The following is a 72,089-nucleotide window of genomic DNA, read 5'->3' as shown; positions in this document are numbered from 1 at the left end:
CTTCCTTGCCTCCCTCGGTCTGAATCCATAATTCTTCAGGGGGCGTGATGCTCCTCTTTAGCCAGGGGACGTTCGGTAACAGTTGGAGGCATGTTTGCTTGTCACAGCTTGGAGGAGGGTTTCTCCGGGCACGGGCTGGGTGTGCCAGGGACGCTGCCACAGGGCCTGCAGAGCAGAGGATGGCCCCCACAGAAAGGGCCACCCCGCCCCAAGTGGTAGCAGTTCAGAGGTTGAAAATTCCTGCTCTGATTTTAAACACAAAAAGTTGAACATCAAGACAGAGCAGCAGACCAAAAAGAGTCAATTTTACTGCACATAAAGAAAAAAATGATCACGCAAGCCTCCAGATTTAATTACCGATTTACAGGAAGGAAATTCAGGGGCAGCAGGACATGTCATATGACACCATGAGAATGCCCTGCAAAATTCACACTGTGGGACAATCTACAGAGCGTGTGGCCTTCCCAAACATGAGAAAACAGAACACTTAAGATAGCCACCCATTTAATTGCAAAGTACAGACCTTGGTTCTAAAAAAATAAAGTAGGATATATAAGATGATTGAGAAATAAACTCTAACTGAATGTTTCATGGTGTTAATAAATTATTATTTTTCAGTGTAATCCAGGATTGTGGTTAGATTTAAAGGAGTTCATCTTTTAGAGCTACATATTGACATATCTGTAAATGAAACAATATTTGAGTTCTGCTTCAAAATTTGAGGGAGGAGTGTTTGTGGGCATAGAGGGAATTCACTTGGTGTGAGTTAGTAGTTGTCGATCGCTGTTGATGGATGCATGGGGCCCGTTGTTCTCTCCACTTTTGTCTACATTTTCCATATAAAATATTTTTAAAAACAAACTGCCAAAAACCATAGAATTCCGTCTGCCAAATTCTAGTAGCTCAAGTACCGGTATGTCGTATTACAGGCACTTGACATGTACTATCCTCGCAGCATCACATAAGTCCGGTCACAGTCTCCCGTTGGCTTGCACCGGGGAGGCCGAGACTCCGAGTTTAAGCAACTGCCTGTGGGCATGAGTAAGTGAGTGGCAGAGCGGGTGTCCAAGCTCAGCTCCTTCGAAGCCCAATCCGTGGGCTCTGTGTGCTCTGCCTACCTGCGGCCACCTCCTGCAGAGTGTGAGTGGCCCGTGAGCACGTGAGCGCTCCCTCCGACCTGCTTGTGGGCGCTCCTGGTCAGCTGGTGTTCTGACAGCTGAACCTCCAAGGACCCGCAGCACAGTGCCTGCCTCCTGCCCTGGGAGTTGTGAACTAATCCCTGGCTGGAAATGTAAACAGTTTCCTCGTGGGAAAGTGCTGATTTTAGCTGATGACAAATGGGAGAGGCTGGCAGCTGTTAATATTGATGGCTATTCCTTGCAAAATGACTTCAGGGTAGTCTAATCAATTGCCTGTGAGAATGAAGGGGACATGATGCTTTCTGGGAATCTCGTGTATTTTAAGTAAAATTGTCAAGTATGTGCTTTACAGGACAGATAGGAAAAATGAGCCAGACCTTTGGCCTGGCGATGAGTTGCTGAGAGCAGATAAAGCTATTATTAGCATCTATGCTGGACTTCAAATTCACAGGATTCCTTTTTTTTTTTGGCTGTTGTCGCTGTTCTGCATTTTTCTGTTATTTAATGTTCCAGTCAGTACACTGAAGTGCGCCACTTGGCCCTGATCGAAAGCTAACAAGGGCTGTGACTGTTTTTTCTCACTTGATAAATAAGTAGCTTTCACTTCGCTGAAAACACCTGATGACTTAGGCGCTGGCTGTGGTGATGTGTGCTTTGCTGTGTCTTCCCGGAACCGGCGTCTGTGTGAAAGGTGGGTGGGGCTGAGCTGCTTTACTGTGCGAGGGCGAGGGGCTTTGGGGTCTTCCTCAGAACCCTCATTGGGGACTGGAGTCTGGGGGTGCAGGGATAGATTCCCACGTGACCTCCTGGAGTTCATGCCTGTGGCATCCCCTCTCCTTGAGTGTAGCTGCGATCACGGCTTGCTTTAAACCAACTGCCTTTCAAAAGACTGTACCGTCTGTCCTGCTAGGAGATGCTTCTTCTGGGCTTTGTTAGGCAAGTGGCTGCCCCGGGAAGCTCTCGTGGCCAGTGATGGGGCCTCCGGCTGACCATCAGCAGGAAATTGAGACCTCAGTGTGACAACTGAGAGGCACTGAATTCTGCCAACAGCCCTGACCCCCAGTTTAAACACACCCATCACTTTTCAAGAGTCCTGATTGACTATTTGTCATAAGCACTGGAACAATGATGTCCAAGTTACAGCTTCCTGTTTACAGGGACCGGATGCCCAGCATCCAGTATTCTCCTGACCGGTAGATCGGTCAGTGCACGCCTGGTTCTTGCTGCGTCTTCCAGACAGCTCGCCCATCCATTCACCCCCTGGATTGGTGACAATCATGAGCCATGCAAAGCCAATGCTGGAAGAACCACAAGATCCCTCAAACGTGCCTGTTACCAATTCCAGCTCTTCTTTGCTTTCAGTTCTATAACCCACACATTTTTTTTTTTTGAGAAGGATCAATCAGTATTCTTTCAGTGTGGTATGAAAAGACCTAGAAGTAAACGTAAGCATCATGATAAGGAAAGCATCTTGCCTCCCTGCCTCAGGGTCAGGGCTTGTAAAGAAGCTGCCAAATCGTCATGAGTTTACAAGGACCCAGGAGGTCTGGTCCTCCCCATAAAGTGGTGGCAAGACCTCGAAACAGGAGGTTAACAAGAGGGAAGAAGCCAGTTCACAGAGAGTTAGAAACACTCAAATGCTCCCTGAATTAATCGACAAAACGTGTGCGAAGGGCTGGGCAGTTTGGCATGCCCTCCGCCTGGGTTGGGCCTGCCTGCGGCGAGGCTGCCTGAGTCCCCTGCCAGCCAGCAACACACTGCCCCGAGTTCACACTGTGAACTGGCTCCGTTCACACTGTGATCCCATCATTCAGTGCATGTTTATGGAGCAACCCCTGTACACCACGCATGGTGGAGGGGCCAAGGGCCACCCAGGGGACAGAGCGCCTCCCGCCCTCCTGGGGCACACCTGCTGCTGGTGGGGTAACCATCCGGATCTGCTCTGCCCCAGGACCCCAGGGCCTCCTCTGTGCAGTTTCATTCAGTTCATTTTAGCGCCCATCCTGCCTGACGGATGCCTTCACATGCTGGCCATGCTGGCCACCCCTCCTTTTCTGGATGGACTTCTCTTTTGGGGTAGGAAGGATGGTATGGTGCCAGTTAACTCTGGAGAGTCGGGCAGGATCCAGAGCGTGCGGAACTCTGTTGACCACAAAGGAGACGTTTTAAAAGATCAGTGGGAATCCAGATCAGAAGCCTGCTACGGTCTCGTTTGTCTTTATTTGGAGACACTCTGACTTTACTGTGGGGAGTGACAAGAGAGGGAGAGGGTCTCCCAAGTGACCCCCTGGGGGTCTCAGCCAGGGCAGAGACTGTGGTGTGGCAGGGCCACAGAGGGCGGGTGCTGAGGGCCCGAGAGACAGTTAGGAGCGACCGCATGCCGGGAAACACCCGCAGCACTGCTGTGGGGCAAAGAGCAGTGCCAGTGTTTGCTGGTTTCAGGTTCCCAGGTTGGCATCACTGATGTCGTCTTGAGCAGAGATGTGCAGTCAGCTCTCAGCGACTGGCGGGGCCAGCAGCCACCCCATCAGGAGGCATGGGCAGTGGCACGTGGCGATGGAGTGGACGTGGGGACAGCAGAGGGTGGGAGGCCGGGAGCCACTGCTGGTGTCAGATTTTCTGAAGATGGACAATGGGACCACTCACAGACACAGGCCGTAGCCGAGGAGCAGGTGTGGGGAGGGGTCTGCGAGGCCAGCAGTGATGGGGGATCACAAGTCAGGGGCCAGAGGTCATCAGCACCCGGTTCAGCAGGTCTGCACTTACTGGGACCCCTGGTTCACTTTAAGGCCTCAAGCCTGTCATGACTATTGTACAAACCTATTGAGCCTGCAGTTCTTGGGTGGTGTCCAGAGGATGGGTCAAGGGGGCAGCAGGACATGCCAGTCAGAGATCAGAGGAGGGGGCTGGGCTGAAGATAGACCCCTGAGAATCACTCATCCCTGTGCAACCGAGGCTGGTCCTAGGTGAGACTGAGAACAAAAATGAGAAACAACTTCACCTGGAAGAGAGGAGGCCTCTCCCCTCTCTCTCTCTCTCTCTCTCTCTCTCTCTCTCTCTCTCTCTCTCTCTCTCTCTCTCTCTCTCTCTCCCTCTCTCCCTCTCTCTCTCCCTCTCTCTCTCTCTCTCTTTCTCTCTCCCCGATCTTCCTCCCCTTTCTCTTTCTGTCTCTGTTTCTGATGATTGCAACACTTCACGGGCTGGGTAGAAGAGGATACCCCTTAAAAGGAGGCTGGAAAGGAGCTGCCGGGAGGCGAGGAGAGAGGCACTGTGGGCCGTGGGGGACGTTGATGCGGCCGCCAGGGCAGAGCATTTCTGGAAGGAGGTTTGCACTGGGAGGCCATGTCTGGGCCTGGAGGTCGACCCTGGGTTTGGGCAGGTGGAGGCCTCTAGAGACCTTGGGACTCATATTTCAAGAGACAGAAGCTCGCCTGGGCCCTCAGGGGACACTCAAGGAGGTTTTATAGGGAGATCATTGAACTGGACTTAAAAGTTGAGGAAGATCCAGGCAATAGGGGGAGGTTTGAAGAAGAAATGAAATGGCAGTGGAGGAACCCTGAAATACATTCTTCAGCTAAAAAAATGTACAAAAAACACAGCCTAAAGGGTCAGAATAAGCTTCTCAGTAAGGCTTCCAGCAGTACAAACAGGTTTCTGTTTTTGTTTTTAAGAAAAGCAGCTGAAGCCTGGTAAGAACAATGAGCCCTGTGGCACCAAACCTCCCCTTATCTCACCCGTGACTCTCTAACCCTTGGTGACCTTGAAAAACAGCAGCGCCCGTCCCCCACACAGCCTGAGAGCCTCCAGGGGAAGGGCCATGGTCTGGCGTCCACCAAGACCGCTTCCCCAGAGGGCTCATGGTCTGACCTGCCCAGTGGTGGCTTGGAAGGCGCCCCTTACAGACTGTCTGTGTCTGACTTGATCGATACTTCGCAGCTGTGAATAGAGCTGGGTACAGTGACGGAGAGCAGGCCACCCCACAGTGGTGAAGGAAAGGGGCATTTCCGGTGCTGGGAAGAGCTGTGCAAAGACCCTGAGGTTGGAAAAAACCTGGTGTTTGGAGCCAGGCGGAAGGCCAGAGTGGTGGAGGCAAGGGCAGGCAGGAGGGCTGAGAAGGAGGCTAGGAAACCGCATTTTATTGCAGGTGCATTGTGGAGCAATTGGTGAATTTGAAGATGGGGATGGAGTGAAGTACTCAAAACCTCACTCTCAGGTTGTGCTCTTTGTTTTGACCTGTGACACCCACTGGACTGGGAGTGACATGGGAACAGGGGTTGCATCCATTCACTTAGCACGGAATCCTGCGTGTCACGGATCCTGGCACATGAGCATTTGGGGGAAAGAATGGATGGATGAGTGAATGGACAAACAGCCCGTCTGCTGTTAGCATGTGGGAGGTTGTACTTTGACTTGGGACTTAGGCCTTTTCTGACTGTTCAGTTAAGCATCTGCTGTGTTTTTCATGCAATATTCTTTTTTCCTTGTATTTTTGCCAAATTTCCTTACCTTGGGAATTCTGGGTCCTTCCATATGGTAAAAAAAATTGAATGATGCTCTAAAATAAAATTTACTAAGAGGTAGAGACCTTTTTTGCCTGCTATTTACTTGTTCAATTTTGCAGTTCTTTCATCAATTTTATATTGGAATATTTCTCTTCAGCATTTTTAATTAGACTCAGTCTGCATTCCAGGCATGCCTGGGGTCAGAACACAGTAATAAATTGTTTGTTTAGATGAGCAGGGCTTGCCAGGTGTTCAGCTGTGCACATGCAAATTCTCAAAAAAGCCCAATATGTCCCCCTCTAGCCAGGGCAGCCTTCCATGGCAGTGTCATATCTTGGCCTCAAAGTGATTGCATTCACCTTGTGATGATACAGTTACTGGATCTGTTAAATAATGCAATCACTTTTATTAATTCTCAGTCCATCTATGCAAGAGAAAATAACATCTGAACAGCCATATGGTTGACTTTTTAATGAATGCAAAGTACCTGGATGTCATATGAAAGATTCTGGATGGACACACAAATGAAGCCTCATGATTTTCTGTTAAATACCAAAGCCAGATAAAATCCTTTCCTTGGAGGCCATTACTGGGTGGTTGTATATTTAAAAAGGGACGGGTTTGCAGAGAGGGCGCAAAGCAGCAGTGAGCATTTACTGGCTTGTTCCGAGGAGTCAATTAAGCCTGGAACTGTCAGGGTATTAAACTTAGCAGAGCGGGTCCTGAGTATTAGAGAGAGAGAGAGAGAGAGAGAGAGAGAGAGAGAGATTTCTGAGAAAGAGTTCATTCCTTCACATTGACTCATAGTAAAATAAAGTGAACTCTGACAATATGATTTAGCAAAGACTCTAAAACATAACATGTTGGAATGGCTGTGTATCAAAAGTTATTTTTCTGTTCTATTACCTTTAATGAATAGCTTAGCTCACTGAATATATTCACTGAGCTATGGCTCAGTGCATTTTTGATAAGAAGAATAAAAGTGCCACAGATTTTGGTGTAATCTTATTCATGATGGTGGTGTATGCTCGACATCACGTGTATGCAGAAATACTTATCTACTCATGGAATATACATACTTGTTTACACACACGCTCATGTGAATAGTTTACCTGTAGGACCTCTATTGAAATAGCAAAGATTCCATAATAAAGAGTTTTATTGTATATTTTTCATCTTAAATAAATAGAAGTACACAAAATCCTTTATTGGAAAGTCACTGAAGGGAGATGTGTCATCAAATTAGTCTCCAAAAGGCCAGCTGGTGATGCGCAGTGATGAATCTCTCCCCAGTTACTCACTGCTCTGTGAAAAGGCTCAAATAATTTAGCCAGTGGCCTAGAAAGGACTAAATGTCTCCTGTTCTACAGTTCTAAGCCGAGTTCAAAGCAACCCATCCCTTATTGTCCTTGTTAAAATGGGAGGTTTCAGCTCTCCTTCTGGGCTAAGTACCCCCCACGCCACCCCTGGTGGTGTCTTGCGGCTGGTCTGTCTTCTTCCCAGGCTGGCTCAGCCGTCGGCTCCCCACCAGCCCCGCGCGCACCTCCTGCTGCCCCGGGAGCCCTGCGCCTGTGCGTGCAATCACAGCAGGACGTGTCCTCGGAGTTGAAGCTCAGCGGCTCCTTCCTGGGCCTGGGTGCCCCGGCCCCCGTAGACCCCGGCCCCGCCCACCCTCTGGCCCTTTCTCCGACTGCTCACAGCTCGGTGCGCCGACTCCTGCTGCCTTCTATTGAGAACACCCAGACCGACTTGAGGAAACCCAAACTGTATCCCTCTCGGGCTCTTCTGTCGTCTGAGGCCACTCACAAATCAATCATTCCACATGTTCCTGCTACATCCTGCAGATTGGAGGTCCTGCCCCAGTGCCAGGTAGAGTGTGGCTCTGAATGGGAAGACAGGCCCCGGCTGCATCTGAGCTTCTGCTCTGAGATGTGGAGGCTGCCTGACTGCCCAGTGGAGGTGCTGCAGCCCCTTCCCGGGGTCGGGGCAGCTGAGGGCCATTCCTCGGGCTTCCGCAGTGCCTCTGTCTCAGCACGCACCACCTTAGATGAAGAAAGACCCATTCTGCTGCAGTGTGAACTCTCAAGGGTAGGGCTGTGCTGTCTTGATTTTTTTTTTTTTTTTTTTTGCCTGCTAGGCGGCTTTGGGAAAATAAATCCATAATCCATCCCACAAATATTTGCTGAACTCTTGCTCCTTGACTTGCCTTGTTCTAGGCACCAGAGATCAAGATGGATGAGACCCCTGCTGCCCTGGGAGCGTCAGGAGCCGGGGAGGCAGCAGGCAAGGAGCACAGCTGGGGAGGTGCGTGCACCTGCGGCCAGGCTGTGAGGAGAACGAGCAGAGCAGTGCTTCTGGGGTGTCAGCCAGCTTAGGGCCACCTGCGCGCACCCTGGAAGTGCCCGTTAGGCAGGTCTGGCATGGGGCCTGAGAATATGCATTTGCAGCAAGCTCCCAGGGCCTGCTGTGGCTGGTGTACAGAACACTGAGAAGAGGCCGCACACGCTGAGGCCTGGAGGAGGGGGCAGAGGGGCAGTAAGGCAAAGTCCCTGAGGCCAGGGCAGCCCGGTTCCCAGAGCAAGGGACCCCTGAGCTTGGGCACAGTGAGTGGGAGGAAGGACATGAAGTGCAGGGATGCGTAGAGTCAGTGGTCACCTCTGGCAGGGCTGCCAGGCACTTGAGGAGCTGAGATTTTGCTGAAAGCAGTGGGGAAGTGGCTCAGCATTGTAGGCCAGTGAGTGACACCCCCTGGTAGCTTGTTTCCTAATGCTGTTCCACCAAATCATCACAGATGCCTTCCCTGACCGTCCTGGAGGCCAGACACGGCCTCACTGGGCTGCTTCCTCCCAGAAGCTCCGGGGAGACTCCCGTCTCCGTGCCTTTCCCATTCTCTGGGGGTGCTGCCATCCCTGCTCGAGGCCCACCCCTGCACCATTAAAGCCGGTGAGGGTCGCCACCACCTCTCTGTCCTCTCCTCCACTTTCAGGGATGCTTGGTGACGATGGCCCACTTGGGTAACCCGGAGTAACCTCCCTGTCCTAAAGTCAGCTGACTAGCCATCTGTGTGGACCTGCCACATCTGGCATGTGTTCAACATGAACAGTGTGGACAACCTGAGAACTTGGTTAACTTCCTTGAGTCTCTCTCCTTCATGTGTAAGTACTTTGCAGGGGTGTTGAGAAGACTGGATGTGCTGTTTGTAAATGCTGGGCACCTCCTGAGAGTTCATGTGTGTGTTCTGCAGCCTCCTATGAGTTGTAATGAGTTAGGAATCATTTGTTCTTCCACTTGGAGACAACAACTTCCTCAGGCTGTGCCTGGATTAGTGGCCCAGTTAAGGTGGCCCATTATAAAGCCTCTTCAGAGCAGCCAAAAATTGTGAAAAGTTTAAGAAGTTTAGCATCCTTAAAAAATATTCTTAATATTCACCCTTCTGGAAAGGCAAGCAGACATGAAGAAAAGTTTTTCTGTTAAGTGTCAGAGAATCTCTGTAAAAGTGAAGAGGCGCTTTGAGAGGTGGAAAAGCTGATCTGTGAGAACAATGCTCTCTGGTGTTTTCTGAGCTGACTTACTCCCCAGCAATGTTCTCTCTGTCTCTGTACGTCCCCATCTCGGCATGCAAACAACTACCTGTAAAAACCCAGAGCCATATTAATGTGTTTGTTTTTGCAAACGGCTGGCAGTGCGTAAGCAGTTAGCACGTCCGATTCAGTTCTGAATTCAGTCCTACATTCCAGTTAGTCAAGCGCCGCAGCTTCACAGCCCACAAACAGGGGGAATTCATGTTTCCATTTGTATTCATGATGCTTATCATCTGAAATAGCCATTCTAATGTGCCCCCTCCCCTCCTTGGAGCAAATTAGTGGAGTCGATTTCTACTGGCCCAAGGTCTCGTCCATTGAGCTGAATGTGACCTGGACGCCAAGTCCCATTCCAGCCCTGTCTTCACGGCGTGCTGGACGCAGAGAAACTGACAGGCCTTGCCTGCAGCCCAGAAAGGGCCAGTCATGCAGCAACACAGAGCAGCTGCCCAGCAGTGCTTCCTGAATAGTAGTCCAGGGGATGGGGGCACTGTGGGCGGCTTCCCACCGAGGGGGAGGTAGAGGGGAGCAGTCCTTGGGCTCTGCTCCTACGTGGTGTCGAGGGTTGATGAGATTATTCTTGCCTCTTTTTTGCCAATGAATTTCAAAGTCTTTCACTTTCACTGTGATTGTTTATGCAGAATCTAAGGTTGTGTGTGACTTTTGCTTTTGAACCACTATTTAATGATACTATAAAGCTGATCTTCAAAAAGATGGTTTTTACAGAGAGAATAAAGAATACAGCAGTATACACACATGTATGGTGTTTACAAAGTTGGTTACAGAACATGCAAAGAGAGAAAAGAGAAAACTAGGATTTTCTTTGCATCCTCACTTTATTCTCAGTTTCTAGAACTATTATTTTTAGCTTTTAGCTGTTTCGTTTCTGATGTATCCTTATAGAAATATGCATTTGTCACCATATCATTTATATGTACTTGAATATATTTATAAGCTTTCTCCATGATACATGTGCCTTTGTGGAGTTTGCTTTAGATGGATTCTTCCTTATTCTCCTTATTCAATCATGAAATATTTCTCATGTACCAAAGACTGCATGTACTATGCATGCTGTACAGAGTGATGGTGGGTGGATTCTCCAGGGCCAGTACCTGTGAAGCCAGGGTGCCCAACCTCAGCTGCTTCCCTGAACCCAAAATTCTGTATTTACCATTTCTTTATAATTTATCATGTATATTGCATATAACCCAAAAGCGATCAGTGGAGGGATCTTCTGTAACTTCTTTCTTTCTTTCTTTCTTTCTGGCAGAACATTTTTGTGAAGTCAGTCAGGATGGGTGCATATTGGTTTAATTAATTCATTTCTGGGGCTGTGTGTCTGAGGGTAAAAGTATTGGATGTGAGCAGCTGAATAGGGATGCTACTTGCTGAAGAGAGAAAACAGGGAAGATCGGGAATTCTGACTGGGAGTTAGAAGAGAAAACCTGGTCAACTCCCACGGCAGCTTCTGCAGAAGGCTGTGGACCAGGACCCAGGCGCTCTCATCACCGTTCATGCTGCCCCTCCGGCCTGGGCCACTGTCATCCCCTCGCCGCAGGCTGTTGCATCCTAACCCAGCCACCTGCCTCCAAATAATTGGGTTGTTTAATATCTTATTGTTATTGATTTTTAATTTCATTACATTGTAGTCAGAGAACACACTGTATGATCTCAATACTTCTAAATTAATCAACTCTTAATTTACAGCCCAGTGTAAGGTCTGCCTTGTTGAACTCACCACATGCTTGCAAAGAACGCGCATTCTGCAGTTGTCAAGGGTAATGCTCTGTGCTGTTAATTACGTGCAGGTGGTTGGCAGTGCTGTTCATATTTTCTGTGTGTGTGTTTATTTGAATGGTTTTGTAATTCCCAGCATGTGTACTGAAGCCTTCTGGGTGCAACGCTGGATTCATAGGGGTGCCCTAGGATGTTTAAACATCTGTTGGACCCTGTGAGATTTACTGCTGTGGAGTCTTGGACAGATCTTCCAAATGTAGATATAGTCCATTATATAGTATGAAAAATTCACATCCATTAATACAGCCACTGATCTATTCAGAAAAATCCCTAAGTAGCAGGAAGCCGTAAAAGTCATGGTGGGGAGCACCAGTCTTCCAAATTCTAATTGTAACAGTAATTCCAAATACCTAAGTCTGAGCAACTGTAATTTGTCCATCATTTTTTTTTGAGTAAGAACAATGTTCCACCAAACCGCCAGTTTAATTAGCAACTCTTATCACCCACGTGTTTTCTGGAGGCAGAAATGCTTCACGGGCACTTTCCATCGCACAGTGTCAGAAAGGAGCACAGTTAAGTTTTGAGATATAATAAAGTCAGTATACTCAGTAATTAATCGCTTTTACTGCTTTCTGAAGAGCATTTTCCAGTGAAGCCAGCTTGTGTGGGGCTGTGCGGGCGGCTGTGTGGACTGTGTTGAGCACCTCACGGCGCCTGCGCCATGGTGCACGCCGAAGGCCCAGCACTTTACCGTCACTGCCGCCGCCCCTCTGTGCACACGTCAGCCCAGACAAGAAGCCCAGGTCACCTTGTAAATGCCCCCTGGGGGAGAAGTCTGTGGGCTCTAATTGGAGGGTTGTTGAATTAAGGGATTAATTCTACAATCCACTTTCCAGAAATCCAGCGTATCTATCATCTTGAACCCTGACTCTGTCCCAATTTACTCTCAGCAGATCCTTAATTAGAGTTTCAAAGATAATCTTTATAGTACCAGGAAAGAAATGGCAGGGAATCAGACTTGTTAGGAAGACCAATCTATATAAACACAGAAGAATCTACAAATCTACGTGTTCTGTTTTTTGGTATGCAAATATTCTGTAAATACTAGATGATTGACAGCAAGTGAGATGCCAGTTTGTAGTGTGCCTGCGCCTCGGTGAGTTTGGAGACAGCCTGCGACGGTGGCCCCTGGCACTCCCAGGCCTGCCGTCCACGGCACACAGCCGTTAGGAAGGAGCAGCTAGAAGGGCCTTCGTTAGGTTTGAGTCCCTTGGGGTTAAAGCACACCAGCTTGGACCCTGGATATCGGCTTCCGTGAGTGCAGAAAGGGCAGATGTGAAGAGAGTTGCTCTGGAGAGCTGCCCTGAGGCAGAACGGGAAGAGGGAAGAGCCCTTGGTTCAAGTCCCTGAGATGTGGATTCTAGTCCTGGTCTTGCTGGTTAGAAGCTGTGTGACGTGGCAGGATGCGTCTCCTCTCAAAGCCTCAGCTTCCCCCTTTGCGTTACAGGGATGTAAATGTTCCCCTGTGTAATGCTTGTGTAGGTTAAGCATGCTAAAGTATATCAAATACCCAGCATAACATAGGATTCATACGAAACATTCAAGGAATAGTTGTATTTCTTGCTGGTTTTAACATTACCAAAGCGGTCAGAAGTCCAGACTTTGGGCCCAGTCAGTCAAGATTCGAAGCAACGCCCATTTATTTATGAAGGGTGTGACTTCAGAGAAGTCACTTAACTTACCTGAACCTCGCTGTAGTCGCTGGTAAAAGGAGGGTGGTCACACCTGTCACACGAGATTGTTCTGAGGGTTGGAGAGGTATTTTTGAACATCTCCAAGTGCTCAGAACAGGGCTGGCCCATGGCAAGAGCCACCACACAGAGCCACTGTTCCTGTTGTCAGTAGCGGCACAACCATAGCCATGCTGCCATCGTCTAGGCTCAGCCTCTCCTGCTTTAAGCACTGAAAGTCTTGGGGCCTGGGAGACTCCTCAGTCCCAGTAAGGCAGCCCATTGCACCAGGGCCGGGCCCTCCCCTGTGCCGAGGTCAAGAGTCCACCGGCCTTGGTGCTCACATCCTGTTCTCACAGATCAGACCGTGTCATCACAGAGGCTATGCAACCAGACCAGCGCACCCCACACGCACCCCTGACACCCATGACAGGGTGTCCGTTCTCTCCCTCGCATTTTCCAAGACACTGGTCATTTCAGGCAACTGGAACTAAAACATCTCTTCACAGTAGAAACACAGTAGAAAACTTCTGGCGTGATGAACCCTTATGGGCAGTCCTAGTTTCTGCTCCACTCTGGAAGCACCATCGTTTGGAGGCCAAACAGCTGTTAGTTTTACACTTGCAAACCAGTCATTTCTAAATAGAGCGATACCACAGTCTTAATTTTCCACTCAATGGTGAAAGCAGTCACATTATTCAAAATTATTCATCAGCACTTAGTAATTCATGTTCTACAGCAATCTCAGAATGCTTTAATGTACATATTACAGGCAAGACTTATAGTGGGAATTACAGTATGGCAAATCATTCTTTAAAGTGGTGCTTAAATCACACACGTTTAAAATACTCATTATGAAAAATATATTCTGAATTCTTAATTTCTACCTTGTTTAACAATACTCTCATTACCAACTTCAAAAATGGGATAGCCCTATCTTCAGAAACACTCACTCTGAGCCCATCCATAATGGAAACAATTGAGTGTTTTTATAATGTTGCTTTCGCCTCAGTGCCCCCATTTTTTAAAAAAAGTGAATAATGATCATTTGAAAGTCACAGTCATTGCAAGACAACGAGGCATGAAATCCCATTCTTAGTCAAAATCCGTCTCCAAGAATACTTGAGAAAAGTCTTTGATGGCCATGAAATAACTAAGTTAAAAGATAAAATTTAAGGAATATTTCTGCTAATGACATAGTCTGAAAAAAAATTGCCATCGCTTGGCTTCTCATGTGAATCCCCCCAGTGGAGAAGCTCTGAGAGAATCTGCAGCCATTTCAATTTCTGCAGCCACATAAGAGAGCCTGGTAAACTTACCTGATCCCAGGAGGATACTCATGTTTCCTGGCGGGCGTCTGGCCAGGGACGTCATTTACACACCCCTGTGCCAGAGTGCCAATCTCAGGGTACGTGAAAGGCTAGGCTTTGGAGGTAGCTCGGCACCTCCGAACCCCCGTGGTTCCTCACCAGGCCCTGCTCTCCCAGCCCTCAGAAGAATGAGGATTGCACATGGCTGGGCAGGCCGTCTAAAATCACATTTACCCAAGCATCATTGTCCCTGTTCTGCTGGTGGGTAGATGTTGTAGCAGTTACTGGACATAGCACTTCAGTGTCCAGCTTGCTCAGCCAGAAATGGGCTCTTCATTCCAGTTAGTCCTCCCAAGATGACAGCCACAGATAGGGATGGAGCCCACAGGTAGAGTAAATATTTAAATCTTCAGTAATAAAGAATAGTTTAATGCAAAGAACTCACCCACCCCCTGAGGACCTCCTTGCTGAGCTAGACTGGGAGCATGTTGGGCACTGAACCGTGGTCGTCTTTGTGCCCTGGTTGCACAGAGCTGAGAACGTCTGCCACATGGAACGTTTCCCATGAGTACTTGCTGGCTGAATCTATAAGTCAGCTTGTATCCAGACAGAACCCAGGAGTGGTGCCAAGCTCTTCCATTTCTCATCTGTAATAGTCTCCTTGGCACAGGGACTTCCTCTGCACACCCGCTCTAGAACTTTGTGCTATTCTAGAACTTTCATTGTGGAATTGTTCTTTAATAGCATTTTTTGGTTCTCTGAAGTCATGGGCTTAAAAATGAGCCAAAGGCTCAAATGTACCCAAGATAATTGTTCCTTTTAGTTTGTCAGCCCATTTCCACCAGGGAAGATGGTAAAGACTGGCTGTCGCGTGGCTGGCCTGGCATTTTAAGTGCTAGATAAGTTCTTTATTTTCTTTGGCAAAATCTGTCTCCCCTCTGCCCCGGTCTGTCTCCATGTCCGTTTTGCCATCTCCCAGCCTGCCTTCCCCTTGGGTCATGATCCCATGGAGCCTTGAAAAGAGGTTCACGTGGACGATGTGCTGCACACAGGGGATGCACAGAGCAGCCCTGTTTCCGGCACCACGGGTGGGAATGCTGACCCAATTTCTTTTCTTTTTAGCTGATTCAGATTAATCAGTTAGCAGCTGGCATTTTGTGCTGACTCTGGGAAGAGTTTCAGAGATTCAGGTTTAAATTGGAGAAGGGAAGAAGAGAAGAGAGGCAGAGGAAAAAGGTATGGTGAGAAAGCTGCATCGTGTTGGAGTTCCTCCCGGGAGAGGTTGCTCACCGCTTAAGTTCTGTGCCTACTCGGTTCTGGGCACTGAAGATTATCCTGTGGAATACTTGCCACAATCAGGCTAATTAGTGCATCTATCACCTCACGCAGCCTACTGTTTTTTCTCTTGGTGATAAGGATGCTTAATGAAATCTACTCTTCTAGCAGATTGCAAGTATAGAATACCGTGTTGCTGACCGTAGTGGTCCCGCTGTACGCTAGATCTGCAGAACTGATTCATCTCACGACCAAAAATTTGCGCTCTTTGACCAACCTCTCCCCATCCCCCTCTACCCCCATATGGCAACTGCCAATCTCCTCTCTGTTTCTGACATTATCCACAATAATTGGAACAGGGAACAATTGAAGTGTCTGTTGATGAATGAATGGATAAAGAAGATGTGAGATACATGTAATTATTTTTATATAATATATGCAGTTGAATATTTCATATATATACATTTATGTGTGTACATCCAATGGAATATTGCTCAGCCATAAAAAGGAAGGAAATCCTGCCATTTGTGACATAGGTGGACCTGGAGGGCATTAGGCTGAGTGAAATAAGCCAGACAATGACAAATACTGCATGCTGTCACTTACATGTAGAATCTTAAGGAAAAAAAAGTCCATGAGCATCCATGACTCAAATCACCATAGTTTATGAGCAAACATCCTTCAGTCCCATGTCAGTGGAGGACTGGGTTGTTCGTTGTCGTGGATGGACTCCTGGGGTGAGCACAGCGGTCGTCTGAGCAGCCTGACTCCTTGAATAGCAGAAGCCCAGGAAGCTGGCAGGGCGCGAGGGCCCGTCTGGGGGCCCCTTTCCCGCGACATGCCCTCGACTCCGGAGAGAGCTGATCTCGGGGACACGGAAACCCCGAGGCAGTGCCAGAACGAGCCCGGGGGAAGAGCAGAGCACCAGGCCCCATGTGCCTTCACGGCAAGGTGGCCTAATTTCCCCCACCCATTTGAGGAATATTAACTGGCTTGACACAGACAATGTGAGCATTGTTTGTGCCTAAGAAGCCCGGGCTGCAGGGAGCCCACCCTGACATGGGGAGAAAATGTGAGTTGTGACATGGGGGTGGGTGTCACACCTTTTGCTCAAGCGGCGGTATAAAGTCATTCCAGGTGGACTGAACACACGCCCTCTCCCTGGGGTGGCTGGATGCTACTGTGGTGTTGCATCTGCCCGGTCCTTGCCGAGTCCTGACAGTCACCCAGGGCTGGACCGCACCATGTGCTTCAGCCACGCCCCTGTTCCATGCAGCCTTCACTGGGTGTTTACAAAAATATGCTTCTTTTCTACATTGCGTGAAATGGATAAAGAAGTGGTGTTCTGATTGAAACTGAATTTGGCTTAATTAAGATGAATCTCTGCACAGTTCTACAGGCCCTTGGACAGTCAGAACTCTATTCCCTTTTGACCTGAAGAGGCTCAGGCTCCTTGGGTCGGAGCAGATGCTGAGTTCAGAAGCCAACTGGCCCCTCCTGATGCAGCTTCTCCATTAGCTTAGTTGATGAAATTCCTGGCACACTGTGGGATGGCTGGGGAGACTCTCAGCTGAAGAGCACCCCTGGGAGATGACAGTGTCTGGCTTTTTTTCTTCCAGTCTATTAATATTACAGTGGCCAAAATAGACCATGATAAGGTGTGTGTGTGTGTGTGTGTGACCAACAGGGTCATGTAGTATGAAGTGGTCCTGTATCTCCAAGTGCTCCGTGAACGCATCTGCGGGATGCTGCCATGCCGTCATCACTGACAGCCCTGCTTTCCAGGTGGCCCTGAGGGATGGGATCTCACAGGATTTAGGGCTCCATGGGGGTGGGGAGGAGCTTCAATAGGTCCCGTGACTGACAGTCACTCAGGAGATGGTCTGACTTCCCTGACAGAGATGCCACCCAAGACTCTCATTTCCTTCTTATGTAAGTGAGGTCTCTATAACCTTAACCCCTAGTGTGGGGGTCTCTCTCAACAATTCCGAGGGAACAAATATGATATCTAAAAATAATCACTAGGCTACCTGATTCTTCCTCAGCCATCCTGATGATTTTTGGCAATTCTTAAACCACTGTCAACCTAGTCTTCTGCAAGATGCCAAGAGCCTTCTGGTTTTCCTCTGCAACAGCTCAGCTATCTACTTTTAGTAAATATGCACACACACACACACACACACACACACACACACACAGCACTCAAGGCATATACATGCACAAACATGCACACATGCAAGCAGGCACAATCTCCTCTAATGTTTGTAGTTACATATTTAGCAGTGTAATCCCTTCTTAGAATATTCAGCAAATTGTTCGCACTAAAAACCCTGCAGTTTTTAAAAAGATGTAGTTCATTTTTTTTTTCTGTGTGTCAGACAGAATTAATCAAGGTTCTAATAACTGTTCTGCAGGTGTTACTTCAAAAACAACCAGTACCCCCCCAAAGTTAAATTTTCAGGGAGACTTTTGATTACAGGAGCTGAGGACTATTATTTCTAAAATAGATGAGGTGAGCAGTGACAAAAATCAACATGGCCCTTTGGTCAGAGCTAAATTTCCCTGGGTTTCGTATTTGTGAGATTCTCACCCCACCTCTCCTCAAATATAAACTGTGTAGCGACTCGTGTGTCTACTTAGATGCTTGTAACTGTCGCCCTGATCGCCTGGGGAAGAATCAGAAGGACTGATGCTCAGGGGTCTATTCAGTGGCATTGCTGAGGGGCTAACAAGTGCCAGGTGCCAGGCCTGACCTGGGTACGCATGGCCCTTCCCCGTGGATCTTCTGTGTGACAGAAGAGACCAGCTTTGGCGCGTGAGCACTGCATGCGCACGGTCACTGGGTGGCCGAGTCGTGTGTGTAGCTGTGAGACATGGGAGGTGCATTACGGGAAGAGCCCCGGGAACAGGAGGAAGGGGCAGGGTGTCTTCCTTCCTTGAATTCTTTAAACATAGAGGGTTTCCTAGGAATCTGCTCCCAATGGAAAAAAAAACCTCTTTGCTCCAAACTATGTTACCTCCTCTCAATTTCCAGCCAGTCCTGGGGAGCTCTAATTTAGGGCTCATTAATATTAGCTCCGTTCCAGGTTGGTGCAAGTAAGACAGGGCCTGCCTCACAGAACACTCCAGACGTTTGTCTCTATCACAAAACTCACTTGTCCTTTGCGTCAGGAGCTGTTAACTGGGGGTGATCCGCTCCCACCCTTTGCCCCAGGGGGGTGTTTGGCAATACCTGGAGACATTTTTGATGGTCATGACGGAAGGGGAAGCGGTCCTGGTATCTTGTGAGGAGAGATTATTTCTGCTAAATACCCTCAATGCCCGGGACAGTGATGTCCCCCAGGACAGAATTGTCAGGCATGAAATATCAGTAACCCCACTTTCTCTTGTGTCCCTCACTGGACTTCAAGATCCGTGTGGGTGACACCGGGATGGTGGCAGATCACGCCAGTGGCCAAGCTCTGTCCTGGACTGTGGGGCAGGGGCCTTTCTGTCCTGCCGCTTTCCGGCCCGCTGTGCGCCTGGGAAGCTTACATCTGCTCAGGTTCCGTTTCCTCCTCTGGAAGTCGGGGCCTGTCCAGCCGCCCTGACCTGAAGGTGACTCCTGGCTGTAGTAAGTGCTCAGAAAACCTACGTAGCCGCTATTAACTCTGGGGAGGCTCACCACTCCCACAGCTATATCCTAATTTTCCCTTTGAAAAGTCAAAAAAAGGAACACATTTCCCCAAATTAGAGTTTAAGTGAGAATGTAAAAGGCTTATTGGCCTTTGAAATGTCCCTGCTGCTGAACAGAGGCATGGGTCAGAGGTGAAGATTGTTGCTGTTCCCTGCCGGAGGTTGGCCACATGCCTCCGTCAGACGTCCGCGGCTGTCGCTTCTATCTACAGCCTGCACCACCTTCAAAGGCACAGCAAACGTGTGACTTGGATCTGGAAGCACAGCTTGAAAGAGGAGGCCTCTGCTGTCACAGTGTCCTCGGAGCACAGAGAGCGAGCCCCTCCTGGATGCTGTATTCCTTCATCGTGCAGCCCAGCTGATGTGCCCTCCAAGAAGCCAACTCCAGCACCTGCGGCCAGGTGGGCAGTCAGAAGTCCGCCTTATTCAAATAGAATGTTGGTGTTTGCCAGGACCTCAGAGTGGCCACTGCCATGGCCCACTCCAGCACTCCAGTCATCAGGGTCGGCAGCCAGGAGTCCTGGGAGGCCCTTCATAACTGTCCCCCTTCCCCATGGGGGTCCTCCTCAAGCCTGCTCCGGAAGGTGGTCACCTGGCCTCTGCTGTGCACCCCCGGGTCATGGGACACAGTTGACCTGCGGCTGCTCTGCTGTCAGCTGGGTGGGCCACCTTGGGTGCTCAGGCTGGACCGCCTGCTCCCACCCTGTGTGGGGTCTTTGTCAGCTAGCACATCAGGAGTTGGTCTTTTTTCTGTGCAGCAGGACTTACCTGTTCTTGTGGAGTCACCAGGGGACTTGTTACTTATAACTAGTCTTCAGCGCAGAGTCACCGACAGCTCCTGAGCACAAAGTCCCCCCTGCGTCCAGTGTTTGCTCCCAGGCTTTGCTTTGCCCACTGCCTAGGAAAGGGGGAGTCACCAGGTGATGTTCCCTCTAGCTGTGTGATCCCAGTTGGCCCAAAGGGGCTAGTTGACCCAGTGATGGGGTCTGTCCAGTGTCTCAGGGTCCATCCTGCGGGCAGGGACCTTGCGTCATCTGTTGTGTTCCTAGCCTACCTAGGACAGCATGGAAACTCGGTAAATGCCTGTTGGGTGTGTGCCACGTACAGGACGACAGACCAAGACACGGGAGAAGTAGCTGCTCATTCCCAGCACTCTCAGCACAGCTGGACAGCTGGCGCTTGGAGGATCCACGTGCTACCACGTTCTGTTAACAGCCAGCCAATAGGTGCATCCCATACTTAAGGGAGAGAAAATTAGCCTCCACCTTTTAAAGTGAGAATTATTAGAAAGGACCTTACAGCCGTCATAAAGAGAGCAAGGGGTCTAAACGAGGAGAGACTTCCTGAGCTCAAGACTCAGCTCTCTCGTGAATCGAAAATAAACCCTCTCATCTCACCAGGTGTGCATTATGGAAATGGAGCAATCCCATCTTTCTAAGTCAGCCTCAGAGGACCTAAGCTGTGAACTTTCCCATTGCTGACCATTTACACTGTGGGTCATTCAATCTGTCCGTCAGAGTGTACACACAGCGCTCTCCTGTCCAGAGCTTAGCTGCTGAAATTTAGACAGCCACGCCTGGGGACTTCCGCTCCGTGTTAAGGTGCGTGCGTTAGCCTTTCAGAGCCCGGCAGGGGGGCTTCTCCGCCAGCTGAAGAGGTCAGCCCTCAAGCTCAGTTACAGACCCCAGTCAAGCTTGCTGTTTCGCAGGTCTGTTCAGCCCAGGTATGGATGTTCCCCCTGGTCTCCACCAGAGAACACTGTGGTCCTGGAACGTGCACTGAAGGTTCATCCGCTGCTGTAGGTTTTCTGCCTGGTGGTCGTGTTCCAAAGGCATTTGTTCTCCAGAGAACCACAAAAGGGCTTCAGGAGCTTTCTGAAATGTTATGCAAACTCCATATATGTATTTTTTTCTGATAGAAGGTCCAAAACTCTTCTTGGATTCTCCAAGTCCCTGGTGAATCCCCATGGTCAGTACCTCTGGCCCCCACCCAAGCCACATGTCAAGAAAATACGACACCCCACAATCTTGCCTCTAGCTGTATAGCAGAGGCCATGTTTCTCTCCCGATGTGTGTGACGCTTGTGTCTGGCCCTGAGGGCTTGATGCTGCGACGGCACGGGGGCAGCTGCCCCTGCTCCCTGCCTCCACCCCTGCATTAGCTGTGAGCTTCCAGGCAGAAGGGCCTGCCTCCTCCCCGTGACCACGCCTTCTTGACATGTGTCCCTTACACCACGTTTCCCTGTGCTTGCTAGAGGCTGGTTTAAGGAGCCAGTTCTGGCACTAGCTCTTGCTGGCATATGCTAGTCTTGCCCCAAATAGAACAGAGTATTAGCTAAATGGCGATCAGTTTGTCCTGGGCAAAGTAAGGAAGCTGAACCAGGATGCAGGATGAAACAGTCTAGAAAACAAGTGCAGCGCTGCCGGCTCCACCTCCTTCTAACTCCCTGGAACCTCGCCTCCTCTCTCCCTTCGTCCCTCGGCAAGACCACACCCAGGATTCGCCAGGCACTGTGCTGAGGGCCGAGACCCAGGGGCGGACGGAGGGCTCCTGGAGCTCCCTGTCTAAAGGCTCCCTTTGGACATATTCAAAGACCAAACACCCTTCGGAGCTCTAGATGCCGGAGAGCAGGAACCGGGTGCCTCCTCAGCCAGACGCTGCTGTCTGTCCCAACCCAGCAGCCGGAGGGGCCTTTAGAACAGGTCAGACCGTGCCATTCACCTGCTCAAAAACCCTCCACTGACTGGGCGTTACACTCAGAGCAGAAACCGAGTCCTCAGGCCGGAGGGCCCCATGCTCACCCCACCCCCTTCCCGCTCCCTGCCCAGCGGCACCTCCCCTTGGCTCCTGGAGCTGCCAACGGCCTCCGGGCCCTTCCACCTACTGTTGGCTCCAACTGGATGTCTCTCTCAAGTCACTCTGGCCTCACCTTGCAAGCCATCTGCCAGGGCTGCGTCCCTGTTTGCTCCGCCCCAGGGCTCCCCCCCGACCCCCGCCACCCGCCACCACTCTGTGCCTGGTAGCGTTTTGCCATTGTGAACCCTGCAGGTATCCTGCCTTTACTGTTTGCAAGTGTCCATGACTCGTGTGTCATGGGGGAGGCACCCACTTGCTCATGTACCTCCGGGTCCCCAGCACCCCAAAAGTGCCTGGCACTGAGTCAGGGCTGGTCGGCATTATGCGGAGCGAGGGAAACCCAGGTCTTCACCTCTGACCCCAGGCCCTTCTCGCTGCCCTGCTGTGCGCATCTAGGCTCACACCTGCTCCTATTTATTCCCTCCTAAGAGGGGCAGCCAGAGTGCAAACCCCTCGTTTTTATGTCTTTTCCCGGTTTATAACGGCCATCACACAGATGATCTCAGAATAACGGCCGGTGCTCTTTGGGTATCTGCAGAATGAATGAGAGTGAGGGAGTGAGGGAGTGTGCCCCAGTGCTAGCTCAGGCTGCAGGCAGGCGGCCTTCTGTGGGGGGTGGGGGGAAGTACGGATGCCTCCGGAACCCCTGCCCACCCCCACCCCCCTTCTGCCTGAGGAGCCACCCGCCCAGCCCCAGAGCCTGCGCCTTCCCTCCCCTTGGGCAGCCCTCTCCCAGGTGCACTGTAATGCCTTTCCTCTCTGCTCTCCACCAGCCCCCTCCCGGAACTTTTGTGGCATTTCTCCTGTGGAGATACTCTTCTCCTTTGGGAGTTGAACTCTACTGGGTACAGGTTGGCAAGAAAGCTTACGATCAGGAAGGCCCGTGAAGGATGAGAATGAGCCTTGCAGACGTCAGGGCGGCTGTGGAGGGCGAGACAGAGGCCGGTGGAAGGATGCCATTCAGGGTGGAGGGAGCATCCCTGGGGCCCTAGGAAGAAGCCGCCGCTCCTGAGAGAGGAGCCTGCTGTGATGGGTGCTGTGTCGGGACCCGGGCGATGAAGAGGAAAGAAGTATGTTTACAGATGTGTGGGTGGGTATGTACACACGCTCACATGTATGATTACAGGCACCAAAGTGGCGCTTTATACTTGTAGATTTTGACTACTGTTGCTTTAGATGTAAAGCTGTCTGCCAGTTAGACCCAGAAATTTTACTTGTCTTATCCACCCTAAAGCGATACACAGGCACACAAAGATGGGTGTTCAGCGCTGTTGTAGCCATCTGCATGTGATCAGTAGGAAACTGGGTAAATACAGGTCAACAAAGTGAATAAATAAATACAGTTAAACAAGGTAAATACATACATGTCAATATGGAAATATTGCCAAGACCTGTTGTTGTGTGAAAAAGTAAGGGGTGTTTGTATGACAGAAAAGATGCTGGGGCACACACGCCTGTGTGTCTGCATCCTTCTGTGGTTTAAATGTTCACGATGTTGTATTTTCATAGGAGAAGGTCCTGTCTCCTGAGATAGTTTGAAACCGCCTCTGCAGTGGCAGAGATGGCGACGGTGGCAGGGCGGATGTGGACTCTGCCAAGCAGTGTCCTTGGGGAGCGTAAACGGGAGCTCTTTCGGCCCTTGGTGGGTCTTTTGTGCAGGTATGAACTGGTCAGGCTGTGGGAACAAAACGGAATGAGCTCTGGCGTCTCTGCGGCGTATTCAGAGGGCAGTGGCTCTGCTCTGAGGGACCTCCGTCCGTGATGCACCCCAGCCTTGGGGCTGAGAAGTCATTCAGCCTCCCCCCACTGGCGGCTGTCCAGACCGCTACACGTGCCTTGTTGTCCCCAGGTCCCCCTGCCTGCTCACCCCTTGCTCCATGTGTATTTTGGGGCACTTACAGTGAATTGAGAAGGAGGCTAAGGATGTAATGTGGGTGAGACTGAACGTTTCTCTGCTTTCCTGGGGCCCACAGTCCTGTGAGAGACAGACTTTAATCAGTGACCTCACATGTAAAACGTCAGCTTATAAAGGCAGTGAGCACTGCACATAGGTGTCCACGGCACTTGCAGAAGGGAGCTGTGTGAGTGAGGCACAGTTGTGCGGTCCGTGCACTGACCAGGGGCGCCCCGGTGGGTGCAGTGGGAGGGTGCTGGAATCTAGTCCACACCTCCCTGACCACGCCGGTTCCCCCGTGCAGGGCTGTGTCCGCCTGCTGGGGCACCCCCTCCCTTCCCCAAGCCCTTAGCCATCAGGTCTGTGTGTGCCCAGAGGCAGCGTCTTTTCTAATTGTGTCCTGGAAGGGAAGCCACATGTTAGTGCCCCCACTGTAGCCTGTGGCTAGAGGTGTCCCTGGATGTGGCCTGACAGATCAGAGAAGTGGCCCGTGCGCTCTGGAGGGCAGGAGCCGTCGGGGGCGGGGGAACAGGGAGAGTCATGGTGGCAGAGCAGCCAAGGCGGAGGGGGGTGTGGTGGGGGGCGGGGAGCGGGCAGGCGCTGAGGTGAGCATCCTTGTGTGTGTCTCTGTGCACCTGTGTGACCGCTCTCATGATAAGTGCCTGGAAGCTGACTTGCTGGGGCAGAGCTGGGACATTCCTGTAAAGGGAGCAGCAGCATACAGGGCGTGAGTGGACCCTCCTTGGGCACCGAGAGGCCCTCTCACCCCTGGCCTCTGCTGGGCGAGCCATGAAGCTCATCTCCCCTGCCCACCTGTAAACCCACCCGCATGCTCTTCCTGGACTTGCCAGTCAACTCCTTTTTTTTTTTTTAAAGTGGAGGCAAAATGTTCTCAAGCGGTTAAATAAAAAAGCGTGGCGTTTAGGAGAGAAATCCCTGCTTATCCTCAGGTGGCAGGTAGCAGGAGCAGCTGACACCTGGGTGCAGGAGACCCCAGACTGTGACGGGGGGTGTGTGGCCACATGAGGCGGGCTGGAGAGGGTGCTCTCATCTCAGGGGTGACCCCACCAGTGCAAGGGGGCTCTTAGTGTCAGCGCCGCAAAGGACTCTGTGGCCACTGAGCCACTGCGTGTCCCGGCCTGGAGTTCTGCAGCAGTGCTTCCAGAAAGCACCTAGGAGGAATGGTGTGTGGCCGGGGCTGCTGTTTCTGCTCAGTCACAGCTGCTCTTAACTTACTTTTCTCCTCGATGGGGCCCCTGGGCTGTCATTTGTTTAAGTCTCACTGCATAGACAACTTTGTAAACTGCCAGTGGAGTCCAAGTCCCTTACTTTACACAGCAGAGAAGACTGAGGAACAAGGAAATGAGACCTCTGGGTGTCACAGGTAATTGGTGGCAGAACCGGGCCTGGGATGCAAAGCTGATTGTCCCAGTCCCCAGCTCTGGCTCCCACGGGAGGCATGTGTGGCATACAAGTGCGTTCTGAATACTGCATGCACATTAGATTTACCTTGGAAATGTTTTTTAAACTGCTATGCTGGACTCATCCCAGGTCAGTCACAGCAGAATATTCAGGGTGTGACCCATGCTCAGTAGTCTTGAAAGCTGCTCAGGTGATCTGATTGTGCAGGGCTCTGAGAGTAAAATTGCCAGTGGGAGTAAGCAAGGGCGCCTTGGATGAAAAAGTCAGACAGACGTCCTTGTGCGGGACGTAGGCTTCCCTACGCTGCCCTTCATTTTGCTGTATCCTGGGTGGGGGTGGGGGGACATGCACATGTGGGCAACCTTGCTGCCTCATTTGGGGCCGTATTGCCCACAGCCTCAAGGCACAGGGTTCCAGGGGGGCTCATGGTCTAAGGGTTGACCTTATGCACATAAACTTATGTGCACAGAATCATACATGGAAGATCTATGTGTTTCTCTGTATGCAGTTTTCCTTGGAAGAGAGCAAGCACTACGGCACTATTTTATGGCCTCCAGAGAATAATTGGTAATCATGTCAGTCTTCCAAGTGGATTCTAGAGCACTTCAACCTGTTTCTGAATCTTGGAGTTGTCCCTGTAGCCATAAATCCTGGAGAGGATGGCTGTGGGCCAGCTTCCCCAGCATCCTTTTCTGGGATACCAGCCAGCTGGAGACATCTGTAGGGGCGCCTTGAGGGGGACCTGTGTGAAGCACATGCGGCATCGTCAGCTCCCGGAGAGCAGGGGCCCGGAGGGTGGAGCTGCGCTGCGATGTTGGTGAGGAATGTTGCACAGAATTCATGCTCCACAAAGCCTGTCACGCTGAATGTTCTCTGATGCGCCCGGTTAACTTGCTGTGTGTCATCTGTGCATCACACAGCAGGGATATGATTGTGGAATCTCAGACAGGTGGAGAGCCCTAAGGCATTTCTTCCTGGCTGCAAGCTGCTAGATTAGGGTGCCTTGGTCTCTGAATGCCCTGGTTATTTATGCCTTCTGGGTTCAGCTCCTTAGCAGGATGCCTGAAGCTGAGGAGTCCTTCCTTTGGGCTGAGACCTGGGTGAAGTTGGTGCTGTGCAAGAAATCTGTGATCGGGAAGGGACAACGTCTTTCTGCCTTCGTACTCCCATAGAAGCCTGCTTGTATGACAGGCGGGTCCTCTTCACATGTCTGATCTCCTAGGAAACTGCTTTTTTTCATTGAAAAATGTAGAGCTGTTGCAGTTCCAAACTCCATGCCCACATCATATAATTGCTGAATTCTCCCTGTGTTCAGGATTCTGGCCAAGACTCGGGGCCTTTCTCCTGTGCCCCACGCCTTGGCACTGCAGCAAGGGCTCTGCCCACAGACCAGACACAATGCACTGGGCTCCATGTTAAGTGTTTGCTCCATGTTAAGTGTTTGGCCTCTACTCTATTTTTTTTAATTGAAGTAAAATTTTCATACAGTAAAATGGACCAATCTTAAGTGTATAATTACACGAGTTTTGATACATGTATAACAACCCAGTCAAGAAATGGAGCATTTTCACCATCCATCCCAGATAGACAATAGCAGGACTCTTCAGCTTTTCTGTTTCTTCTAGTAGCAGTTTCGGTAAGTTGTGTTTTCCTTTACTCTAAGCTGTCAAATTTATTGGCATAAAGCTGTTTACAGAATTTCCTTATTGTCCTTTTAATCTCTGTGGGATCTGTAGGATGCACATTATTTTTACTCCTAATATTGGTAATTTATGTCCTCTCTTTTAAATTAACATTATTATGGGGACTGGCAATTTTATTACTCTTACCAAAGAAGAAACTTTTTGATTTGTTTAATTTTTCTACTTTTGTCTTTTTCCTATTTCACTAATTATTGCTCTCATGTTTATAACTTCCTAAAGGAAGGAAATTAATTTCCTTCAGTACTCCCCATGTTTTCTCCCTCTAATCAATTAGGCAGCCACTGATCAACCTAATTCATCCATTTCTATGGATTTTCTAATTTTGGACATTTCCTATGATGACCATATAATCTGTGGCCTTTTCTTTCACACAATGTGATGTTTTCAAGGCCCGCCCATGTCGTGGCTCCCATCAGTGCCTCATTCCTCTCCATGCCTGATTATATGCCATTGTATGGAAATCACATATAGGTGGTTTCCACTTTTGGGCTCTCATGTATAATGCTTCTAGGACTATTTGTGTACAGGTTTTTGTATGGACATATATTTTCAGTTTTCATGGGAATATGCCTAGAAGTAGAATCACTGAGTCAAAAATAACTATGTTTAACATTTTGAAAAACGGTCAAAGTGTTTTCCAAGGTGGCTGCTGTACCATTTTACAATCATGTCAGCAAAGTATGATGGTTCTAATTTCTCTGTATCCTTACCAACACTTGTTATATTCTGTCTTTTTAATTTTTGCAATCCCAGTGGGTGTGAAGTGGTATATCTTCCTTGGCCTATGGCTTATCTCAAGGTGTGTTCTTTAATATACATGTTTCTAGGTTTTTTTCTAGGATTAGTGATATTGATGAACATTAATTTCTAATTTGATTTCATTGCAGTCTGAGAATATATGCTCTAGAATTTAATTCTTTTGACATTTATGTATTTAAAAAATTCATGTAAATGGAATAATTCAGTATGCAGCATTTTGAAATTTCTTCCACTTAGCAGGATGCATTTGAAATTCTTCCTGTTCTACGCATATCAGTATCCATTTGGGTTATTATAATTAATGACTGTCACTAATAAAGCATTTATGTACAAGTCTTTATGTGGACATACAGTTTCACTTAAATTCCTAGAAATGAACTTGGTGGGTCCTTTGTTGAGTGACTTTGTAAGAAATTGCCAAGGAGTTTTCTAATATGGCTGAATTATTTTCCATTCCACTGGCAACATATAAAAATGTTATTCCAGTTTTCTCTAAAACTATATTCTCAGTCCTTTATTTTAAGCTGTTACATTAGTTGTACAGCAGCATCTCATTATGGTTTTAATTTTCATTTCCCTAATGATTAATTATATTGAATATTATTTTACAGGTTTCTGTACTAATACAGATCTTTGGTGAAGAATGTGTTTGCATCTTTTATTCCTTTTTTATCTATTATTGAATTGTAAGTGTTCTTTACATATTCTGGAAACAAATCTCTGGTCAGATGTTTTAAAAAACTTTTTTTATTGAAGTATAGTTGATATACATTATTATATTGGTATCAAGTATACAATATAGTAATTTAACAGTTATACACATTATTAAATCCTCACCCCAACTAGTGTACTTACTGTCTGTCAACATGGAAAGATGTTACAGAATTATTGGCTATATTCTCCATGCTGTACTTTCGTCCCCATGACTAATGTATATTATGATTGAGATTTTGTGCCTCTTTATCCCCTTCATCTCTTTCACTCCCCTGCCAACCCCTCCCCCATGGTAACCAGTCACTTCTCAGTGTCTCTGAGTCTCCTGCTATTGTATTCATTTGGTTTTGGTTTTATTTACATTCCACAAATAGGTGAAATCATGTGGTATTTGTATTTCTCTGCCTGGCTTATTTCACTTAGCATAATATTCTCTATGTCCATCTATGTTGTAACAACTGACAGGATTTCTTTCTTCTTTATGGCTGAACGATATTCCTTTGTATATATTATCCACTCCTCTACTGATGGGCACTTTGGCTGCTTCCATACCTTGGCTATTGTAAATAAGGTAGCAGTTAACAAAGGGGTGCACATACCCTTTTGAATGAGAGATTCTGGGGGTTTTTAGGGGGTAAATTCCTAGAAGTGGAATTACCTGCTTGTATGGTGTTTCTATTTTGAGTTTTTTGTCCTTCAAACCCCCATATGCTGTCCACAGTGGCTGCACTAATTTACATTCCACTGATAGTGTAGGGGGGGTTCCCTTTTCCACATCCTCACCAACACTTTTCATTTCTTGATTTTTGGATAGGGACCATTCTGACTGTTGTGAGATAAATGTTTTGAAAATAATTCCTCCCAGTGGCCTAGCTTGCATTTTATTTTCTTAGTATTGTCTTGCAAGAGCAAATGTTCTTAATTTTAATGAAGTCTGAGATGTCTATTTTTCCTTTTTAAACTGAATTTTTTATTTTCAGATTCATGTAGATCCATGTACAGTTATAAGAAATAATACAAAGAAATCCCTTTTAACCTGTGTTGATTTTCCACCAATGGTAACATTTTGCAAAAATACAATTAAATGCAACAACTAAGGCACTGATATTCATACAACCAAGGTACAGAACAATTCCATCATCACCAGGATCCCTCATGTTGCCCTCGCAGAGCTACACACACATTCCTCTTGCTCCCACCACCTCCTAACCTTAACCCTGGAAACCACCGAAAGTATTTCTATACTTTTATTGTCTCAAGAATGTTAATATAAGTGGAATCATAGAGTATATAGTAATCATATAGTAACCTTCTTGAAATGGGCTATTTTCACTCAACATAAATCCCTTGAGATTAATCCAAGCTGTTGCAAGCATCAGTAGCCCATTCTTTTTATTTCTGAGTAGTATTCCATGGTATGGGCATGACCCAGTTAGCTTAACAATTAACCCACTGAAGGACATTTAGGTGGTTTCCAGTTTTGACTATTGCAAATAAAGCTGCTATGAATTTTATGTAGCGGTTCCTACATGAACCTAAGTTTTACATTCTCTGAGATATTTGGCCGATAGTATATTGCTGCATCTTTGCTAATTCAATATTAATTTTATTAAAAAATTTTTTGAATTATTAAAAATTTATTTGAAACTTTTAAATTATTTTTCAAAGTAACTCTGTCATTTAACATTCTCACCAGCAATGTAGGAGCAATTCAGTTTCTCCAAATCTTTACCGGTATTTGTTGCATTCACTATTTTTAAAATTTCCACCACGTTGATAGGTGTGTACTGATATCTCCGTATGGTTCTAATTTCCATTTCCCTAATGGAAAAGATGTTGAACATCTTTTCATGTGTTTACTTGTAATCTATGTATCACATTGAGTGAAATGTCTGTTCATTTTTTGTTCAATTTTTAATTGGATTTTTTAATGTTGAATTTTATAGATTATCTATTTTAAAAATAAGACTTGTTGGCAATATAACTTGCAAATATGGTTTCTAGTCTCTAATCTTTCTTTTTATTTTATTGACAGGGTCTTTCCTATAGCAAACTAATTAATTTTGGTAAACTCCAACAAATCACTTTTTGGTGTCAAGTCAAAAACTCTTTGCTTCTTCCTACATCCCCAAGGTTTTCTCCTTATATATATTTTTAAGTTTTATAGCCTTTCATTTCTGTGCGTGATTCATTTTTATTCATTCTGGATAAATAGTGTGGCTTAGACTGAAGTTCAAAATACATGCTATTCTTGTCGTACAGTTTTTCTTCTATACTTGTTATGAACACCTTCCTACATTGTTACTTTTTTTTAAACAGCTAATTATCTTTTAAAAGAAATTTAAATAACAAGGAAATATTACATTTTTGCTTATATATTTCTCATTTTGGTGCTCTTTATTTCTTTATGTAAATCCATATCTCCACCTATTATCATTTTCCTTGTCTTTGAAGAACTTTTTTCAGTATTTCTTGTACAAAGTCTGCTAATGATGAAGTCTTTCCGCCTTTTGCATATCTAAAAAGTCTTTATTTGAGCTTTACTTTTGAAATATATTTTTGTTTAGAACAGGTTTCTAGGTTGACAGGTTTGTGTATGTTTTTCCTTCAGTAGACATGCAGCTTTACTGTCTTCTCACCTTTGTTATGAGAAAAGTGCTGTGATACTTATTTTTGTTTCTGTGCATGAAATATTTCTTCATTCTCTAACTGTTTTTAAGGTCTCTCCATCACTTGCTTTGAGGTTGGTTATGCTGTACCTTTGCATAGTTTATAATATTTTTGTGCTTGAGGGTTGTTAAGACTCTTAACATTTGTGGGTTTGTAGTTTTCATCCAGTTTAGAAATTATGTGGCCATTATTTCTTCAAATATTTTTCTCTCCTCACTTTTTCTCCTTCTGGGGCTTGTAAAGTTGTTATGCAACTCATAAATATTCATCTTGGGGGAATATTTTATTCTCTGTGTTTCATTTTATATAGCTTCTATCTATGTCTTCTAATTCATGAATTTTTTCTTCTGTGACATCTAATCTGCCATCCATCCCACCCAGTGTGTGTTTTTATCTCAGATTTTGTAGTTTTCATCTCTTGAATTTTAATCTGGTTCTTTTTTATATCTTCCAGTTTCTACTTAACATGTTTAATCTTTCCTCTATTGTTGAACATATGGAATACAATGATAGGATCTTAAAAATACTTTTTAATATTCTATCTGTTCCTTGTAACATCTGTGTCACCTCTGGTTCTGTTTTCATTTATTTGTTTTTCAGCATTATGGGTCATATTTTCCTGCTTCTTTGCATGCTAGGTAAGCTTTGTTCAGGGATGCAGTTGCATTACTTGAAAATAATTTGGTACTTTCAGGCCTTCTAAGATTTTGTTAGGCAGGACTAGACAATCATTTGGTCTGTGTATGATTTTCTCACAGGTGCTGAGGCAAAACCTTTCTGAGTCGGCTCCCTGGCACTTCTTGAAAGGTAAGGCTGACAACTCTGCCAATGAGAATAGCCACTCTCCTGGCCTTGTGCAAGCCTTTGTTACTATTCATATATTCCTTTCTCTGGTTCTCCCCTTATTTTGAGGTAATCTGCTCACACACATGCGCTTGTCCATACTCTGTCAGATTCCTGGGGGGAGCCCCTTTCAGGTTTCCATGCTTCTGCCTCAGCGCAGCTCTCTGCTCTCTGGGATCCTGCTCTGTGCACTCTGGCTGAGGAGGTCTTCTTGGCTTATCGGCTCCATCTTCTCAACCCCAGGAGGGTGCTGAGCTCCCACTGGGTTCCTGCACCTTGGAAACAGCCTGGAACCTGTGTCAAGGTAGTGACCCGGGGCGACTGAAGAGCTCACCTCATTTGTTTCCTGTCTCTCCCAGATCATTGCCTCCCATTGCCTGATGTCCAATGTCTTCAAAACTATTATTTTATACTGCTTGTCTGGAGTTTTAGTTGCTTGGGCGGGAAGGTAAATATTGTCCCTCTTATTCTATATTAGCCAGAAGGAAAAGTCCATGAACGATCTCAACCATAATTTAAAGTGTTGTAAATGTCTTTAACTTTTTTTACTCACATATTTAAAACTTCTGACATTCTTCATTCCCTCTCAATAGATCTATGTTTTTCTAGTCTCATTTTTCTTTTACCTGTGCAATTTTCTTTAATGTATCTTATAGTCTGAATCTGCTAGTAGTTCATTCTGTTAGATTTGTTTGTCACAAAACTCTATTTCACCTCCAATTAAAAAAGATACGTGTGCTAGGAATTAAATTCTAAGTTGAATTCCTTCCTGCTACTTAAAGATGTCTTTCCAGTTCCTTCTGGCTTGCACAGTTCCTTTGTGGGAAAATTCTGAGAAATTTCCTTTATTGTTTTCTCTTTTTCTTTTTCTCTGTATGTACTATGTCACTTTTCCGTAGTAAGTTTTCAGTTTTCCCTTTATTACTGCTGCTCAGCTATGGTGTCATAGGCTGTGCTTGGATGCGGTTTCCCTTCTGTTGTTTGTTTGATGCTTTCGTTTCTTCAAGTGGCATTTTTTATTTATTAGCTAAAACATTTTAAGCTACCTCCCACCTTCTGGGATTCCAATTTCGTGTATATTGGACCTTTGAGGTTTTCCCACAGCTCACCGGAGCCCTCTTTACTGGAACAGCCCTTTTTCCTCTCTGCGCCACACTTTGGACAGCCTCTGCGGGTGGTCAACTTCGTTCTGAACTTTGATTTCAGTGATCATTTCTCCTGAAGTGTATAATCTTCTTTTAATCCATTCATTTTTTTTTAACTTTAAATATTACATTTTTCATCTCTGCAGGTTCTATTTGGACCTCTTTATAGATTCCATGTGGCTGCTGGTCAAGCTTATCTTTCACTTTATACCTTGATAATACATGAAGTAATTTTTTCAAGGTCTTTGTCAACTAAATCCACCGTATCTGTCATTTGTGAGTCTTCCTATTAACTGATTTTTTAAATCATTTTGGGCAATATTTCTATTCTTCTGTACCTGCCTAGCAATTTTTAATTTAATGCTAGACCTCATAAAATTTCACAGTGGGTGATTGGATTTGTTCTGGCATGAAGTCAAGTAAACTGTAGATTAATTTGATTGTTTTCTGTCTTTGATTTAAATTTTGTTGCGGTGAATCTTTAGCAACTATGTTCTGGAACTAGTTTAGCCCCAGTACTAGGTGGTGATGCTTTGTGGAAATTGCCCAGTGGCTGAAAACCACTATTTCATAAGCCCTTCCAGTTTTCTACCTGTGGTTGCAAAGGCACTTGCTGTAGCAGTTAAATTTTCACTAAATTGTATAACCTTTTAAACCTCAAAACAGCCTTATAAGGCAGGTTGAGTTTACTCTGTCTTACAGATGGGAGAACTGAGAGCAAAGAGTTAAATCACTTTATAAGATTTGCTGGTAGATGGAGGGTTAAGATCAAACCCGGTCCTCTGAGTCTGAAATCTGCTTTCCTAACCAGTCCTGTATTCAGATGCCTGCATATGAGGTGCCATGCTGGGCAGGTGGGTGGGCCTGCATGTCATGACTGACCGTTTTCATGAGATCCACCGTCTGGTGAAGGAAACCCAGTTCACTGCCTACTATCCATGAGCACTTCCTTTCTTTCTTCCCGTGTAGTCTTCTGAATATGCCTTTAGCTCTGAAAGTGTGTTCCCGCCCTAATAAACCAGCCAATTGATTCCTCTAAGAAAGGGCTTCTTAGTAATACTTTAATAACAAACATGGGAAAAAGCGTCATTGTTTCTAGATTAAAGTGCTTTCCTCCCCACCACAATGACCTTGATGGCCTGCCATGTAAGAGAATTAGTTAGACCTTTACCATTTTTGCCTAGAACAGTAACTTGGAGAAAGGTAGCAAAGAAGATGGCTTCAGGAATCCAAACGATCAGAACTAAAAGTTAGTTCTTGCTGCTTTAATAAGGAGGCACGGTCCCAAGCCACTTTTCTTCCTCATGTTGACCCACTCAGGAATCAGAGAGTCAGAGAAGCCTGGCGTTGGTCTTGGGTTCCATCCCTAAGTTGGGGTAACTGGGCACTTGAAATCAGCAGTCCTGGCAAGACTGCCCACAGCAGTGCGCACAGTTCCCAGGGGGAGATGGAAGTGCCGTTCCCAGGGGAGAAGGAATGGGTGCTTAGCGGACAGACGTGCAGAGGCCACTGCATTCACAGACACTGAGGCCAGAAAAATACTGCGCTGTGAACACTCCCGCTCTTCTGTCCCTGCCAGGCCCTGGGCAGGTGTGGGCAATGTCGCATCTCATTTTAAACACACCCAAGTTGTTGATTTTCACATCTTCAGTAAGTGTTTACAAAGAGTTATTTAGAACTAAAATGAATGCTAATTTTCATAATGTTTTTATTGTTTTGTGGCTCTACCTGGTTAATTTCTTTATGCGAATAAGATAAACCTTGAAGCCTTTCAATTAAAAACGTTAGATGCAAGGCATGCAATATTACCTATGCTTAGAAAAGAAAGATTCGAATATCAAAAATATGTTGTGAAGTGCCACCATGCATGACCCAATGTATGTTAATGTGTTTATTATTAAATATTAACTCCCCATTCTACTATATTGCTCTGCTGTGAAGTGCCCTAGGCCTTTAACTTGTGAGTATTTTGTATGCTACATAATTTGAACTGTAATAAAACAATTATTTCTATGGAATTTGCAAATATTTTTGCTTGAAATTATCTTTGTGACATTCTGACATCACTACATGTGAAGGTCACTAAAGCAGTTTTCTTAAAAAGTACGTTTTAATATTAATACAGATTCCCAAGTAGTATGTTAGTTTCTGGGCTTTTATAATAACATTTGGCTTTGTTTTGTTTAGTTTTGGATTTCAATTACTCTGACATTCCTGAACATAAACCATCAATAATTGTCCAATTCCATTATGGAAGCCAGCATCCGAAGTCTCAGGCATTCTTACCAGCATTTTGCCCACAGTCTTCTGTGTCCACTCCACTCTGTCCTCCACCCTAGATGACAAGAGGACAAGAAAATAGATTAAAAGTTTTTATTATAAAGTTGGAAAAAATGAACAACTTTTTTTTCTTTCCCAAAGAAAAAAAGTATGTGAAGAAATGGGAATCCTTGTATACCCTTAGTGAAAGTGTGACTTGGTACCTGGAAAACAGTATGGAGGTTCCTCAAAAAATCAAAAATAGAATTTCCATGTGCTCCAGGAATCCCACTTGTGGCATGTATCCAAAGGAAATGACGTCACTGTTCTGTAGAGGCACCTGCATCCTTATGTTCTTTGCTGCATGATTACCAATAGTCAAGGCAGGGAAATAACCTAAATGTCCACTCGTGGATGAACGGATGAGGAAAATGTGAGCTAGATACATCATAGGTATATATAAATGTACGTAAATAGTATTTCATATATATGCACATACATGTATATGGGATATTATTCAGCTTTTAAAAAGAAGGAGATCTGATATTTGTAACAACAGGCGAATCTGGAGGACATTGTGCTTGGTGTGATAAGCCAGGCAGAGAAAGACACATGCGGTATGATCTCACTGTGGAATCTAAACTCATGGGGCCAGAGAGCAGAATGGTGGTTTCTGGGGGCTGGGTAAATGGGGGAAAGTTGGTCAAAGGGTACAAACATTCAGTTATAAAATGAATAAGTTCTTGGACTCTCATGAACAGCGTAGTGATTATACTTAGTAAATCTGTATCATATACTTGAAATTTGCTAAGAGAGATCTTAAGTGTTCTTACCACACACTAAAGTGTGATAACCGTGAGACGATGGAGTTTTTAACCAGCTTGATTGTGGTAATCATTTTACAGCATATACACATATTAAGTTATCATTGTACACCTTAAAAAAGTAAAATACACTATGTATTGCAATAAAAAGGACTTAAGGAACAGGTGGGAGCAGAGGGCTAAAGGTCTTGAGAAGATTGTCAGTGGGTTGCAGGGGCTGGAAGCTGGGGGAGAAGAGTCCTGTTGGGTCAGAGACTTACGAGCAGAAGGTGTGGCTGCCCTGCTGCTCACAGACGACAGAAAAGAAAGAATGAAATTATTCACCAATAAAGTTTCTAGGCCATGTGCACATGGTACCACTGGTGTTTTTCTAGTTGCCTATGATGAAATGAGAGATGTGATGAGCTAAGAAATAGTTTATTTAATGTGGAGAAGTCAGGATATGATGAAGCTGAAAATTACACAATTTCTCATTCCTAGCCTTTCAGATAGCAAATAATTCTCAAATTATGGAATGGCTTCCCGGTAAAGCCAAAGCCAGGACTGGACACTGCTGGTAAAACACAGTCTACAGAGAAGCCATGGGTTTGACTTTAATGTTTCCTTAAAAACTCAGAAAGACTTAAGATAGTGCCTGATGACCCTTTTAACCAGACAAAAGTCCTCTAAGGACCAACGGGCCTACTTCCCAGACCTTCTCTGTTAAAACTGTAGTGTCCCCAGCCTTCCTCGGGGTGTTTCAGTCAGCACCCCGGCAGGGCACCTGAGGTGGAACAGGGCCCAGCTTGAGGTTTGTGGGTATGACTTTTGTCAAATGGGATGAACCCCCGTAAGTTTTATAAGACATGCAGGCTGCCGAATCTAATTCTATTGACAGAAACGCTGCTCCCTGGGACTAAAAGAAAAGGACACAGTAAATAATGAAAAGAAACCTTGATCCCCAAATGTCCACACTGGAGGAGCAAACAGAGAAAAGAGCTCTGTGGCAAACATGTGCTGCGTGCTCATAGAAAAGGAAGGGTGATTCAGAGGATGGAGGCAAGGGCCCAGGAGTGGGGCCAGGACCATAGGGGACCATGCCCAGGCGGCAGGGCTGGGGCCTGGTGTGCCCCAAAACTGTTATGGACCAGCCACTACTAAGGGCCTGGCATTTTCTCCTTTTTAACAGGAACTTCTGCAGGTTGCGTTACCCCATCCCATGGCATATGCTGAGCGTGTGGGTGGCAGATGCCTCGTTTTGCAGTTCATGGGTCTTCACGTTGAGAGTCATCACTGACCTGGACCGGAGGGATGCCCTAAGGGCAGCCTCCTCCAAACCCAGACCTGATGTAGAGGTCAAAATCCTAACCTTCAGCTTGAGCCTGATGCATAATACCAAAACCTTTAGCAGTCTTGGGAGGGGATGGGTGGATCTGGCATGTGGTCAGAGGGAAGGCCTCAGTGGTTTCAAAACAAGTCCCCATGTCCTTTGTCTTCCCCCTGAGGCAGGGCAGGAGCAGACTCATCTACTGCCCTTGGAAAGAGGGCTCCCTGGGGCCTTGCTTCTCATGGAGAGAATGTAGCCAGATTGGCTCTAAGACTTGCTTAGAAACGTTAATACAGCTGCCTGCGCTCCCTGGGGTTGCTTACTCATGGGACCAAGCTGCTGTCACAGAAGCCCATGTTGTCCAGAGCCCAAGCACGGATGTTGCAGCAAAGAGCCTTTGCCGTGACTCTAGCTGAGGATGAGGGTCACTGCAGTGTGTAAGTGCAGAGGCTTCCCTCTACCCCTGCCATGTGAGTGGTTTTCACAGTATCTCACAGTATTCAAGGCTACTTCAGTAGGGAAGGGAGGCAGGAACTCATGTGAGTTCAACCTGACTGAAACCCAGGGAGGTGGGAGTGAACACGGGGGTAAACTCACGGGAAAGTACTGGAGGATGTGGGGGGGGCTGATCCTTGGAATGTCCAGCACAACGAATCGCTCCTGAGTTGACACATGCCTTTCTCTGGGATCAGGCTGCCTGTGTGTGCTGACCAGAGCCCGGAGAAGCTGGGCTCCTAGTCCTCAACAGAAACTGGGGGGCAGGGATACTTTCTCCCTTGAGGATTCCATTTCAAAGGGATGGTGTCAAGGTCCTTGAGAAGTGCACTGCTGAGTTGTGAGACTGGCAAGACACTTTTTAAAAGATTTACATGGCAATTGGATAGAGAAAGAATTTGCAGGTGTCAGTTGTCTGAAGGAGGTGCTCTAAGAAAAGGGGGTTCCGTGCCTGTGAACTTGAGGCAGGCTTCTAGCCCAGTCCAGCTGAGGGGAACATCCTGGCCATCTCCATGACGGCCGCTTCTGAATCCCTGTCCTGACACTAGGGCACTCAGAAAACTGCGTGCCCAGACTTTATGGCAGAGTTACAAATGCTTCAACAAGTTACTTTACCAAAATGTTTAACTTTCTGACAACCCCTTAAACAACTGAGTAGAGATAAAAAGCTCTTCATTTGCGGACACTTAATTAATGCTACAAACCCCAGCTAAATAATGTTGTCTACACACTGCCACCAATGCAGGCACTGCATATTTCAGATTTCAAAATATTTCTAAAGGTTACTGAACTGTATTAAACAGAATGAATAAATACGCATCATCGCCTTTGCAGCTGAGAGCCAGGCCGGCAAACCTTCTAGCGTTATTGGTATGTAGCATTCATAGTCTTTATTTGGGCTTTCTGGAAAGCAATTAGTAATTCCCAGCAAAAAAGACAGCATCCCTCCTAACTGTGCTGCACAGAAGGTCAGCCTGGCTCCATTCATAGCTCTGCATACGGCTATAGGATGGAAATTTTCTGAAGCCACCAGATAGGAAGGGAAGCAGTGAGTGCCACGGGGAGAACAGGTTTCAGCAAGACAGAGTGTCTTCTGCAGTCTGGACTCAGTTGCAACAAAGTATCAACGGGCTAATCCTTGCCCCGGAGTTGCATGGAGACAGCCGGTCCCTGGGTAAATCTAGCTGTAGGAATTTTGTTTGACTCATCTGCAGTGTTTTCAAAGTAAGGAAATTTTACATAGAAATCTGGATTTCCAGTTTCTCCTAGAAAAGCATAGTGTATGAGCACAGGGCTCAAACGGGCACATGCTCATCTTACACAGCCCCACACACGTCTACTGCCTCCCACACCAGGCCCTCTGCTCAAAGTTGCTGGTTGTCTGCATGATAAACCAGCCCTAACTTAGTGGTATAAAACAACACCAATCGTTTACTATTGTTATCATTTCTCAGTGTCCTGGGGGCTGGTTGGAACCAGCTTGATGGTTTTCACAGTGTCCCAAATAAAGACTATGAATGCTACATACCAATAATGCTAGAAGGCTTGCAGGCCTGGCTCTCAGCTGCAAAGGCGATGATGCGTATTTATTCGTTCTGTTTAATACAGTTCAGCAACCTTTAGAAATATTTTGAAATCTGAAATATGCAGTGCCTGCATTGGTGGCAGTGTGTAGACAACATTATTTAACTGGGGTTTGTAGCATTAATTAAGTGTCCACAAATGAAGAGCTTTTTATCTCTACTCAGTTGTTTAAGGGGTTGTCAGAAAGTTACACATTTTGGTAAAGCAACTTGTTGAAGCATTTGTAACTCTGCCATAAAGTCTGGGCATGCAGTTTTCTGAGTGCCCTAGTGTCAGGACAGGGATTCAGAAGCGGCCGTCATGGAGATGTCCAGGATGTTCCCCTCAGCTGGACTGGGCTAGAAGCCTGCCTCAAGTTCACAGGCACGGAACCCCCTTTTCTTAGAGCACCTCCTTCAGACAACTGACACCTGCAAATTCTTTCTCTATCCAATTGCCATGTAAATCTTTTAAAAAGTGTCTTGCCAGTCTCACAACTCAGCAGTGCACTTCTCAAGGACCTTGACGCCATCCCTTTGAAATGGAATCCTCAAGGGAGAAAGTATCCCTGCCCCCAGTTTCTGTTGAGGACTAGGAGCCCAGCTTCTCCGGGCTCTGGTCAGCACACACAGGCAGCCTGATCCCAGAGAAAGGCATGTGTCAACTCAGGAGCGATTCGTTGTGCTGGACATTCCAAGGATCAGCCCCCCCACAAATTCCAGTACTTTCCCGTGAGTTCACCCCCGTGTTCACTCCCACCTCCCTGGGTTTCAGTCGGGTTGAACTCACATGAGTTCCTGCCTCCCTCCCCAACTGAAGTAGCCTTGAATGACTTCCCTGTTTTACTTTGTATAGGTTTCGCTTTGAAATGCACCACTCTTTATTTTTCAGTCATATGTATGTGCATGTATTTTCATATTTTCCTTTATTACATGTTTGGACGACACTGTAGGAGACCGTGCCACTGCTGGCAGGAATCACGGCGCAGGGCTGGGAGGGAGTGCGGGGTGGGGTGAGTGGCTACTGCTGGCGTGCAGTCCACACGGCAGGTGGCTTCAGGATTGAGCCGGACACGGGCCACTCCTCTTCCAGAGCTGCTTCAAGTGCCCATTGTTTAGTGTGCTTTGTGCTGGTTGGGTGCTAACAGAGGGTGCCCAAGTAAGCCCGTGTTTAGAACCCAAGGGCTCCTACAAGAAACATCTCTAAGACTCCATCTCTACTCTAGACCCCTCACGCTTGAAAAATAACTAAATTTGATGTTTTTATCTTCATTATCCCAGTAAAAGAAGAGATACTGTAGGCGGCTTCTACCCAAATGAGTCCCTGTGGCCTGGGCGTGCACCATACGTCTGCACTGCTCAGCTTCCCTTCGCCACGTCTGAATGTGTTAGTTGCTGCTAGAATTTGTGATCTGAGACACATTGCATTTCTTTTCTCATTGTCTATTTATTAGTTGTGCTTCCTTAAAGAAATTCTAACTCTGCAGCCAGCAGCCATGTCTCCTGCTGTCATTCTGCTGTCCACCCCCATAAGGAGGGACACTGAGCAGATACTTGCACAATTTGTTAGATTGACTGCAAAGATATTTATACCTGTCACTTGACTACAAGTTCCCATGTGCTAATAATATTTCCATTTGTCTGAGAACCAGTGGGTTTGGAAAATGGTCCTCTGAAACGTACCAGATGTAAGATCTCTTCCTTCTTAACCATGTCTTTCCCTGTCCTCACCTGCAAGAACATTCACAGTGGGCGCCTGTTACGTGCCAAGTATGGTGCCAGATACTGGGATGAGCATGTTTATTTAAAAGGTGGCTAATGCTCACACTGAACTGAGGGAACATTTTCTTCATTAATAGATTTTGCCCACCTAAAAATTCCTTTACTTAGCGAACATAAAATTTGATTTGATTCCCTCAAAGTCAGTTCGCATGGGCAGCTCGGGCACCTACCCGCTGTGTGCGGGCAATTCCCCTGTTCACGTGTGCATGAACAGAGGGTGACTAGTTCTTTTTTGTCTTGTGTATCCGGGTCACGTGCTAGGCAGTTTGGCATCTTTGTGTGTGTTTCCTGTGTAATTACCCCATAGCCCTCTGAGTTAGGTAGACCCATTTGTGTTCATTTGACTGACAGGATATTGACACTTACGGTAATTAAGAACCTCAGGATCACACAGCAGGGAGCCGGTGTTTGGACTCAGGTCTGCCCAGCACAGAGCAATGGCGGGTTCCCATGAGAACAAGACGTCCATGGATTCTCGGACCAATGCTCTTTCTTTGAGGACATGTTGCCTCTTATTTCTCCTTTAAGAAAGAAGATCTAATGAATGTTATTCAGCCATAAAACAGGAAGTACCGGTACATGCTGCAGGGCAGACGGGCTGAGTGAAGGAAGCCAGACAGCCCGCTGCAGGGCGAGTGGCTCCTCTGACCCAGAATGCCAAGAGGGGGCAGATCTGTGGGGAAAGAGGGCTCAGCGATGGCCAGGGGCTGAGGGGAGGGAGGCTCAGGGTGCCCGCCTGAGGGTGAGCGTTTCCTTTCAGGGTGAGGATGTCCCTGAGCTAGACAGGTGTGTTGGTTGTATGACTGTAAAGGTACAAATCCCACTGGATTGGACACTTTCAGTGGTTAATTTTAGGTTATGTGAGTTTTACTTCAGTAGAAGAACAAATAAATAAATGGATGGAAAGGTTCCCCACCAGGCTGGCATACCTGGAGGACAGGGCATGTTTCTGTCCCTGCCGCAGCCATGCCGTTTCCTCGGGACCCATCCTTATAGTCTCTGAGATTCCCGCACCACCAGGCGGCAAGACGGCTGAATTTGACTTGGGGTCTGGGACTCACGCAAGAGGTCAGTGTCGACATTAGCACCCCAAGAATGGCACTGCTGATGAGAGTCCAGGCTGTGGCAGCAGATGAGTCTGCTCTGGACCCTGCTGAGGCCCTTCCCAGCGGCGGGATCCCTCTCAGGCTCTTCCAGGTCTCAGCTTCCCTGTCTGTGACGGGGTGAAAGGGGCCTTCCTCACGGGGGAGAAAGGAGCAGATGTGTGGAACCGCAGAGCCTGACCCGCTCACGGTGAGCTGCCAGCGGTCCCGGGGATCCGTGTTCTGTGAAGGCTCCTCTGCGTTGCTTTGGGGAGCCACGAGGCTGTGTCATGCACTGTATCCCCAGAGCAAGCTGGGTGCTCAAGCCGGGCAGAGGGAGTAAGCAAACGGGCGTGAAGGGCCTTCCCAGTCGGCCCTGCCCAGGACCTCCCTAACATGCCCTCTGCACGCCGGGACCTGGCTGACTCTCGGTCAGATAACAGGCTCCTGCGGCAGGTCTGGTTTTGTTTCACTGATTCCAACCATATCCAGGCCATATCCACAGGCTACAGAGGCCCAGGAGCTGGTGTTGTTGGTGAGGTGATCACACACACACACACACACACACACACACACACACACACACACACACACACACACACACAGACACACACACACACACATACCACATACATATATACACACACACACACACACACACACACACACACACACACACACACACACACACACCTGGGGACACACACACACACACACACACACACACACACACACACACACACACACACACACACACACACACACACACACCCCAGCCTGGAGGAGCCGTGGCCATGGCAGCCCCTTCCCTGAAGGAGCAAAGTGCCTGGTCCAGTGGCCTTGACCTGGGAAAAGGCACCTCCTTCCAGGGCAGTGTGTCGACTTGCAGTCTGGTGTTAGCCTTCGGAATTTCTGAAGCATCACTTGGAGCAAGGCTGCTGCATAACGGAGCCCGCGGCTCTCACAGGACTCCTTGACCTTCGGGAGGCAAGAGGGCTGTTGTTCTCTGCCTCGAGGATATTAAGCACGAGCCCTTGAGGAAGCTTTCTGCATCCTTTTATTTGGGCAAAGAAAGAGAACATTTTCCTTCTCTCTTGAACGTGAACACCAAGGGACTAATTCACCACAAAACAACCTACCCGCAATTGCATGCAGTAGGATCAGAAGACTGCGTTTGCTGGCTGAGGGCAGCTGCAGCCAGCTTTGCTGTGAGCAGCTGGAATCCCTAAGAAAAAGTCAAGCTCCCTGGCTTTATCCGGCTGGCATGACTGAATCCCCAACTGTCCTCCTCTCCACTTGAGACACTCAGTGTCACGTAGGTGTCTTAAGAGCCAGAGCACCGTAACGAAGGGGGGTGCCACTCAAGACCAGATCTCAGCTGGCCCAGCACCTCAAGCCCAGACCCCACTAGCTGTGCAGCTGCAGCTCTGGAGCAGTGCACTATGGGCATGCCTGCAGGGTGAGCTCAAACCCACTCCTGAACTGGGGTAGGAGCTGCCCTTGTGACTGACAGGTGGCATAAGGGGAGCTTTTGGGGTGCTGGCGATGTTCTCTGCCTTGGTCCAGGTGCTCATTACATGAGTGTATTCAATTTGAGAAACTCGAATACCCTGTGTGTTTGCAATTTCAATAATGAAAGCTTAAAAGTGGATTTCTGCGCTGATCTGGGAGCAGCGGCATCGCTTTATTTCGGCGGTTACTCGCCCTCCTGGCAGGTCCCTGACTCCTGAGATCACGGAGAAGCGTGCACCTGGGCATCACAGAGCTCTGGGACGATGGAGGACAAATCAGGTGGGATGGGTGAAAGCAGGGACAAGTGTTACAGACAGAAGGAATCGGCAAATCCCAGCTCAGAGAAACTGAAAGAGCCCCAGCAGTCTCGGTTTTATTGGTGTGGGCTGGGAACTCCAGGAGCCGCTTCTAAATACTCGGCAGCATGTGTGGACCTGAGCCAACCGATTTTGAACCCCATGCCCTCTCGGTGTCCCCACCGGCCTACCTCAAGCCCCCCACCTGCTCCCACTCCTTCCCAGCCAGACTCTGGAATGTTTTTGGTGTCTTCCCTCTGAGCCCTTTGCTTGAGTCGTCGCCTTTGGCCCCTGGCCTTCACTTCCTGACCCTGTCCTTACCCTTCCCAGGCCCCCGGCTTCCCCCAGCAGGTCTGTTTCCACCAAGTACCTGGTGCAGGACTGCTGGTTTGCCTGGTCGGTGCCAGCACCTGCAGAGTAACCGTTCTTTCAGTTTTTTCCCTGCGAGCGCTGCCATCACTCGCTGCCCGAATGGTGCTGGGTGACTTCAGGGAACTTGCCCTTTCAAGAAGAAAGTGAGCCTGTAGAAATGAAGCCTGTCTACTTGCTCCGTTTCAGTGGGACCAGAGGACAGATGGTCATCATCCTCCACACTGAGAAAAAAAATCTCACCAACAATTAAAACTGAAATGACCCCCAGTAAAAATATCATCTCACTAGAATTCCAAAATATAAAATAAATAGCAACATTTCCTGGTTGCAGCAATGCTCAGTGTTAGAATTCTTTTTTTTTTAGAACAGGCTAATTGTATCATAAAACTATAAAATTTTAAGTTAAAAGGGGATAAATGATTTCTTTTATTATTTTTTTAACTTGGGGTGTTAAGGGCTAATTTACATGACTTCCTGTCTCTCTCGGTGGCAGGGGCCTTTTGGGCATTTGACTTCAGAAGGGAGTCTCCAGAGGCCCCAGGGAGCGAAGGCCAGGGGCCAGAGGTGAGGACTCAAACAAAGGGCTCAGAGGGAGACACCAAAACCATTCTGAGCCCCACTGATCCCTTCGTGTCCGCAGACACGGTATGAATGAAGCCGGCCCTCATCACAGACGTGCGGGGAGGCATCTTTGGAAAACACTCCGAGCATGAGCGATGGCTTGCAGAGAACATAAACAGATGCACTTCAACTTCAGAAACATGCACAAAAAAAGATCATCTTTTATTGGAGAACATATATTAACTTATCCTCTTTTAAAGACATAACCAGGAAACAGTGACCTTTCCAATGCCTTCATAAACTGCAGTTTGGGGAGAACATAATAAATGCCACTAGATACTGTGGAACAGAAAACATAAGGATTCAACAAATTAAACTTTGTAGCACACGCTGAAGACACCCAGAATGGACCTGTGTATGCAGTCACTGCTGTGTATTAGTTTTTCCATCAAAAAGTTGACATTCAGAATATTCAAGAAATATGACTGCCCTTTCAGACTTCAAATCTGGATTTATTTCCCGGTGCCGCTTTGTTTATTTAGCCTTGTGTTAATACCATGCATTCGAAATGGGTTTTCATGAAAATAATGTCTCTTACTTGACTTCTTGCTATCAAAATTCAGCATGAATCTCCTTAACAGAATGAAATGTTAGGTAAGCCTTGGTGCACTAATAGCTCTTTAGGTGTAGAAATTCAGCAGCTAAAATCTCTTCCGGTGTGATTTTCATTCTACCATTTTGTTTATGAGCATGAATGAGTTAATAAGCTGTCGTGAGCTAGAAATTAAATTAGGTCTCAGATTTAAGGAAGTATAGAATAAAGAAGAGAATAGGCTATATTGGGAAAGCACTCAAAAATTTTGATGGTTTGCAGTAAAGCCAGTTTTCCATGTTAGAATTTATCCCTGTTCCTGTTCAGACAGGGTACAGATAGGTCTCCGTTGTGCCGAGTATTTATGAGCGAGGGTCCCCCAGCTCCACTGGATGGTCTTCAAGCCACGTGCGGTTATTTTCTTTCGGATCCTCTTGTCTTCCCCCTGTTCCCACACCCGCTCTCTCAGGTTGCTGGGCTCTGTAGGAAAGATGAAGAGCCGTGCAGACCACGCTCAGCTCGGCACCGAGATGCCTCGCGGGGCACCCGGCTGGGGGCCAAGGCATGTCTGTGTCCCAGTGGCACGGCCATGTGTGTCTCTTGGTACGTGGGACTCAGATGACCTGGTTCCAAGTATCAAGTACAGCAAAACCACTTGTATCGCCCAGAAATGAACTGTTGTGTTGGCCGATAATGAACATGAAATGACGGCTCCGAATGTAGAAGTCGCTGATCTTGCAGATCTATTTATTTTCTTACCCTTAATGAGCATCAAGTGTTTTTTTTTTTAGCCCACGGTCCTACAAAATCAAAGGATTATGGCAGGCAATTATCTCACTGTCAAAAATTGTGCCTCTGTTGGAAATGAAGTCTACTTCCTTGAATATTTAGCCCTTCTTTTAATTGATCTTGTTTTAGATTTCACTTAAGCACATTCCTCATTTTTAGGATGTTCAAAGTGAAGGTACCATACACAAGTGCTTCTTGTTGGAGTCTAACATCAAGATCCCTGGCCCTGGTAAGAGCCACAAATGGAGAGATGCTGACCCATGTGGCTGTTATCCGAAATGGGCTCCTTGTGATGAGGGGCAGGGCAAGATAAGTGCCCATCCTCTGAAGCAACGGGCAGAAAGGGTCCCTGGATGAAGCAGGACTCAAGAAAAGCCTTGACGGGCAGGCAAACTTCAGACAGACTTCACAAAGGCAGTTTCCCAAGGCAGAAACCTCTCCTCTGCCACTTTCACCCCTCCTCCGATTAGTCTGTGAACATCTGTAACTGCCAACAGGTCTTGGCCAGGCCCACTCGGCACCCCCTCTTCTGTGTCTTTGTCCACCGCCACCCTCCTACCTGGCTGTCGTACTGGCCCTCTTGCCAGGTTCCCCTCCTCCACGCTTGGTGCCGTCTAACTCATCACCGAAGCAGCGACCAGATGCAAACTCATCCCGCTGTTCCCCACCTCAAACCTTTAGGGGCCCCCACTATCTCTGGATGTGAGCCCACACTTTTTACCTGATGCTCAGGCCCTTCCTGACCTGCAGTCCCTCCCTTCAGCTCCATTCTCGCTCCACTCTCTTAACAACCCCGGTACTCACACCACATCTGATGTGTTTCAGCTCCTGAATAACCTGGTGTTCCTCTCTATCTCTGTTTCTCTGCCGTCTCTGTCTCCTGATTTCTCTTTCTTCTCTCGGCCCTACACACACTATGGCCTCTGCCTAGAATACTGTTCTTTCCCTCCTTGCCCGGCTATTCTCCTGTTCATCCACTAAATACTAGATTAAACATGTCTCGACCCTCTTTAAGACCCTCAGACTATTTCTCAAACTCTATTATACTTATTTAACTATCCCCTTTGTTAGACTATGTGCTGGACATCTGTTAATTGTGGACTTGGAGCCAAATACTGTCCACTGTCTGTTTTTGTAAGTTTGTGTTGGCACTCAGCCATGCCCCTTTACTTTTCTATTGTCTATGGCTGCTTTTGCACTGCAGTGGCAGAGTTGAACAGTTGTAACAGAGGCATATGGCCCACAACTCTTAAAATATTTATTCTCTGGCCAGTAGAATAAGTTTTCTGACTCCTGCTATAAACACTTAGGCCAGAGACCCTGGCACTACTCCATCATCAGAATCTGGGGTAGCTCCTGCAAGCAGACATTCACTAGACATTTGGTAAATTAATGAATGATTGTTGAGTACACAGGCAGGGGGCACATCAGAGGAGAAAGGCAGTAGGGACACCTGGTTTACCTTTGCAGAAGGTTAGATATGTAGAAAAATACTGTATAGTATTTTGTATACTATATGTATGTAGTATATAAATATCTAGTATAGTATATGTAGATATAGTATATAGTGTAAATATAGTGTGTAGCTATAGATATAGTATAAGTAGAGTATATACCTATAGATATAGTATATAGTTTATGTAGATATAGTATCTATCTATAGATGTATCTAGTATATGTATTTATGTTGTATGTGTCTATAGATGCAGTATATAGTATATATATATATAGTCTATGTGGAAGATCCTGCTACTGTTTTTGATGCAACTTCTACCAGTTATCATGCATTGACTCTTTATTGTGTGTCACATGCAGTGCTAATGAACTTATCTGAATTCTCCCCCTTAATCCTCTCTACAATCCAATACAGTAGGTCCTATCGTCATACTCATTTTATAGAGAAATAAAACAGGGTCCGTGAAAAGTCATCCTGGCCATGATCCCACAGCTAGTAACCAGTCCTTTGGGAACCCGCTTCTTTATCCATATGCCTCCAGATGTGCCCGCTCATTTGCCTGCTTGGGACTTGCATTTGGTTGCGTTTTATTTTCATGGAAAGCTTATCTTCTCTTTGAGAAATTGGTGAAGTATGTAGGTGGATGGTTGTTTTTGTAGGAAGTCAGGCTTCTGTACGGAAATTGAATTTCCCATAAATTTCACTGTAGCCACAGTTATAATATACATTTTCAAAATATGATTCTTTTAGTTATATTTGAGCTAAAAAAATATGAGCCCAAGAATTTGACTAGTAAGAAAGATTTTTCTAAAATCAGGAATTTCATGGGAGTGACTGGTAAAAATTACCAGAACCAAACAACAATTTCAAGGACAAAACAGCATGAGCAGCAAAGCTGAGAGGCATTATAATAGGTCAGCACCAAGAAATGTTCTTCTCCTGTGGGTAAAAGATCTGGTGGGTGGCAAAGTTTCCCGATGCCAGGGACTCCTGAGCTTCACCAGAACATGTATTTCAGCATAGCATCTTTGGGACTTAGTAGAATAAACTTTATATATATTCCATAATGATATGCAGGATGGAGTCATGTTTTGAATGTGATTTTGACCTTATAGCTACAAATTTCTCAGTTTTGGAATTGCGTTTTTATTCATTGACTTTCAATGTTTGACATTAAAAGTGATTCATATTTTGTCTTTTTGTGATTAATGAGTTATGGACCCTAAAATAGGTCCACAGACAGAAGATGACTTGAGCACAAAATGAAAAGTCCTAGACAACTTATATTTCCAAAATTTCATGAACAACTTGGAAAAGACAATATGTATACATTAGGAAGTAATTATATTGCACAAAGAAGTTGTCCAACCAAAGGGAAAAATTATATGGTCTTAGTGTCATAGCCAAAGTTAGAAGTGATTGATTTGAATATTTGAAGTAAAATCTTCAATTTCTATTTTGGTATGGTTCTTTTAATGGTTTAACTACTTGCATCATTAACAAAACTTCCAAAAAAATTATATGGTCTTAGTGTCATAGCCAAATTATATGGTCTTAGTGTCATAGCCAAAGTTAGAAGTGATTGATTTGAATATTTGAAGTAAAATCTTCAATTTCTATTTTGGTATGGTTCTTTGGTATGGTTTAACTACTTGAATCATTAATAAAACTTCCAAAAAAAAAAACAAAAAAAAATACAGGACCAGTTGGCTCTACTAGTCAATTCTAACAAACATCTAAATAAAAATCAACACCAGTCTTTCTCAAACTCTTCCAAAAAATGGCAGAGAAAGAAATACTTCCTCATTTACTCTTTGAGGCCAGCAGTACCCTGATACCAAAGTCTGAGGAAGGCAAAAATAAAAGAAAATTGTGCCTTACGGATAAAAACACAAAAATCCTCAACAATACACTGGTAAACCGACGCCAGTAGTGTATTGAAGGGAGTATGCGCCATGACAAGTGAGATTCTTTCAAGAATGCAAGGGTGGTTCAAGATACCAAAATCAATCAATGCAATAGCCACATTAATATGAGGAAAATCTATATGATTATCTCAGTAGATTCAGGAAAAAACAGAACATTTGATAAAACCCAATATCCTTTCAAGGTAAAAAATACCCACGAAATTAAACAAACTAGGAATAAAGGGAATTTCCTCAACATGAAACAGATTTATGAGACACCCACAACTAATATCACACTTAGTGATGAAAGATGAAAGCTTGCACCCTAAGATAAAGAACAAAACAAGGATTTGCTATCTTTTTGACATTATACTGGAAGTTCTAGCCAGAGCAATTAGTCGAGAAAAAGAAATAAAAAGACACCCAATTTGGAAATGAAAAAGTAAAACTGTCAGTATTCATAGATGATGTAGTCAGTTGTATTTCTGTACACTAGCAGTGAATTATCTGGAAAAAATTAGGAAAACAATTCCATTTAAATACCATCAAGAAGAATAAAGTACTTAGGAGTAAATTTGACAAAGGAGGTGTAAGACTTACACATTGAAAACTACAAAATATTGCTGCAAAGAATTAAAGAAGAGCTAAATATATAGAAAGACACCCTGTGTTCATGGGATGGAAGACTGAATGTTAAGATGGTAATACTCCCTAAGCAGCCTATAGATTCATTCAGTCCTTACCAAAATCCCAGCGGCTTTTTACAAAAATGGAAAAGCTGAACCTATTATTCATAAAAAAGTCCAAGCAACCTAGAATAGCCAAGTCTTGAAATAGAGGAACAAAGTGGAGGGGTTATGCTCTAATGCTGTAGGAATCAGAGCAGCATGGCACTGGTGTATATACCAGCATACAGATCGATGGAACAGAAATGAGAGTGCAGAGGAAGAAAACACCCATCTATGGTCAGATGATTTTCAACAGATTCCTACATGATTCAATGGTGAAAGAATAGTCTTTTCAACAAATGGCGCTGGAACAACTGGGATTCACATGCGAAGGAATAACATTGGACCCTTACCTCACTTCATGTACAAAAATTGACTCAAAATGGTTCAAAGACCTGAATCTAAGAGATAAAACATTACTGAAAGAAAGTAAAGATTTACATAAATAGAAAGATATCTGTGTCCATGAGTTAGAAGACTTACATTGTGAAGGTAGCTTGTTAAACTCTTAGAAGAAAATGGATAAGACAATGATTTCTTAGATATGACAATGATTTCTTATATGTGACACCAAAAACATCATCAACAAAAGCATAAAACAGATAAACTGGACTTCATCAACTTTCTTTTCTGGGCCAAAGACCACTATTCAGAGTGGAAAGATAAAGAATGGGGAAAATTTTTCAAATCATATGTCTGATAAGGGTCTAATATCCAGAATAAAAACATTTATAGCTTAACAACTGGTAGACTAAAAAGCCCAGTTAAAGATAGAAAAAGAGCTTGAACAGTCATTTCTCTAAAAAAGATATACAGATGGCCAACCAGCACATGAGAAAATGTTCAGCATCTATAGTCATTTGGGGAATACAAAAAATCACAAAGAAATAACACCACTTCCCACCCACTAGGAGGATAAAAGTAATTAAAATAATGCTATAAAACTAATAAGAGAAAATAACAAGTATCTGTGAGAATGTGGAAAAATTGGAACCCTTGTGCATTGCTGGTGAGATTGTGGCACAGCCACGGTGTAAATCAGTTTTACTGAGGCTGGTCCTCAGTAAGTTAAATGTGGAATTTCCACATGACTCAGTGCTGGGAATCGAAAACAGGTATTCAGATGAAAGCTCACACACACACCTATCCTTGGATGTGCCCATTCATCAGAGCCAAAGGTGGGCGCGACCCAAACGTCCATCCACTGATGGAAGGATGAATGAAAGACGGTCTGTCCACACAATGGAATATTATTCAGCTATAAAAAGGGATGATTACTGATACATGCTGTAAGATAGGTGAATCTTGAAAACTTTGTGCTGAGTGAACAAAGGCAGAAACAGAGACCTATTTTTATTCAGAAACATATTTTTAACAGAAACATATTTGTTATTCAGATGTCATATACCTAGAATAGGAAATTGGTAGAGACAGAGAACAGATTTGTGGATTTCTGTGGCCTGTAGAGGAAGATGGAGAGTGAATACTTAGTGCTCATGGGATTACTTTTTGGGGTAATGAAAATGCTCTGGTACTAGATAATGGTAATGGTTGTATAGCAGTGTGCTTTAACATGGCTAAAATGGTAAATTTATTGTATTTTACACAATACAAAAGCTTAGCTATTACCTCCAGTTTCTTCTGGCAATAAAATCACTTTTTTATTATGCTGCTCGGCAATTTTTTTTTTATCCTTTTTTTTTTTTTTGAGAGGGCATCTCTCATATTTATTGATCAAATGGTTGTTAACAACAATAAAATTCTGTATAGGGGGGTCAATGCTCAATGCACAATCATTAATCCATCTCAAGCCTAATTCTCGTCAGTCTCCAATCTTCTGAAGCATAACAAACAAGTTCTTACACGGTGAACGAATTCTTACATAGTGAATAAATTCTTACATGGTGAACAGTACAAGGGCAGTCATCACAGAAACTTCCGGCTTTGTTCACGCATTATGAACTATAAACAATCAGGTCAAATATGAATATTTGTTTGATTTTTATACTAGATTTATATGTGGATCCCACATTTCTCCCTTTATTATTATTATTATTTTTATTTTTAATAAAATGCTGAAGTGGTAGGTAGATGCAAGATAAAGGTAGAAAACATAGTTTAGTGCTGTAAGAGGGCAAATGTAGATGATCAGATGATCAGGTGTGTGCCTATGGACTAAGTATTAATCCAGGCTAGACAAGGGCAGCAAGACATCCACGGATGCAGAAGATTTCTCTCAAAACGGGGGTGGTGGTGAGGTTCTGAGCCTCACCTCTGTTGATCCCCAATATCTCGCCTGATGGCCCCCCCGCGACTGTGCCTGTCTTAGGTTGTTCCTCCCTTGAGGAATCTTACCCGTCTCTGGCTAACCAGTCATCTTCCGGGGCCATACAGGGAAATGTAAAGTTGGTAAGTGAGAGAGAAGCCATATTGTTTGCAAAGGTTAGCTTTTTACTTCTTTGCAGATTTATGCCCTGTGGCTTCTATGCCCAGCACTTGTCTCGAGGTATCTTTACCACCTGGAGGAATTATGATACTCGGTAAATTCGATATGAGGCACGAATTCTATTGAAGGGTTGTAATTAGGAAGGAAGAAGAAAAGCTATAGAAGTAGCATATGGAAGAAAACCTGGGAGGATTGATTATTTCTTGGACATATCTTCTTGTAGAGTACCTTAAGCATGTATAGGTTTTAAACTACTAACTAACTTGTGCTCACATATTAACATAATAGGAATACCGTGACATAAACAAAGCAAATCTATAATTACCATCCATCTCCAGTGAAGCCAAGAAAACCAGTTAGGCACCCTAGGCATTTGTGAAAATTTGTCTATGATATGATGGATATTGTCCAACTGTACTTGAACAGTCTGAGAGAAATCAGACAAATTAAAGCAGCCCATTTCTGGGATCTGTTCACATCCCATATGTTCTTTTAACCATAGATAGTCTATAGTCATGAGATTTTGGGGTGCTACAACTTGCACCCCTCCCAACTCCTGGTTGAGTTCCAACAGTACAGATCCAGTCAAATTCGTTGTCTCACTGTATGCACATGCCAGCCTAGACATCTCCCTCCTCATTCCTATGGCAAGTCCAGGAGACGGTGGGCTGGATGCAGCCACAACCGCAGCATCGTCCGGATCCCTGTGGAGGCTTTTTGATGATCATCCTCCTGCACAAGTCCTCCAGAGAGTGCTGATGCCGTAGGCTCCTCCTCATGTCGTATCTTAGTTCATTTTCTGGGTATCCAAGCTAGGCCTTGATCTTCTGCATAGAAACAAATGGACCCTTTGCCCACACTTTGACATGCCCTCTATACCACTGTGTAGAACTCATTGGAGGTCAGCACACAGGAGCTGCTTTTTTTTTTTTTTATTAAGTGAAAGGAATATTATCAGAAAAGAGTACCTCCATAGCTGATCATCTGACACCCTTTAAGTGATCAACATTAAGGATATTTAAAGCATGCGTCGATCTTTGATTTACCAATAGTTTTATCCTATCAAGGAGTAATCCCCCTTTTCTTTCTTTCTTTCTGTCTTTTTTTTCTTAATCTTTAATCTACACTTATAAGAAGAATACTATGTTTACTATGCTCTCCCCTATATCAGGAACCCCCTAACAACCACATTACGGTTACTGTCCATCAGCTTTACAAAATATTGTAGAATCACTACTTGTCCTCTCTGTGTTGTGCAGCCCACCCTCCACTTTCTCCCTCTCCCCACATGCATGCTAATCTTAATACCCCCTTTCTTCTTCCCCCCCTTATCCCTCCCTGCCCACCCATCCTCCCCAGTTCCTTTCCCTTTGGTACCTGTTAGTCCATTTTTGGGTTCTGTAATTCCACTGCTGTTTTGTTCCTTCAGTTTTTCCTTTGTTCTTATACTCCTCAGATGAGTGAAATCATTTGGTATTTCTCTTTCTCTGCTTGGCTTATTTCACTGAGCATAATACCCTCCAGCTCCATCCATGTTGCTGCAAATGGTTGGATTTCTCCACTTCTTATGGCTGAGTAGTATTCCATTGTGTGTATGTACCACATCTTCTTTATCCATTCACCTACCGATGGACATTTAGGTTGCTTCCAATTCTTGGCTATTGTAAATAGTGCTGCGATAAACATAGGAGTGCATCTGTCTTTCTCAAACCTGATTGCTGCATTCTTAGGGTAAATTCCTAGGAGTGGAATTCCTGGGTCAAATGGTAGGTCTGTTTTGAGCATTTTGATGAACCTCCATACTGCTTTCCACAATGGTTGAACTACTTTACATCCCCACCAGCAGTGTAGGAGGGTTCCCCTTTCTCCACAGCCTTGCCAACATTTGTTGTTGTTTGTCTTTTGGATGGCAGCCATCCTTACTGGTGTGAGGTGATACCTCATTGTAGTTTTAATTTGCATTTCTCTGATAATTAGCGATGTGGAGCATCTTTTCATGTGTCTGTTCGCCATCTGTATTTCTTTTTTAGAGAACTGTCTGTTCAGTTCCTCTGCCCATTTTTTAATTGGGTTATTTGTTTTTTGTTTGTTGAGGCATGTGAGCTCTTTATATATTCTGGACGTCAAGCCTTTATCGGATCTGTCATTTTCAAATATATTCTCCCATACTGTAGGGTTCCTTTTTGTTCTATTGATGGTGTCTTTTGCTCTACAGAAGCTTTTCAGCTTAATGTAGACCCACTTGCTCATTTTTGCTGTTGTTTTCCTTGCCTGGGGAGATATGTTCAAGAAGAGGTCACTCATGTTTATGTCTAAGAGGTTTTTGCCTATGTTTTTTTCCAAGAGTTTAATGGTTTCATGACTTACATTCAGGTCTTTGATCCATTTTGAGTTTGCCTTTGTATATGGGGTTAGACAATGGTCCAGTTTCATTCTCCTACACGTAGCTGTCCAGTTTTGCCAGCACCATCTGTTGAAGAGACTGTCATTTTGCCATTGTATGTCCATGGCTTCTTTATCAAATATTAATTGACCATATATGTTTGGATTAATGTCTGGAGTCTCTAGTCTGTTACACTGGTCTGTGGCTCTGTTCTTGTGCCAGTACCAAATTGTCTTGATTACTATGGCTTTGTAGTAGAGCTTGAAGTTGGGGAGTGAGATCCCCCCTACTTTATTCTTCTTTTTCAGGATTGCTTTGGCTATTTGGGGTCTTTGGTGTTTCCATATGAATTTTTGAATTATTTGTTCTAATTCATTGAAGAATGTTGCTGGTAATTTGAGAGGGATTGCATCAAATCTGTATATTGCTTTGGGCAGGATGGCCATTTTGACGATATTAATTCTTCCTAGCCATGAGCATGGGATGAGTTTCCATTTGTTAATGTCCCCTTTAATTTCTCTTAAGAGTGACTTGTAGTTTTCAGCATATAAGTCTTTCACTTCTTTGGTTAGGTTTATTCCTAGGTATTTTATTCTTTTTGATGCAATGGTGAATGGAATTGTTTTCCTGATTTCTCTTTCTATTGGTTCATTGTTAGTGTATAGGAAAGCTACAGATTTCTGTGCATTAATTTTGTATCCTGCAACTTTGCTGTATTCTGATATCAGTTCTAGTAGTTTTGGAGTGGAGTCTTTAGGGTTTTTTATGTACAGTATCATATCATCTGCAAATAGTGACAGTTTAACTTCTTCTTTACCAATCTGGATTCCTTGTATTTCTTTGTTTTGTCTGATTGCCGTGGCTAGGACCTCCAGTACTATGTTAAATAACAGTGGGGAGAGTGGGCATCCCTGTCTAGTTCCCAATCTCAGAAGAAAAGCTTTCAGCTTCTCGCTGTTCAGTATGATGTTGGCTGTGGGTTTATCGTATATGGCCTCTATTATGTTGAGGTACTTGCCCTCTATTCCCATTTTGCTTAGAGTTTTTATCATGAATGGATGTTGAATTTTGTCAAATGCTTTTTCAGCATCTATGGAGATGATCATGTGGTTTTTGTCTTTCTTTTTGTTGATGTGGTGAATGATGTTGATGGATTTTCAAATGTTGTACCATCCTTGCATCCCCGGGATGAATCCCACTTGGTCATGGTGTATGATCCTTTTGATGTATTTTTGAATTCGGTTTGCTACTATTTTACTGAGTATTTTTGCATCTACATTCATCAGGGATATTGGTCTGTAGTTTTCTTTTTTGGTGGGGTCTTTGCCTGGTTTTGGTATTAGGGTGATGTTGGCTTCATAGAATGAGTTTGGGAGTATTCCCTCTTCTTCTATTTTTTGGAACACTTTAAGGAGAATGGGTATTATGTCTTCTCTGTGTGTCTGATAAAATTCCGAGGTAAATCCGTCCGGCCCCGGGGTTTTGTTCTTGGGTAGTTTTTTGATTACCATTTCAATTTCTTTGCTTGTAATTGGTTTGTTTAACTTTTGTGTTTCTTCCTTGGTCAGTCTTGGGAGGTTGTATTTTTCTAGGAAGTTGTCCATTTCTTCTAGGTTTTCCAGCTTGTTGGCATATAGGTTTTCATAGCAGTCTTTAATAATTCTTTGTATTTCTGTGGAGTCTGTTGTGATTTTTCCATTCTCATTTCTGATTCTGTTGATTTGTGTTGATTCTCTTTTTCTCTTAATAAGTTTGGCTAGAGGCTTATCTATTTTGCTTATTTTCTCAAAGAACCAGCTCTTGGTTTCATTGATTTTTGCTATTGTTTTATTCTTCTCAATTTTGTTTATTTCTTCTCTGATCCTTATTATGTCCCTCCTTCTGCTGACTTTAGGCCTCATTTATTCTGCTTTTTCCAGTTTTGATAATTGTGATGTTAGACTATTCATTTGGGATTGTTCTTCCTTCTTCAAGTGTGCCTGGATTGCTATATACTTTCCTCTTAAGACTGCTTTCGCTGCGTCCCACAGAAGTTGGGGCTTTGTGTTGTTGTTGTCATTTGTTTCTATATATTCCTTGATCTCTATTTTGATTTGTTCATTGATCCATTGATTATTTAGTAACATCTTGTTAAGCCTCCATGTGTTTGTGAGCCTTTTTGTTTTCTTTGTAGAATTTATTTCTAATTTTATACCTTTGTGGTCTGAAAAATTGGTTAGTAGAATTTCAATATTTTGGATTTTGCTGAGGCTCTTTTTGTGAGCTAGTATGTGGTCTATTCTGGAGAATGTTCCATGTGCACTTGAGAAGAATGTATATCCTGTTGCTTTTGGATGTAGAGTTCTATAGATGTCTATTAGGTCCATCTGTTCTAGTGTGTTGTTCAGTGCCTGTGTGTCCTTACTTATTTTCTGCCCTGTGAATCTATCCTTTGGGGTGAGTGGTGTGTTGAAGTCTCCTAAAATGAATGCATTGCAGTCTATTTCCCTCTTTAGTTCTGTTAGTATTTGCTTCACATATGCTGGTGCTCCTGTGTTGGGTGCATATATATTTAGGATGGTTATATCCTCTTGTTGGACTAAGCCCTTTATCGTTATGTAGTGTCCTTCTTTATCTCTTGTTACTTTCTTTGTTTTGAAGTCCATTTTGTCTGATATTAGTCCTGCAACCCCTGCTTTCTTCTCACTGTTGTTTGCTGAAATATGTTTTTCCATCCCTTGACCTTTAGTCTGTGCATGTCTTTGTGTTTGAGGTGAGTTTCTTGTAAGCATCATATAGATGGGTCTTGATTTTTTATCCATTCTATTACTCTGTGTCTTTTGATTGGTGCATTAAGTCCATTTACATTGAGGGTGACTATTGAGAGATTTGTACTTATTGCCATTGCAGGCTTTAGATTCGTGGTTACCAAAGGTTCAAGGTTAGCCTCTTTAGTATCTTACTGCCTAACTTAGCTCACTTATTGAGCTTTTATATACACTGTCTGGAGATTCTTTTCTTCTCTCCCTTCTTATTCCTCCTCCTCCATTCTTCATATGTTGTGTGTTTTGTTCTGTGCTCTTTTTAGGAGTGCTCCCATCTAGAGCAGTCCCTGTAGGATGCCCTGTAGAGGTGGTTTGTGGGAAGCAAATTCCCTCAGCTTTTGCTTGTCTGGGAATTGTTTAATCCCGCCATCATATTTAAATGATAGTCATGCTGGATACAGTATCCTTGGTTCAAGGCCCTTCTGTTTCATTGCATTAAGTATATCATGCCATTCTCTTCTGGCCTGTAGGGTTTCTGTCGAGAAGTCTGATGTTAGCCTGATGGGTTTTCCTTTATAGGTGACCTTTTTCTCTCTAGCTGCCTTTAAAACTCTTTCCTTGTCCTTGATCCTTGCCATTTTAATTATTATGTGTCTTGGTGTTGTCCTCCTTGGATCCTTTCTGTTGGGGGTTCTGTGTAATTCCGTGGTCTGTTCGATTATTTCCTCCCCCAGTTTGGGGAAGTTTTCAGCAATTATTTTTTCAAAGAGACTTTCTATCCCTTTTCCTCTTTCTTCTTCTTCTGGTACCCCTATAATACGAATATTATTCCTTTTGGCTTGGTCACATAGTTCTCTTAGTGTTGTTTCATTCCTGGAGATCCTTTATCTCTCTCTATGTCAGCTTCTATACGTTCCTGTTCTCTGGTTTCTATTCCTTCAATGGCCTCTTGCATCTTATCCATTCTGCTTATAAATCCTTCCAGGGATTGTTTCACTTCTGTGATCTCCTTCCTGACATCTGTGATCTCGTTCCGGACTTCATCCCACTGCTCTTGCATTTTTCTCTGCATCTCATCCCATTGCTCTTGCATTTTTCCCTGCATCTCTGTCAGCATGTTCATGATTTTTATTTTGAATTCTTTTTCAGGAGGACTAGTTAGGTCTGTCTCCCTCTCAGGTGTTGTCTCTGTGATCTTTCTCTGCCTGTAGTTTTGCCTTTTCATGGTGATAGAGATAGTTTGCAGAGCTGGTACGAGTGACGGCTGGAAGAGCTTCCCTTCTTGTTGGTTTGTGGCCTTCCTCTCCTGGGAGAACAGCGACCTCTAGTGGCTTGTGCTGGGCAGCTGTGTGCAGACAGGGCTTCTGCTTCCTGCCCGGCTGCTATGGGGTTTATCTCCGCTGTTGCTGTGGGCGTAGCCTGGCTGGGGCTGCTCCTCCAAAATGGTGGAGCCCCGTTGGAGGGGGAGCAGCCAGGAGACTATTTATCTCCGTAAGGGGCCTCTGTGCTCCCTGCTGCCCAGGGGGTTAGAGTGCCCAGAGATCCCCAGATTCCCTGCCTCTGGTCTAAGTGTCCTGTCCTGCCCCTTTAAGACTTCCAAAAAGCACTCTCCAAACCACAACAACAGTGGCAACAACAAAAGAGGAAAAAGAAAAAAAAAAGGAAAAAGGAAAAAACACGCGATTTTCTTTGTCCTCAGGCGCCAGTCCCAGGCACCCGCTCACCAGTCCTGCCACCTTGCCTCCCTAGCACTGGGGTCCCTGTCCCTTCAAGGCTTCCAAAAAGCACCCGCCAAAAAAAAAAAAAAAAAAAGGGAAAAATCCGCGATATTGTTTGTCCTCAGGCGCTGGTCCCAGGCTCCCGCCCACCGGTCCTGCCACCTTCCTCCCTGGCACTGGGGTCCCTGTCCCCCTAAGGCCTCCAAAAAGCACTCGCCAAAAAGAAAAAAAAGGGAGAAACATGTGATTTTCTTTGTCCTGAGGCACTGGTCCCAGGCACCCGCCCACCAGTCTTGCTGCCCTGCCTCCCTGGTATTGGGGTCCTCGTCCCTCCAAGGCTTCCAAAAAGCAATCACCAAAAAAAAAAGGGAAAAATGTGCGATTTTCTTTGTCCTCAGGCGTTAGCCCCAGGCCCCTGCCCACCGGTCCCACCACCCTGCCTCCCTGTTATTGGGAAAAATGCGCGATTTTCTTTGTCCCCAGGTGCCGGTCTCAGGCACCCGCTCACCAGCCTTACTGCCCTGTTTTGCTGGTATTGGGGTCCCTGTCCCTTTAAGGCTTCCTAAAAGCACTTGCCAAAAAGAAAAAAAAAAGGGGGGGAAAAACGCGTGATTTTCTCTGTCCTCAGGCGCCAGTCTCAGGCACCCGCCCACCAGTCCCGCCGCCCTGCCTCCCTAGCACCGGGGTCCCTGTCCCTTTAAGGCTTCCAAAAAGCACTCGCCAAAAAAAAACCACTCCGGTTTCTTTCCACCCACCGGGAGCCGGGGGGAGGGGCACTCGGGTCCCACCGGGCCGGGGCTTGTATCTTACCCCCTTCGCAAGGCGCTGGGTTCTTGCAGGTGTGGATGTGGTCTGGATGTTGTCCTGTGTCCTCTGGTCTCTATTTTAGGAAGAGTTTTCTTTGTTATATTTTCATAGATCTATGTGTTTTTGGGAGGAGATTTCCACTGCTCTACTCACGCTGGCATCCTGGCTCCGCTCTGGCAATTTTATAATATTTTAGAAACCTATTTTTTCAGATTAGGAAAGCAATATTTGAAGGTTTCAGATGCACAAAAGTACTAAGGAAAAGATAAAACATACTTGTATTCCTACTACTAAGAAGTAACCACAGCGAATTTTCAAATGTCAGCCTTTCCAATCTTTGTTATCATGCGCATGTGAGTGTGGGCACACAATCATAGTTGTGATTTTCATTTTTGACACAACTTACTCAGAACATAATGTTTTGTAATCTGCTTTCCGTCACATTTATATCATGAGCATTTTCCCATTTTCATTTCATGTTCTCCCGTATCACATTAAATGCATAGATAGCATTCTGTCTTATGGTTGTAACATAATATTCTTAGCCCATCGCTATTGTTGGAAGGGTCCTAACCATTGTAGTGTTGGAATGCACTATCGCCATTATTGTGTCCAACTCCTTCCTTTCCTGAGCTTTATAACTGCAAGCCTTACACATGGCACACAGAAACCATTCAACGTTTTGAAAACAGTTTTTCACTTTCCAGCTGGGTTTGGATGTTGCAGGGGCTTTGAATTCACTGCTCGGGAACCTAAAAGATGGAAATCGTGAGGGGTGGTAGGAGCGGGGAACGAGCCAGGTGTAACATAGTGCCCGGAGCATCAGATTCTCTCCAGAATGGTTTTGTTTTCCTGAAAAATAGCTAGGGCAGACCACAAAACTGGTTCCATTGAATCTGTTGATGACAGGTCCATCATGCCAAGTGGACAATGCCTTGACAGGGGAGCAGCCACGCAGAGAGCCGGCTGCAGTGACTCGTCTCCTGTGTTCAAGTAGTGCTTTGTCTTACCCACAGCTCACAGGACAGGAACATCCAGTCACTCGGTCATGCTGCGCTGAGCTTGCCTTTGTGGTTCCGGAGGCCTGGGAGCCAGGCAGCAAAAGTTATTTTGCTGCTTGAAATCAGAGATGTCAGGATGTTATCAGTGAGGTCTTTAAAGCCAGGTGAATCATATTGGGGTAAAAATAAGTATGTTCCTTCCTTAAGGTCTGTAAGAAACATAATGCATATTTAGGATGTTGGGAAATTAGTGGAGCAGTTATGTGTGTTTCCCAAGACACCGCCTCAAACAGGTGAGGCTTTCCAGGCAGAGCCATTAACCTTATTTGCCGCCAAGGCATTTATTTCCTTCAGGAGGGTGACTTCTCAGTGACCCCCTCTGTTGTCCTACCTGGACATGGTGGCAAGCACATGAGGCCACATTAAATTGGTAGATTAACTAGTTTTAAGCTTAGATATTAAGTCCAAGTTACACTGGTTGTAGGAAAGATCATTCCTAGAATATTTTTTCTATTGTATTGAATAAATTTTTGTTATTAAATTATTGGATTATTTCATAGGTCTCAGGCACCAATTCTTTTCCTGTTTTAATATATGTTGCAAGTTTTTTCCACGTCTTTTGCTTGCCATCAAACTACTATGGTGTGCACAGCTTTTTAAATTTCATATAACCAATTACGTCCTTCTTTCTTTCATGTTTCTGTACTTTATGTTTTAATTAGCAAGATCTTCCCTCCCCAGCATTATAGAAGTTTTTAATATTTTTAAAAATTTTATTCCAAAGCTTACATAATGTTCCCCTTCTACTGAGCTCCCTTATCCACCTGCACTCAGTTTTTGTGTTTGGTGTGCAGCAGGAGAAAGAGAAATACTATTCCCAGCCTCCAGCCATGTGACCTTATATTCCTGCTAGTGAGGCCTCAAAATGCATATCCTCTCCTTGGAAATTAAATGTACAAGCAAGTCATAGAAGCTTCAGTTTTCCTTAATTCCTAATTGTTTTCCCACATAACCAAAGCCAACAACAAAGTTTGGACAAGTGTTTCAATGCCCCTTTGGGTTTCTTTCTAAAGGAAGGCATTGTCAAGTCACTCACATGTTCACAAAATGCCTTCTCACGGCTTGTGCTGGTTGCAGAATTCCTAATATGGCCCCTTATGTCTTGACAAACGATGAGCTTTCCAGAACATGTAGGCAAGTCTACACTACAAGGCCAACACTTCTAAGTCCGGATAATTCTCTTAAGAAAATCTTCTCCTGTGTGCCCGGCCCAGGGAGAAGTTGTCAGCTGGGAACAAGAGAACCGCTGACGGGTGGGGAGTAGGGCTTGGAACTCAGTCACGGTGTTCGTCCTCTGCGGTGGGTGTGATCTAGAATCTCTGCAGTCCTGGCTTCATTCTTCTCTTTTGATAATTTCCTTGATTAAGGGTGAGATTTTCCTTAGCTAGCAAAAGGCTCACAGTTCAAACTTGCATCTGTCAGTGGGGACATCATATCCTCTCTTTCTTTACCAGACCATACAATAGGCAAAGAGCATGTTATGAACATGTCAGAGACAGGCTAAGTTCACCAAAACGAAGGAAAAAGGCACCCAGTGATTGGGACGCAACGACAACTGCTTAGTTCCAAATTATCATAGCCTGTTCCTTACCCTTGAATTTCTTCCACCAGGACATCTTGACCTCCTAATGGAGGCACTCCTCCTACAGAAACTTTCTGCCTGTTTCAGGGGCCTCTCTTCCCAGCACAGAAGCCTGGATCATGTTAGCGAAGGACAAGAGGTCACTTGACAAGGACAGGCCGGACCATCTAGTCCCACATCTCATGTGTAACTGAACAAACTACAAAATCCAGAGGATGTCACTGGGTCTATTTTATCACAGTGTCTCTTTTTCTGCATTTATCTCTGATACAATTAATAAATTCATAATGAACACATATGTTCCATGTAGCTTTGTGCCTGAAAAGCACATGGACCTCCCTGGAACCTTTTGGGAGTTGTCTCTGTTGAGTTTTTTAGGAAACTGGTAGAATACAGGGAAGGTTGAATGTTTACAAAACCCAGATCTTCTGCAGCTAACCTGGTTACTGTTCCTTCTACCCTGCTGAGCTTCATCGTGAGCACAAGGCATATGCTGCCCGGCTGGTACCAATGGAAAAATGAGAAGCAGAGAAGGAAAACAGAGACAGAGAGAGCTGAGCTCTGCTCCCCAGCCCCTCCTTTATGTTCTTTATCAGCAAGTCAAGTACTGCTGCCCCAGGAAGCTCTGTGACTGTCCAGGATGCTGAACTATGCATTTTGCCAACTTAGAGCCTGGACCGTAGTCAGGTGTGCAGGCTCCCAGTGGGGTGGAATGCCGTGATTCCAGAGGATTCTTCTTCTCCCACAAAAGGAAAAGATTGTCCAGACACCAGTCCATCCATGTCTTTTTGTGTTCTGGCAAAGGTACAGAAGACTTCTCAGAGAAGGGCTCAGTATTTTACAGCTCCAGGCACCAGAATGCCCACTTAGTTATTAATCCCAGCCCCAGATCTGTCACTTTTTCAGTTCAAAGGTCTCCCAGGAGTCCAAGTACACAAATGGGTTAGCACCTGCCAACCACATTGCAGCCACTGCAGAGGAGGTTAGAGGGAGGAGGGCCTGAGGCCGGCTGAGGGCTCGTGTTGGCCTGGGCTTGGTACCTCCACCCCTGTGGGCAGGATCCTTGCCAAGGAGAAGCAGATGGGCCCAGGGCCGGTGCAGCCAGGAGGCTTTGCTTCTGCATCCCCCGTGTTTGTGGACGCAAGTTTCTAATTCATAATATCAAATGCATTGGCCTTTCATGGCTTCCACCCCCTTAGTGTAAAAGGAGGGCTCTCCCGATCTGCTTCAGGATTTACAAAGCTGAGCCCCTGGCCGAGAAGCCCAACCAGGAGACCCTTTCTGAGAGCCGAGTGAATGTCCTGCAGTGTATGTCGACAGCCAGCTGTGCAGAAGGCCTGTCTGCTGGGGACCCTGGAGAGGCAGGACATGGCCTTGGGAAATAATGACATTTCCCTTGATAGACTAAGTGACAGAGGGCTGCTCATTGCCTGGGCTTCAGACCAAATGCTTCCCCAGAACCATGCTGTGCTGTTTACCAAACCTGAAGCAAAAACTAACATAAGGGATGAGAGAAATCTCATGCAGAAGGCATTAGTAGCAATAGCTCACGTCCGCTTAGGACTCTGTCTGCCAGGCCACATGCTCTAAGTGGCTGTAATGGGCCCTGTGCTGTCAATCTTAAATGGAAGCCAGTGCCATGTCATTATCATGCTCACTTCAGAGAAGAGACCAAGGCTCAGAGAGGCCAAGTCACTTGCCCTGAGTCACACAGAGATAAGAGGCAGGATGCAACCTAGTCTGTCTGACACAGTCATAACACTGAAAGCCCTAAGACCTATCATGATTAAAGATGATATTTAATACAGCCTCCAAAAAATAATTAAAGGTAGAAAACACAAGGACCCCTACTGCCTAACTCTTTCATTTTGAACTTTCTACCCATCCCTGCCCTTCTCACGAGCAGCCCTGACCACGTGGCCGCCAAGCCGAGCTGACTTCAGCAGCCTGCTGTATCTGGACTTGCTGCAGATCCCGGGGAAACTATTTTCTTTCATTCTCTGTAACTGCGCTGGGGTGTAAATGCTGTCCGGCAGCTGCGTCTGGGGAGGGCTCCCCCTGCACACCAGGCAAAACCTCGCCCTGGGTGGAGAGGTTCTAGATGCTGAATGAGAAAGAATTCTCAAACAGGTCGGACGAGTGTAGGAAAGGAAGGAATTCATTAGCACGAGAGTCGTAGTGAACAGCAATGGCCGAGCGGGCAGCAGAGATCAGGGAAGAGCTGAGGGAGGAAGGGGCAGCTCACTGAGCTCCTGCCCGGCCCAGGGCAGGTCCCTGGCCGACTCCTAAAGCCAGGGCCACCTGGTGTGCAGGGTCTGTGTGGATCTGCACGGGGTGGGAACTAAGCCACTACCACCCCAGGACGTGGGGGAGCCGCAGAGCCCTGCATGGAGTGAGTCTGCGTTCTGAGAACTTCCCAAGCGCCAAGAAAGGAGATCTCGGGCAGGCTGCTAAAGAGCGGGATCGTCCGCTGCAGTCCCGCCTGGGCCACCCGGGAGACGGGAACTCGGGAACTCGCAGGCCCAACTCAGAGCTCTCAGCAGCCCTGCCCTGCTTGTCTGAAGTAGGACAGAGAGAGAAGACCTGTGCTCAAGACTAGAATATTGAATGAAATGGCAAAGTAACAAAAGATGATTACTACTAGAGAAGCTCAAAGACAAGATGCAGTAAGTTGAGCAGTGATAAGTCTTTATTTAAGGCAAAAAGTACACACTCAAAGGGGTGTGGGCCGCCTCGGAGAGGAGGCTCACTTCAGGGCTTAGGAGTCTGTCTTTTAAGGCTTTCAAGCATGGGGCAAAGGGTGGCGGGAGGGTGAGGGTGGTGTAGGCTTGATGTGTGGTTTCACCATGTCTCTGGTGAGAGACACTATGTCCCCATTCACAGTCAGTCCTCTAGGTATTCTGTCAGATAAACAACACGAGGATTTTATCGGTCTTGCTCTTGTCCAAGATGGCGGTCACCCTCAAGCACTGGGAACAGGTCAGTTAGGGCCGCGGACTCTACCTTAAGATAGGATGTTGGCTGATTACGAAAGGAAATGTTCGGAATCTTAACCTCCTAACTCCCTGGTTTTTAAAATGAAATCTTAGCCTCAAGATGGAGGCCCTCCTGTTCCTATTTATATCCTGGCATTTTTCACCATAGGCAGGACAAGTTAATCACGATGCTTGTCCTGTGTCCCTGCCCCACCTCATTAAGCCCTGGAAGATGAAGCTCATCCTGATTCATTTATGCCCCAATACGCTGGTTTCTTCTCCCCTGGGGCCTGACCCACACCTTCTCCTCTTCTTCCTACTCCGTGTTGGCCCTCACAGTTTGGAAGGCTGGAGATGTCACATAATTTCCCTGCCAGTCGTGCAGTTGGTGAGTAGCATGGCTGAAGGGCAGTGCATATGTATCAGGAAGCCACAGACAAGTGACAAAGACAGCCACCCCCTTACACTGTGACTGAGTGTCCCGCCACCGCAGGCCGCGCTGGGCTGGCTTGTTGTTTTCACAATAGCAAGTTAGATAGATGGATAGAAAGCAGGACTCTGTGTGTGTGTGTGTGTGTGTGCATGTGCGCATGTGTGTGCGCAGGCACACATGCAGCTCTCTGGTTGTTCAGATACCAAAGATGAAAATGCTATTTGTGGTTTTAAAGTCTTCGTAAAATTATTGAGTTCTCCTTCCTTTACTGCCCAACTTACAGCCTACAGGTGAGGACAGACCCCCCTGTGTTCACGGTGGAAAGGGTGCAGAGGGTTCCTTCAGAAAGGTTAGGTGCTCATTTGCATGTTACTTGCATGTACTTAGCATATTGATTGCTCATTTCCTGTCAAGTGCTGAACACCCAGCCTCCGGGGCTGCCCCTCCCTTTCTGCCCTTACCTTCCATCCACCCAAAGCGGAGGGATTTTTCAACAGCAAAAACAACATGTAAATCTGGGGGCTCCACCGGAAGGGTTGCTCCTGCAGAGGGATGGCGAACACCCAGGACCAAAGGAGCCCCCCTCTCTTGTTTTAGAAGATAGAGTAATTAAGGGTCAGGAAGGCCCCCTGCCTCGGGCAGTACCTACTCCCATAACAGGCTGCCACAGGGGAGGCTTCAACAACAGGAATTTGTTTCCCACAGTTGTGCAGGCTGGACGTCCAAGGTCCGTGTGCTGCAGAGGGGTTTCGGCAGGGAGTCCTTCCCGGCTCGTGTCCTCACGCAGCCTTCTCTCTGCATGTCCATTCTAGGGTCTCTTCCCCTTGTTACAAGGGCGGATCAGGACCCTTATGACCTCAGGTAGTCTTAATTGCATGACGCCTTGCCCCCGAGTACAATGTCATGGGGATTAGGGCTCCACCCTAGGAACTTTGGGGGGACACAGTTTAGCCCACAACACCTATGTTCTATATTTCACCAGAATCTAAAAGCCAGAATGAACATGTTACTCGTGAACATGTACATCTCAATGAGTTTCTTCTTCTCTTTTTCCTACTCCAGGGGCAGGGAGAGTTATATACTGAGACGAGGCAGAGGTGAGAAGTACCCTAAAATCTCTTCTTAGGTGCCTGTGTTTCCTCTCCCTTGTTCTCAAGGACATGGCACACTCACCACATCTGTTGTGGTGGTTGCCCCGCCCCGTGCCCTCCGCCCGGGGAGGCCTGCCTTCGCTGTGTTCCTGCCCGACGGCCGCGGGTCAGGACTGCAGACTTGCCCTCCCTTCACCCAGATGTGCAGACCACGCGGTTGCTTTGCTTGTTAAGTTTTGTATGTGACCACTCCAACCTTGCCAAGGGGTCCCCCATCCCCCATTTGCTGGTGTAATAGGTTGAGGGGATTCTAGTCCAGCCCATTATGTTTAGTCTCAAGAAATAACTTAAGCATTTGGTTTAAGGTGGTAATGTTCAGTCTCTTCATACAAAGAGTCAGACTTTAAGATTTTGGTCACTGTCTTGCCAATGGGTTTCAGGCCCAACCAAGTTCACTATGGATTCTGAGACCAAAAAAATGGCAATGGAACATTCCTGGGGTGAAAGTGTTTATATCCAACTTTATTTGCACGGTGGCAGGTCAATCACTAGAATCCCGTCCGTCCAGAGTGAGTCTGCATGCAGCAAGCTGGTCTCTGCCTCTGGGCATCTCCGCCCCAACAGCTGTCTCAGTCTCTGTCCTCGGTGCTGCCACCACTCCAGCCTCTGCTCTCCTGCAGCCATGAAGCCCTGAAGCTGTGCAGCAGCCCAGGGCACTGGGCGGGGCTCTTTATATAGAGTCAATAACAATGTATTGCCCACACGTGTGTAGGGAGCAAGCTGACCAGGGCCAGGTGAGGATCCTGGGCACAGGAACCTTCACCTTCTCCAGTCTTCTGTTCCTCTCCAAGTCAGAGGTTGGGGGTAGAGATCTGGTGTGTCCTACCTTTGTGGCTGAGGGCAGGAGACCTAGGTCCCAAGGGCACAGTGCCCCAGGGGTCTGCAGTGATGTGCCTCTGAAGACACCTTGCCCTCCTCGGGAGGTACTCCTCGAGGTGCCTCCATCCGGGGCTGCCTCTGGGGTCACACGCTCCCTTGAAGAGCCCGGTGTCCTTCTCAAGAGCCTCTGGCTAGTCTGAGCCCCAGGGCCGTGCCTGCTCTGAATCTTGACGGGGTGGCCTGAGGCTTCTGGGACAGGGACCTTCCTCCAAGCCTTCTGTCACCCTGCTCCTCCTTGACGAGGATGCCAGAGGGGGCTAATGAGGCACACTGGAGAGGCGACCGTACTGGATTCACATCCTGCCGTATTTTGCAGCCTGCCGACTCACAGGCCCCCTCGGCACTTAGGGCTTTTGAAGTGGCTCGGCTGACTTGAAGCAGAGAGATGGTCAAAGCTAAGTTTCATGTGTGGTTCACTCCTTATTTGGGATCAGGGGACATCCTCAGCCTGATGGTGGAATCAAGTGTGAGCCCCTTCGGGGCGCCTCTCAGAGGCGCCTGCTGCACCCGCTCCCCCGGGAGCTGAGAGGGGCGCCAGCGCTCCGCACCTTCCCGCGCCGCCCATGCAGGCACAGGCCGCGAGACTGCAGCACCGCACCGCAAATTGAGCAGGAAGGCACTGATCACACAGTGATGGGGGAAAAAAAAAGATTTATATAGAGAGACTCAGCTGCTGGGCCGAAGCCAAACAGGGATTTGCTCCTGGAGTGATTCGCGGTGCACGGGGGTGAGTTGGCACACGCAGGCTCGCCCTGCACGGGCAGGGCACTGCGTCGCCTCTTACTCCCTGTGCACCGTGGAAGGCACTGGGCTTCTCCTCATCTGCTGGGCTGATGAGCAAGTGTAATTGCTTTGGATGTAATCAGCCAGGAGGGCGATTTCTCCAGGGGGTAATTGAAGCAATGGATCAGGAGATGGATTAAATACCTTATTCCCGCCCTTTCTGGGAGATCTGCAGGTTGCAGGGAACCTGCCCCCAGCGTGGGTCCGGTGGAAATTCAGCCAAGATGGAGCCTCTTATTGGCTGCCTGAGTGCCAGCCCCCTTCATTTGCATGATAATTATCCAGTTAGTTAATGTTCCCTTTTTGGGCTGAGTGGGCTCATGGGAGATAAAACTAGGTGGGGTCTCAAGGCTATAATAATGGCTTGCTAATCCTTGAGCAGCATCTGATGGGTGTTTTTCCACCGAACTTAATTCGGTTTTGAATATGAATCGGGATGAAAACAAAACAAATCTAATAGCAATCAATAGAGTTTCACCACGGTGGGCGTCAGGGTAATCGAAGGCGAATCAGCAGGAAGTGAACGGAAGCAAAGCCACAAGGGCCTCTTGTTATGAGCGGGGCTCACAAGGGGTCCTTCAGGGGCATTCTCAGCGGGAGGCTCCCAGCCTGGCTTCATGGAGGGGCATTTGTGTGGTCCTGGAGGCAGGATCGCAAGGCCGGCGGGCATGCGCATGTTTTAGGGAAAAGGATCCTTCGTTTGCCATCAGGTCGTTCATGGGACTGCCCAGGAGGCCCCACTGTCTTCAGTGACACAAAAGTCTAGATGACTCTGGGAAGGATTAAAGACCCTAAGGGGAGGGTTGCCGCCAGACCGGGGTCTTGGAGATGCACACCGCCGTTGGGGGTGTGGTGGGGAGCGTGTGTTTGTGGCAGGTGTCCTGGATTCCTGGAGGAGTGACAGCACCGGCCTGGAGCCAGCACCTGCGTCTGAACCTTGATTCTACCACCTGCTATGTGACCTTAGGCAACTTTCTCCACGATTCTGTGCCTCGGCTTCCTTATCTGCAAAACGGGGATACTAATGGTATGTGTCTCACAGAGGCTCTGACAAATGAGAAAAGCCACACAATTCTGTGCCGACTCTGGCCCACAGCAAAGTCAGTGGCTGTGGCTGCCTGCTGCTTGCTGCCCCTGCTAAAGGGATGGTTGCCATTTTCATTCTAGGAACCGTTTCTGCATTAGTTAGCAGGCAGTGTGTGTGTGGCAAAGTGCTTGGCACAAAGTGAGTATAGCAGATATTCAGGGAATGTAAATTCATGCCCATTTTTCCTCCCGTCCAGTACAGCCACCCAGTGAGGGAGCCATTCAGGACGCCTGGAGGAGCCCGGACTTCAGATCTGATGAAGGCTGCAGTTCTGTAAAGCCCCTTCCTCTTTTGTGCTGATGGCAATAGCTTTTATATGTATTTTCATTGCCTTTCTCTTGACAGATAAATGTTGTAGGCTGCCATGCATCTGCTCCCCAAAGTGTAGCTTGGAGAGTTGTATTTGAGGTAAACTATCAGGTGAATAAAGATAGATACTGTATTTTAATCTGGGAACGTTCCATGGGAACCTTGTTTTCCAAGTCAGCGTTTGTGGGGCCATCATTAAAGGACAGGGACGTTCGGGGGAAGTTTACACCTGACTGTGACTGTGAACCCGCCAGCCCTGGAAAATACTATCTTTCTTTCTGAAAATGGGATTGGCTGTGGATATAACACATGGTCGTGGATTGCAGTCCCCAAACCACAAACGCCACTTCAAGGCATCCCCAGGCCTCTTGTGGGGAGCTCTGGTGCTGGTGCCCTTCTGCAGGAGGGCCTGCCTGGAGGTGGTGTGTGCCGAGTGACAGAGAGGCTCACGGCTCATGTCCAGTGGTGCTGGACTTCACAGGATGAGCAGACGGAGGGTGGTGCTGAGCCACCCACAAGCCCTCTGTTTAAACTCGTCCCGTTCTGGAAACAACAGAGCAGAAGGTCTGGGTGGAGCGTGGAGCCCGGGAGTGCGTGAGATGCAGTCACTTTAGGGTGTGACCCCACTGAAACAAACTTTTCTGTTGTCGTAACAGCAAAGATGCCCACAATCAAGCCGTATTATTTCTGGTCCAAATGGATCTTGGTGCTTCCATTTGATAAATGTTATTCCATAGAGTAAGACCGCCAGCTTTGGCTTGGGTGCACCCAGGCACCCTGGGGTGCTGAGCACACTCCCCTTGCCCATGGGCCTTGTGCGCCCGAAGCCCGCATGCAGCTGTGGGCGAGTTGACTTTGGCACACTTCAGAAAACATGCCCCTGGTGGTACTCTTATACGTCTGCATGACGCATAATAAATTAATTCGCCACAAACTGAAATGTGAACGACTGCGGTTGAGTCGGGGAGCAGTCCGCAGCCTCCCTAGACGGCGCCTTCCCAGGACGGTGACAGAAGCTCACGGCATCGGTGTTCCTGCACTTGGAGCGGACCTTGCGTCCTCCCTGACCACAGGGAGTGGGCCAGAGTGCGGCCAGACCACACGGGAGGTGCGTTTTCCTGCTCCTTTTTCTTTCTTTCACTTCTGTAGCCATCACCCAGGTCAAGATACCAAATCCTCACAAGTTATTTTTTGCCCCCTCGCCTGTGTCACGCGGCCTCCCGACCCCCTTCCTACGGCGACCACCGGTCTGTT

The sequence above is a fragment of the Manis javanica genome, chromosome 5 (assembly GCF_040802235.1).
Source record: "Manis javanica isolate MJ-LG chromosome 5, MJ_LKY, whole genome shotgun sequence".
Classification (NCBI taxonomy): domain Eukaryota; kingdom Metazoa; phylum Chordata; class Mammalia; order Pholidota; family Manidae; genus Manis; species Manis javanica.
Note: the sequence above shows the minus strand (reverse complement) of the source record.